The 60,948-nt window shown below is 35.1% G+C and overlaps 2 protein-coding genes across 3 annotated transcripts; one reads left to right on the forward strand and one right to left on the reverse strand.

Moving 5' to 3' along the window:
• Positions 1–8,851: 8,851 nt before the first annotated feature.
• LOC117574832 (roundabout homolog 2) lies at positions 8,852–60,584 on the forward strand. 2 transcript variants are annotated; one of them, XM_034258818.2, is made up of 10 exons: positions 8,852–8,953; positions 33,946–34,479; positions 35,133–35,302; positions 42,707–42,892; positions 47,807–47,999; positions 48,081–48,209; positions 56,667–56,786; positions 57,245–57,415; positions 59,629–59,684; positions 59,775–60,584. In XM_034258818.2, exons 2-10 carry the CDS (start codon positions 34,077–34,079, stop codon positions 60,147–60,149), a joined length of 1,803 nt encoding a protein of 600 aa, XP_034114709.1. In that variant the 5' UTR covers positions 8,852–8,953; positions 33,946–34,076; the 3' UTR covers positions 60,150–60,584. The 2 variants fall into 2 exon arrangements, with proteins under 2 accessions (XP_034114709.1, XP_034114718.1); XM_034258827.2 differs by having other exon boundaries at positions 35,163–35,302.
• On the reverse strand, positions 11,275–12,968 carry LOC127565464 (uncharacterized). Its single transcript, XM_052004014.1, has 2 exons — positions 12,683–12,968; positions 11,275–12,618 (listed from the first exon to the last, which is right to left on the reverse strand). Exons 1-2 carry the CDS (start codon positions 12,908–12,910, stop codon positions 11,446–11,448), a joined length of 1,401 nt encoding a protein of 466 aa, XP_051859974.1. The 5' UTR covers positions 12,911–12,968; the 3' UTR covers positions 11,275–11,445.
• Positions 60,585–60,948: the final 364 nt, after the last annotated feature.

Here is a 60,948-nt window from a genome sequence, read left to right on the forward strand (position 1 = left end):
ACTTTTAGTTTTATTCAACAATAATGGAATGTAACTTTGAGAGCGACTAGTTCAAAAGGCGAAGTAGTAATCTATTAAAGAACAATTATTTCCTTTGGCTTTTGGCTTAAAATAATGCTTAACTCAGACCTAAAACATTTGGCTTTTTTCCTTATTTTTTTATTTATTTTTTTTTTGGGGGGGGCTTAAGTATAGTTTGCTTCACTTGCCAAGGGTGGTTGAAATGCAAGAGCACTGCGTTTTTATAGTTTAGTTCGCTATTTTGGCACTCAATACCCTGCGGAAAGCTGGCAAAGGGTTTACTCTGCTTACGTAGATTTACACTGTTTAATTAAAACTTCAAAAGCCATTCACTGAAACTCTTACTCATTATTTATCTAACAGTCGTAAGCTACCCATAAAACTTGTATTCAATTTGTCATCTGTTTAAACAATTGGAGTAGATTAAGTTTTAAAATTGTCCTGTCTCGATTACAGGGTCTTTAATAGTCGATAAGTCGCGGTCGTGTCGTTAAACGTTCGTTCCACTTAATGAGCGCTGGCTTCAGCATTGGTTGAGGAGTCGCTTTGCACAAGTATTTATTGGAAATAGACACGCGACTAGTGCATATTTTATAAGTGCTTCGTTTAACTCCCACTCGTTCTCTCTGTCTGTCTGTCTCTCTCTCTCTACCTCTTCTCTCTCGCTCTGCGTTGTTTGTGTGTGGTATGTAAATCAACAGTTTTTGAGAGCTCTCGTTACAAATTGTAATAAACTCGCACATCCGTTGCCATTAAGCGACTTCTAATAAACTTTATGGCATCATTTTTTTTAGCTTCTGCTTCATTCGGTTCCTTCTTCCTTCCTTTTCGTTTTATTTTATTTTTTTTGTGGGTGGGAGCAAACTCCACGTAGGTGTTAATGATTCAATAACATTTGCCATTAATGGCCAACAGCAGCGCGAGACAAGCGACATTAATGCGATTTGCGACAAGAGGACAAGAGGGCAAGAGGGTCGCCTGACCACAACAACAAATTTTACTTTCAATTTCGAGAGACGCGGCCAAATACTGATACCGACGGAAATGAACGGCAGTTTTTCTTTTGCCAAGACGACGGCGACTGGTCAATTGTTGCGTGACTTTCAATTTAAAAGCAACAAAAAGAAGACGAGACAGCAGTTTCTGAAAGTGCAAACATTGCGAAGATTAAATACCCTGTACTCACAAAAATAATGTATCTATTCGATTCAATCAGTCAATCAATTAATTAAAATAACAATCACTCAGCTAAGCTCTGTGATTAATAATTGATTTTCAAGACAAGCAAGTTACCTAGTCATGCAATTATTATAACAAATTCCTTGAGTCAATCAGTTAGTCAATCATCAAATCAAGCAATCAAATTAGAACTTTGCTCACGCAGTCAATAGTAAATTGGTAATTATTGCAATTATAATATCAATCACGGAAAGTTAATCAACCAATTAGACTGTTAAGAAAGTCAGTGAGTAAGAAATTTCATTAAATTAAATCACGTAATCGATCAACTAATCAATCAACTAATAATTTAATTCACAATGTTCGTCAATCACCCACAAGTTTATTGAGTAATTTGAAGTTAGTAAAATATCCAATGATGATATTGATGTAATAATATCATCAATCAATCAATCACCTAATAACTTAATTCACAATGTTCGTCAATCAATTACAAATTTATGAAGAAAAACAATATTTGCATTCACAAATAAATCAATCAATCATCTAAAGACTTCGTTCACATGGTCGGGCAATCCATCAATCAACTAATAACTTAATTCACAATGTCCGTCAATCACTCACAAGTTTATTGAGTAATTTGAAGTTAGTAAAATATCCAATGATGATATTGTTGTAATAATATCATCAATCAATCAATCAATCAACTAATAACTTAATTCACAATGTTCGTCAATCACTTACAAATTTCTTAAGAAAAGCAATATTTGCATTCACAAATCAATCAAACAATCATCTAAAGACTTCGTTCACATGGTCGGACAATCCATCAATCAACCATCCATCAATAACTTAATTCACAATGTTCGTCAATCACTCACTGTTCAAAGCAGTTTATTAATCATGCAATTATAATATCAATCTCAGTGAATTAATCACTTGGTCAGTTGTCACGATCAATACATCAATCAACTAATAACTTGGCTAACAACCAGCGAGTCAATCACTCATAAAAGTCGCTTATGCAATCTGTTTCAATCAGCAAACAATCATAGTCATACTTTGTGTTCAATCGTTTTCACTTTTAATGCTCTACAACAACAACAACAACAAGAACATGAAGAAGTGAATATCTCGCTGATACGCCCTAATGTATGCAATGATTTTTTCCACTTCCACTTTGTGTTTTGGTTTTGTTTTTTTTTTTTTTTGTTGTGTTGGAAAACCTAATCAATTTAGCTGTCTGGTGACATGCCGAGCCCTGAGCTCGCGCCAATGTCAATGCTGATGGGTTGTTGGCAGGAATTTCTTCTTTTTTTTTTTGCTTTTTGGCCACTGGGGTTCTGGTCATGTTTTCTGCTGGTGGAGGAGTAGGAGGAGCTGTGTCCTCGTCGTTGTCGCACAGCTGGGCATTGAAAGCAGTCATTAACTTTTAAATGAAGCAACGGAAACGAGATAAGCACGTGAAGCGTTCAACCAAACGGAGAGGTGGGTGCTTATTTTAGTCCAGTTGACGATTGACGCTTGTGGCCATTTGTGATGTTATCGCTCTGACGCCAAGCGGCACGCCCATTCCGCACACCCTCGCCTCGCATCGCCTCGCCTCGCTTTGCCACCACCCACCAAATGAGCCATAATTATTCAATAAGAAATAATAAAGTAGAAGGCACGCACCCGCAGAGGGGGGGGAGGAAGTGTTTGCTATGTTAGCTAGGGGTTGGGGTAACGACGATTGTTGTTCCTGTTCCTACATTCATATACGTTTGTATATTTCATTGATGGACATGCCGCGAGTTTGTTCGTGTCTGGCCAAAAACTACACTCCCCCCCGTCTTGACCCGGCCAAATGATTGTTGCGTGACTTGCAGCTTTTTCGCTTTGTGTGTATGTGTATGTTTGTAGTAGAAATTCCTTAATTTGCCAGACTGCCTCATCGCAATGTTGACGCTGTTAAGTAGTTACATTTTGTAGCGATTTGTCGAACAACACCAACAAAAAAAAAAAGAAAAAAAAAAAGCTGGCAAACAAAAAGAACGAAACGCGAGGGAGAGTAAAAAGTGGAAGGGAAAAGTTGTACAGCAGGTGAACAACACTAACAACAATGTTGCAACGCCAATGCAGCTACGCTCGAGTTGAAGTTCTCCCCATTGAGCTGCACTTAAATAGCCATGTTATGTATAAATTTACTTGGATGATGAGTACGCAACAGCAGAGATGATACTTCATATTAGTGGAGAGCACCACACAGAGGACTCTTCAAAGAGAAACAGAGCAAAAAACAATGAAGGGGACATAGCTGATGCACAAGAAGGGGAAATTTTTAACAAGTTTGTGTGACTATCAAATCAACAACTGAAGAATAGCAATTATATGCAACTTGTTAAGCTGTCTATTTAAATAACAATATTTAATAAAAACAAGTTAGAATGCTGCAGTCAATAAAATAAATACAGTGTGGTTTTGGTTTTTAAAATATACCAAATTGATATACTAAAAAAATACTAAAGGCTACATTTGGTATATCAATATAGTATTATTATTAAACAAAACCATAGAGTACACATATTTCAAACTGTCAAAAGTGTAACACGATGTGTTAATTGGCTTTGATTTGATCTAAATATGGCAAATCGATATAATTAATAATTATTCTTAAAATATATCGAAGTAATATACTGAAAAAATACTAAAATATATACTATATATAAAAATATATAAAAATACTACAAATATATAGTCAATTAAACCAAAGCTGTAGGTACCAAATTGATATACTGAAATAATACTATAAATATTCAGTCAATGCAAACTGAAAGATAATAAAACAAGTAAGAAAGCTACAGTCGAGTGTGCTCGACTGTGAGATACCCGCCACCCATTTTAAATAAAAGCAATATATTTTGCGGTATTATTCCCAAAATATACCAAATATATTGCAAAAATACTAAAAATATACCGAATGGTATATGTGGTATCTCGATAATAATAATAATAATAACTTCGACAATTTTTATCTGCAATCATAAATACTAGCTTTACAATTACGCTTGTTATTCAATTTTTTTGATTTGCGGGGGCGGAAGTGGGCGTGGCAAAAATTTGAAACAAACTTGATCTGCGTGCAAACATAACAAATGCTGTCGAAAAGAAATTAAAGCTCTATCTCTTATAGTCTCAGAGATCTAGGTGTTCATACAGACGGACGGACAGACACACAGACGGACAGATACACAGACACACAGACGATAGATCGTCTCGGCTGTTGTATATACTGTATATACTTTATAGGGTCGGAGATGCCTCGTTCTACCTGTTACATACATTTCCTGTCGGCACAAAGTTATAATACCCTTCTACCCTATGGGTAGCGGGTATAAATATACCACATTCGTATACCAGATTGTCAAAAATTTTAGACTGTTAATTGATTGATTCAACCCTCAAAAATGTCAAATGTGCTTGGCTTGTTTAAATAATAAAATAAGTTAATAAACATTTAAAAAAAAATTATAAATGACGAATATACTTCGTAGTTTTAAATGAAGATTTTTAATAGCCAATTAAGATAATTTCTCATTAGTATGAGATGTAAAATGAAACCCGTAAAGTGCATCTAATGATGCAAATTATTCGTCTAGACTGCAGTTTAAACTCGAAACCATGCTCGATTCTCAATTGTCAAACGCCACAATTTAAAATTTGATTTTGCGACGTCGTCCACAGTCAGCAAATTGCACATTGATCGGAATGCTACATGATTTTGTCCTTCAATCTCTCTGCCAGAATATGTTATGATAACGTTAGAGTTGATGCTCCTAATGATTTCATGTGCTGTCATTCATTTCACATTTCAGTTTCACAATTGTTTTGCCATTGACAACAACAGCAGCGACAAAAAATGAAGGCTTTTGTTTGAATTTGAATTTGAATTTTGAAAAGTGTTTGCGAGCAGAGTTTTGGGCATAAACTTCCTGAGGTCATGGAGTCATGGAGAGTTTTATGGAGTGTTAATGGTTGCGCTACTTCATGATTTTCAAACAGCAAACAAAAGATTCAGCAAAACGGGACAGCAGCAAGCGAAAGGGACAATTTCATAGATAAAACTACGCGTGTTCAATCTACAAAATTAATGAGTCATCGTTAAAGTTAACAACTTGCACAAAATTGTTTATCTAAAGTGCCAACTATACAACAAGGCTGCCGTTTCCCTTTCCTTTCCTTTCCATTTCCCACACTTCTGCCTTGTCTTCAGTCTATAAATTGATGTACCGATTGAGGACTGTAGAGTGGGCGGAGAGGGGGGAGGTTTCGGCTTTTGCCACGCACACGTAATCACTTTTTAAGTGTTTGACAATTTATGATACATGAAAATGTTTTGCCACAGACCCCGGGCAGGCAACTCGACACCTGCTCTCCATCCGTTGCTCCATCCTTTCCTTTCTGTGATTTTAGCGAGCGTTGCGTTGACATTAAGACTCAAAGATTACTTTTGCCGCCTTTGGCTCGGCACAGTCATGAAGCCTCAAAGGGTTTTCTGTGTGTGTCCCAAGTTTTCCCCTTTTTCCGCTTTGTGCTCTTGTCTTCTTGTCAGCGCAATAAACACCTCAAAGTTGATGACATTTCATTAAAATCAACGCAAGCATAGAGGCGTGTCTCTCTCTGTGTATGTGTGTGTGTGCTGGGGGCGTGGCAAATGAATTTACTTATGAAGCATGAAAGTGAGTGCCCCCCACCCCATTCCTCTCTTGGCTCTTGCGGCCTGTGCTGTTTTACATTGACTACAATTTTCGTGTTCATTTGATAAAAAGCAACGTCGACGTCGCCGTCGCAGTCGCAGTCGACGCAATGAATTTCATTAAAGCAAGCAGCAAAAGTGCTGCACACACACACACACACATATAGGTTTATTGGTCGCCTTGATTTCCGTAAGTGTTGTGCAGAAAACGGATGCACTGTGAAACTAAACTGTAGTTGCCACTGGGCTATATGACACAAAGTGTAGTAGGAAGTGGTTAGTGCCGGAGTAGTGAAAGGGGAACGCACTATCGTAACTAAATTTGGCGAGCGTTAAGTGACTTTGATTGCAAAAGCCGCAGTTATTTAAGTTATTTAGCTAAAGGCAGCTGCGTTTTTAATTATATTTTCGCCATCCCTTCCACATGCTACTTCCTCTGTCTCTGTCTCTATCTCCCGCTCTCTCTCTCGCACTTCATTTTTGGTGGCTTCCGAGAGTGGTGTATGTGGGAAAGTTCTTCGTGTGTATTTAATTGAACCGTGTTACACTAAAAGCTAATGCGGTTACACGTCGCTGCGAACCCCAAAAGCCCAAAAGCAATCAAACTATTAAGCGCACATAATGGACAAACAATGACAGCAATGTAATCGAATATGTAACACTATTAGATTGTTGTATATGACTCTACGTAACATATAAGAAAAAACCACATCAATGGAGCAGTTGAATTGAAGCATGTCCACAAATTTGATTAGCAATTTCCACATTTTCTAGAATTATGTCTTCGCTAACTATTATATTAATTTAGGGAGGTAGAAATAATGATTGTACGCTATACTTTAAATGCATAAACAGCACCCAACTAATTATATTGCAGAATCTTCCATTATTGTGTTAAAAATGAAGAGTGTTCTTAAAATGATATATACATATATATAAGAAAATATGTGGATATATTGATGGATATATATTGAAGGAATTGAAAACTTACCGGGTGAATAATTCACGCTGTGCGCTGATTAGCTTCATTTCATATAATTAATTTCCACTATATTGCACATAAAAAACAAATTGAGAACACTTTTAAATAGCACTCTAAAAAAAACTCTTTCACTAAATAAACTTTTAGATTTTAGATTTTAAATCGCACAAAAAAATAATAAAATATAATAAATATATATATATTTTCCTTTTTTTAATATTGATCACTAAAAAAAATACACTCTATTATTTGATCGCGCACAAAAAAAAAACCACTTGAATTAAATATATTTTTAAAACATATTTTTTTATATTTTATATCACACAAAAAACACACATTTGATTGAACAACATTGACTTGAGATATATTTTTTAAGTATATTTTTTATATTTTAATTCACAAAACAAAAAATGATTTTAGATATATTTTAAAACATATTTATTTTTCATTTTAATCGCACTTCACAAAAAACACTTTCACTACATTAATAATTTCCGATTTTAAATCGATTTTTATTTTTTGAAAACACTTTTTAGATTTGAACACTAAAAAAAACATGGCCAATTATCATATTAATGCATCAAGCAAATGATCACTATAAACAAAAAAAAAATTAAGCACATTCACAAACTTAACACTTGGTAGACACATCACTTAATGGCGTTGCTGCAAAGATAAAAAGAAAAAATAATAGAATTAGTAACGATAAAAATAAATAGATATTCTTAATGTAAACTTCATGTATATGTAATATTTAAAAATATGCCTAAACTTTGAACTCTTATCTTGAGAATATACAAATTAAATATATATTCTTAATGGATATTTAATATATAAAAATATGCCTAAACTAACTAACTCTAATCTTGAGAATATAAAAATAAATATAAATTCTTAATGGATATTTAATATATAAAAATATGCCTAACTCTAATCTTGAGAATATAAAAAATAAATATAAATTCTTAATGGATATTTAATATATAAAAATATGCCTAACTCTAATCTTGAGAATATAAAAAATAAATATATATTCTTAATGGATATTTAATATCATAATATATTTAATATTGAGAATATAAAAAATAAATATAAATTCTTAGTGGATATTTAACATTTAAAAATATGCCCAAACTAACTAACTCTAATCTTGAGAATGTAAAAAAGAAATATAAATTCTTAATGGATATTTAATATCTAAAAATATGCCTAAACTATAAAGTCTATGTTGAAAAAATAAAAATATTTGAAAGCAAGCGATTGTAAACTCTGGCAACATGTTGCTGGGCGTGAAACAAATGTTGCCAACTTTGAAAATATGTTGCTCAACATGTGTGACGATGCGAAACGATGCGATTACGAGTCGTTGGCACAGTTCGTGTCTTTTGATTGTTCGGTTCGTTGGCTTCGTTGGCTTCGTGTGATTCGCTCGCTTCGTCATTCGTGGACCGAAGCACTTGGCGGTTGTGTTAGGTTCTCGGTGTTGTTATTGTTGTTGTTGTTGCTTCCGTGTTCCGTTCTGTTCTGTTCTGTTGTTGTGCTATGCTGCTGTCTGTGTTCTTATCCTGCTGTGGCCCAATGCGAGCGTCGCTTAACGCTGCCAAGTTCAGTGCTCGGGCAACTTCCTAGCGCGTCGGTCGGTCATTGGGCGCCATCGCAGAAAGCAGAAAGCAGAAAGCGCCAAAGTCAAATTTCAAATATTTCTGAAAGAGAGCAAAAGCTAAAGCGATTTCAAACAAAAATAATAATAAAAAAAAAACAACGGACGTGTGCGATTATCGTTTCTTTACCGTTATAAAACGTTTCAAAGTGATTTTGTTGTGCTGCAAAAATCACACACACAAAAAAAGTGATCAAAAATCACCGAATTTTTCCTCAAGTTGTGAAGCATAATTTTCAAAATATTCGGGTGTGAAAAATACTGTTTATTTTTTTAAAGTGCTGAATTTATGTAATTATTTTTTTTTTTGAATGAAGAAGAATATAAAATAGTGTTGAAAAGCGTGTGTTTTTAAATTGTTGCTTGAAAGCAAAAGGTAATTAAAGTGCTGTGAGCTGGAATTATTTTCGTTAATACATAATTAATAAACTGCATATATGTTTGTTAAATTAAGTTTTTAAGCATAGCTAAGAAAATTGAACACTATATATGTATATATATACCTTCATTTTTGAGCTCAAATAAAAGATCTCGAAAAAGATCTCTGTAAAAGTTTGAAAACTTCGCTCTTTAATCTTAAAGTCAACAAAGTTTTCTCTGCATCTCGGAGTCGACTCTTTGACTCTTTGCTTAAACACTCAACTTGTTACATTCAAGACGCGTCTGATTCATTCACTTGCTTGACTTCCTTCCTTGCTTCCTTCCGCAGGTTGCGCTGCAAACTCGCATCACTTGCTTTGCTTTTCATCCTCATCTTTATTTTAAAGGGGTTTTTTTTTGGGAGGTTGGGGGATCAGCGTAAGGCAAAAAAAGATCTCGGGGCGCCCGCATTTCACATTCATTCTTCATCTTTTTAAACGCTGCCCAAGCGAATTTGTCGTGGCCATGCGAAAAAGTTTCCACTTTTACTTTGACAAGGGGAACGGATAGGGGGAATGGGGAATGGGGTAACAAAAGCGTTGGGCGGAGTTTTGAACCACTAAACTACCGACCACACCCCTTTCTGCCCGCCTCTCTCTTGGTGCTCTTGGTGCTTGTCAAGTTTTTAGTCGCTGTGATTTATGTTTTATTAATATTAAAAGTGATTTATTAGCCATGAAAACGCGCCTCGCCTCAAGTTGAAAAAAAAAAACTTGAAGCTCGCCAGGTGTTGTCCTGCCTGCCATCCTGCCGGCTCGATGTCCTTGCCATTGGCGTTGCACATTGCACGCCTCTTTAATTACCGCACTCGCCTCTCATCTCTCCTCTCTGCGTTGCAGTTGTTTGTTGTGCAAGCGGAGGGGGGGATAAATGCGTTATCCTGGCGTTGTGCTCATTATCCTGGAGCCAACTTAAGCTAAACTGCACAACGAGATTAAAATTGTAAATGACAGGCAGACTGACAGCAGGCAGGACGAAGCAGGACGAGGCAGGACGAAGCAACAGCAGCTGCTCCTTTACAACTCAAAATACGTTCACAGTTTCTCTGTTTCTTGTTGTTACTGTTGTCATCGTTGTTGTGCTGAAGTTGTCCTTCTTTTTTGCAGGACATGAAGCCCGAGCTCGCTTCGTTTCGCCTGCGCCATTTGCCATCGCACTTTGTCGTCCTTTTTATAAATTAATTAATTAAATAAATTTTACACAGTCGCCACTTGCATTTCAACTCCTCCATGTGCGAGTGTGTGTGTGTGTCTTTGAGTGTGTGTGTGTGTAGTACATTATCATTTTATGTGTGTGCAAGTCGAGATTCCGCATTAAAGCGCAGAGTGAAATGTGGAATGCAAACTACGAAATGCGTAATGAAAAATGGTAATCGAACATTTCTTCCGACTTTTCCGCGACATTGAAAAACGTTGACCAACAAAAAACGTGTCAGAATACAAAAAATTAAAGAAATAATGCAAGCAGAAAAAGCAAAAAATTAAAGAAAATAAATCTCAATGCGAGTGGTAAAGTTACAAAAGTTATAAAGATTAAAAGATTCCTTAATTCGGATGCCTTAAGCTAGCAGATAATTCAGAAATTTAATTATTTATCATTTGGGAAAAGGCAATTTTGGAGCTACTAATATTTCTTTTTTTTATAAAGTGATTACAAAGTAAAAGATTCAGATTTTGTTCTAAGTATATTGAGCTATTATAAAATAAAAAAAAATAAAAAAATAAGAAAAATTGATAAATTTGATTTTTTATTTAAAATATTAATTTTTTTAGAAAAGTTGTAAAAAATAAAGTTAAAGTCAAACTATCAAAAAAATCTACCTTTTCTTTATAATTATTTATTTTTCCTTTCTTTTTTTTAGAAAAGTAGAGAAGGCATATTTCGAATAAATTCCTTAATTTGCAGTTAAAATTGTAATTAAAGAAAAATAAGATCAACTCTCAGAAAAGATCAAAGAATTTTTATAGATTTGCCACTTTTTATTCTAACTAATAATTTTTATTTTTATTTTTTATTAGTATAGTAGAAATAGTGCAGCTAAAGTGAAACTCAACTTTTCAGTAAACTCCTTAATTTTCAATTTAAAATTGTTTTCTAAAAACTTGAAACGTTATTTACTAACATTTAAAAAGAATTCAATTTATTTGATATTTTTACGTTTTCTAAGACATTCAAAGCAGCAAAGGCTAATGAAAACAGCAATCAAATTCAAGTATTTACCCAAAAAGAAAAAAAAACCATGTTTATAAAATAAATACAAATTGCTCAAAATGAAAGTTTTTTTGCTGAAGCGCACATTTAATAACATTTCGATAGACATATGCGAATGTTTGTTTTCATTTCTTGACTAGATGCAAAGTGCAAAACAAAAAATGGACAACAAAGTTAAATTCGGATTAAACAAAATGAAAAAAAGAGCTTCACATTTCTGCATTTTCACAAATCAAATCAATCCTGTTTGCATCCCTTATTAAGCCATAAAAATGAAATTCCAAGGAACAGGAAATACAAAAAAAACATTATAATAACAATTTCCCAATTCCAAAATGGCTTGTCTATGGGGGCCTCTCTTCTCTTCTTAACTCGCCGTGCACGAAATATCATTAGACGGATTAGATTACGATTCGAATGAGTGCGAAGCAAATCATTTAATTCCTGTCGCTTATTGCGATTTGTTGCGGAATCAACTTGACTACGATCAAGTGAATTTCCATTGCGATCAACTGGCTTCACAATGCATACTGGCAATGCTCGCAAACGTTGAATTCCGCGACTTGTTGATGGACGCTCATCATCGACAATTACAGAGCTTGATCCGAAGCTTCGTTCATTGCTTGTTGATGGCAAATCATCATCGCATAACTTTTCGCACATCGGCTCATCTCTAGCAACATTGCTTTGGCATTGAAGTCCGCTCACTGATGACGATTTGATGTATTGCTCACATTGAGAATCATCGCTTAACTCATTGCCAGATTTCTCGCATTCCGATCGAATTTCATTAAGTTTTTCATTCCGAGATTTCTTGACTAGTTCGTTGCGTGCTTCATTGTATATTTCATTGAATTCTTCCGGTCCGGCTACATCGGCTTCATTGCTTGTTTCATTGTGTATTTCATTGCATTCTTTCGGTCCGGCTTCATTGCTTGTTTCATTGCAAATGAATCTTGCATTGAATCTTTCGTCGCTAGCTTTATCGCATTCATCATCACGCTTTTCATTGATAGGTCGATCGCGTAATTCATTGGTTGCTTCATTGTGTATTTCATTGAATTCTTCCGGTCCGACTACATCGGCTTCATTGCTTGCTTCATTGTGTATTTCATTGCATTCTTTCGGTCCGACTACATCGGCTTCATTGCTTGCTTCATTGTGTATTTCATTGAATTCTTTCGGTCCGGCTTCATTGCTTGTTTCATTGCAAATGAATCTTGCATTGAATCTTTCGTCGCTTGCTTTATCGCATTCATCATCACGTTTTTCATTGATAGGTCCATCGCATAATTCATGTTTTGTCTCATTTTGTATTCCATCGCGCATTTCATCACATGGTTCATCAATTATTTCCTCAGGTATATTATTGTGTTCATCATAATTGGTTTGTACCAAATTTGCATTTAACTAACGTTAGAGATTAATGAGTCAACTGAAATCAAGCTTCTGCACATTTGCACATTTTACTTACGACGACACCAAAGTATTTCTTCCACATCAAGTAAAATAAAATGCCCAATAGAATGGCCCATAAAACGCTGAGCATCGACGAAAAATTGTTTGTTTGCGGCACTTCACCATCGTCATTATCAGCAATAGCGAATGGCAATTTGAGGAAACAAACGAGTTTCAAGAAAATATACAGCAGCCATGATTTGCGACTGTTGTTCCACAGCACTTGATCTTTAACTGAAGCCATATTTTCGAATAATCCAATGAATATTTTATTAAATGTTATAATGATGCTTCTAGTTTGAAATGTGATTGTTGAATGAGGAACTCTCACGAGATGAATATGACAAATGCGTAACAATGCCTACTTGTTAGTTTCACTCGATTTTAGAACGTAAGCTATACATTAACAAGTAAGAAAGTTATTATTTTCAAAATATACCGAAAATACTAAAAACATACTAAAAATTTTATTTTTATCTGATCGCAACCAAATTTTCAGGAATCATAACTACTATAGTAATTATTGTATATACCAAAATTCGCAACTCTAGCTTTAAAATTAGGCTTGTTATTCGATTTTTTTGATTTGCGGGGGCGGAAGTAGGCGTGGCAAACATTTGAAACAAACTTGATTTGCGTGCAAATGCTGTCGAAAAAAAAATTATAGCTCTATCTCTTATAGTCTCTGAGATCCACTGTTTCATACTGACGGACGGACAGACGGACAGACAGACAGACGGACATGGCTAGATCGTCTCTTTATAGGGTCAGAGATGCCTCCTTCTACCTCTTACATACATTTTCTGTCGGCAAAAAGTTATAATACCCTTCTACCCTATGGGTAGCGGGTATAATTAATGACAACTCTGAATTAAAGTCTAGAGGAACAATGCCGGATTTGATCTAGAATAGAATTGTTATTGATTAAAATCAAAAATTAAAAACATTAATAAACTCTTCAGCTTATTATTTGGAAATTAGTCGCGTTGAATGATGGCGATGATTAGTTAGCAAAAAAAGAAAACTAACGATGACAACGATGAGAAATGCATTTGGTTCTGGCCTTGTTTTCGTTTTATTGCCCATATATTGGCAGCTGTTGCACTTGTTGTTGTTAGTTGTTCGTTGTTGGTTGTTGGTTGTCGGCTTCGTCATGGGCGACGTGCATTAAAAACAAATTAGCATAAATTTTGTGGACCTCGTCTCGTGTGTGTGTTTGTGTTGAAAGGCTTTTGTTTTAACACATAATACAAAGCCGCAATTAAAGGCCAAACCGACTATGAAAATAGAATGAACTTCGTCTCTTTCCTTTCGCTCCCCTTTCTCCCCCTTTTGACCCCATTTTTGGAAGTAACATATGCGTCCCTGCAGTTGGTTTGTTGAGGCGAAATGCCAACAAAAGAAATTGAAACTGTAATTATGATGGAATTCAGGCGTAACAACAACAGCAACAACAGCAACACGTCGCTGCACATTTCAGTTCACCCAGCTGCATACCCTGTAAATGCATCACAGTGCACGGGGTATGCACAGCAGCAACTTTAAATTAAATGTAATAACAAATTAACATTAATTACGCGTCGCTTTTACAGGGCATCTGCTCGTCGTGTTGCAATTATTTGTACATAATACCAGTGTAATGTGTGTATTTTAATTTTTTTTTTTTACTTTCTTTATGCTGTTCACGCATCGTATGCGTAATATGAGCCATGAACAAAGCATGAGCTGTGTGATCCCAGCTGCTCCTGCTTTTTTTACTATATGCAAATGCATATAAATCACAACTCGATACAGGGCAAACAAAAGAGCAGGGAGAGAGAGAGAGAGAGAGAATGAGAGAGAGCGAGAGCGAGAGAAAGGAAGCTAATAAATGACGTGTCACAGCGAAGCGGAAATAAACACAATTAAAAACGCATCAGCGACGAAATGCCACATAAAGTGCAAAACACACACATAGAGAGAGAGAGAGAGAGAGAGAGAGAAAGAAAGAAGATTAAAGAAATATTGAAGGGTTAAGTCAGTAAAAGCCGAAGTAGAGAAAAATACACAAATTAGATGAAGATATTTTGGACCAAAAAGTATTAAATTGGCTCAAGGGTAAAGAATTGAGAAATGGAAGATAAGTAATTAATACACAGGGAGGGAAAAATCTAGTTTAAAAAGTAAATTGCAAATCTTGATTTAAGATTAAAAAATCTTATTTAATGATTCAAATCTTGAATCACAAATGTTTTATTGTAGATTGAAAAGAAAAAATGCAAATTTGTATTCAAAACATTTTCAAGCTCAAAAAAAAAACTTGAAATAAAATTTTAAGATTCAAAACATCTTCTGTTAAGATTAAAATTCAAGAATGTTTTAGTTTGTAAAGTAGATTTGCGATTACGATCAATTAAAAGAAGAAGAAAAAAAAGTCGAAATAATTATGCTTATTAAATCAAACCAATTCTTTGCAAATCTTTTACGCTTAAAGTTTCGGTTGAAATCAACTTAAGACCCGTACAAATCTCTTTAAATATGCTTTAAGAATCTACAAACACAAGTTTGCCATAAAGGGTCGAAATATTTGTTGGGTTTCTTCACAATTTTTTTCGGTCTTTTCTGTTTCTGCCTTTTCATTTCGCTTGCAATTTTATTACTCTTCTCCCAATACTGTTGTTGTTGTTATTTTTGTTGTTGCTGCCCTCAACATTTTATGGTTACTTGTGATTCGGAAGGTCTGAATTGGTCGTCTACCTGTCTGGGCCACAAATACTGAGAGACACAGCGACACACTCAGGTGGTGCTCAATGTTTCCCACTTGCTTTCCTTCCTTCTTTCACTTTGCTGCATTTCCAGTTGAAATTGCATTTTTGCTTAGCTCACCACGCGACGTATGCGTAATGTACAAAAAGAGAGACGCAACTCAACGCAACGAAACAAAATGAAACGAAGCAGAGACCAAAGAACAGTTGTAAAAGTTGCGGATGGACTAACAAATTGCCCCAGCTATTGCTTTAATGTGCCTCAACCATTACAAATTGTTAAATCGTGGTGAGAACTTACCTTTCTCCCTCTCTCTCTCTCCCTCCGACCTTTTATTCTCTCACTTTCAGTTTAAATTGCCACCCCATTAGCTAAAATACTTGACCAACCTCACAGCGAATCCTTTCAAAACTCTTTTGCAACAATTGCAATTTAATCAAACCTTACAACTGATTGCTTAAGAACTGGCAACAAAAACTCAACAACTTGTTACGAGTTTCAGTTGCTGCATAATTGTAATTTAAATTATTATATAATTTTTCAATTCCTACATACTTAAATGTTCTTCTAATAACAAATAGAAAATCCAGGAATATAGAATAACATTATACTTTTTAGTTCTCAGTATTATATTCATACTGCGATTACGTCAAAATAATCCAAAAAAAATTATAGTTATTAATTTAAATTATTATTCAAATTGTTTACTAACAAATTTACAAATTTAAAATTGAAGAAATACTAAATGTATTGGATTATTATTTATATTTCTCAGTATTCTGTCTTGTTACAGTATTATTTTGCAGTATTTTTTTTGGTATATTATGAGTGAATTAAAATAATAAAACCAGTGGAATATAATTTATATTTCTTAGTATACAATTCTGTTTTGTTTCAGTATATTTTTTCAGTATTTTTCGTAAACTGACAACGCAGAGATAAATTAAAAGAATTGGATTATTATTTATATTTCTCTGTATTCAATTATGTTTTGTTGCAGTATGTTTTTGCAGTATTTTTATACCCGCTACCCATAGGATAGAAGGGTATTATAACTTTGTGCCGGCAGGAAATGTATGTAACAGGTAGAAGGAGGCATCTCCGACCCTATAAAGTATATATATTCTTGATCAGCATCAACAGCCGAGACGATCTAGCCATGTCCGTCTGTCCGTTCATCCGTATGAACACCTAGATCTCAGAGACTATAAGAGATAGAGCTATAATCTTTTTTCGACAGCATTTGTTATGTTTGCACGCAGATCAAGTTTGTTTCAAATGTTTGCCACGCCCACTTCCGCTCCCGCAAATCAAAAAAATCGAATAACAAGCGTAATTGTAAAGCTAGAATTACGAATTCTGGTATATACAATAATAACTATAGTAGTTATGATTGCTGAAAATTTGGTTGCGATCAGATAAAAATTAAAAGTTATTAAAGAAATAATTTTGTATGGGCAAAAACGCCTACTTTCCAGGGTTCTGAGTTGCTTTGGTCGACAATCTGGTATATTGTGCCGTCTATGGTATATTTTGAATACGGTACTATATCGATATACTACATATACCATTTGGTATATTTTTTTAGTATCTTTGTAGTATATTTGGTATAATTTGAGAATAATACCGCAAAATATATTGCTTTTATTCAAAATGGGTAGCGGGTATCTCACAGTCGAGTACACTCGACTGTAGCTTTCTTACTTATTTAATACTGCATTTTTTTTTTCCATTTTAATAAAAAAAAAACAGTTGAATAAATTGAAAGAATATAAGATACATGACAATGTTATTTCTCTATCTACGAATTCTCTAATTTTTTAGGGTTTTTTCCACCTAGATTTACATTCTTGCAGCACAATTGACAAACGTAAGATTTTGTCAATTGATTGGAGTGTGTCCTTGTTCATGTTCGTGCTCTTGCCACGCTTGTTAGCAGCAGTGGGGCAACACTTTCGATTCGTTTCGCATTCGTATTCATTTCGTTTGGTTGCATGCAACCTTGTGTTGCGGCTTCGACTGTGGCACATTAAGTTGTTGCCAGTCTTGTTTGCCAGTTGTCTTGTCTTTTTATTGTTTATACATATTTGAATGCCTATTCAAAATGCCAAGAGTCTTTCCAGCTCGTTTAGGCTCAAGTTGATGTCGCGCTTTATGCTATATTTGCGTTTCGTAACACTCGTAACCGCCATGCAAATGTTGTGTAAATGATCTGCTCATGTTGCCTTATTGCATCTAAACATGCATGTGAAAAGGCGAAGCACATGAGCACCCTTGAGGATATAGAGTGCCTAATCAAAGCACTCACATGTCACGGCAGGGCTTAACTAGAAACAAAGTATTCGACATTGAATTCACAAACAAAAAACAAAAACAGCCCTCAGTAAAGATATTCCTTATATACTTTACAGGGTATTAACTAGGCTATAAATTGATTTATAAATAGAAAGTACTAAGTGAAGTACTTGGTTTCATCATAGAGTACATCTAATATCCATCGACAAATATATTTATGAATATATCGAAATGATTTATGCATTGCAATAATAGTAATAAATATACGATTACGTAAAGCTTGTTTTATATCAATCAATATAGAAGACTCCCATTATTTTTGTCAATATTAAAGTAATATTTCAAATGTTTCAACTTACAGATTTGGAGAATTAAATGTTTGATTCATACATCTGAAAAATAAAAGAATTAAGGATTTGAGTGAATATTTTACTATAACAGAAATTTATAGAATTGGAATTTGAGACTGAAACAATAAAGAAAACTTCAGTCGAATGTCAAGTGCTGTATTATTCCTAAAATATACTAAATTTGTATATTGACAAAATACTAAAATATACCCAAACTATATATGCAATCGAGGTGTGGTATTATTCTTAAAATATACTAAATTTGAATGTTAAAAAATAGTAAAATATACCAAAAGCTATATATCGTATCATAAACATACTACAAAATTTAACAAATGGTATATTTGATATATTGATATAGTACTGCATTAAAAATATACCATAGAGTACAAAATATAAAAGATTGTTATATCCTGCGGTATTAAATGATTTCTTGAATAACCTAATTTCAAGACCTTGATTGAATTGAGGTGAAACTTATCTTACTTATGCATAAACTTATCCTTTAAAGATCTTCAAATCAAGCAAGTGAAATAGTGACCTTTAATTAATATTCATAATAAATTCATCTGCTTTTCAATTGAAAATTCTCGTAATAGTGATAAATAATCGTAAAATAATCCAATATACATTTATTAAGCACTCACGATTCAAGTTCAAGTTGAATTCACGCTGCACTCGAAGAAAATTTCAATTTGTTTCAATTTTAATGACTATCGAATTGCGGCTTCTATTGACGGTGGCAGCTCTGCAGACGGCAGCCAGGGTTGCCACACACACAAACAGACACACACACACACACACACAGAGATGAGGGGGCCAAAACAATATTGAAATTTTCATTTGATTCATTTCGATTTCGCTTATTCAAATTGTCAATTCAGTTTGTTCATTAGATTCATTTGGTGACTGTCTGAATGGTTGAGTTTGACTGCGAGTTTCGAGCTTGGAATGTGTGAGTGTGAATGTGAGTTCGTGTGAGTACACTCACAGATTATAAATAATATGCGAAAATAGTCGAAATTGTGTTGTGCAGTTGTTGTTGCCGCTGCAACTGGTCATGAAATTTAATTAAAACGCTTTGCCTTGGCAACTCCACCAACATAAAATAAAGGGAGGAGTTTTACACAGACGAAAAGCAGCAAATTCTGGTTTGAGAATGGTTGGCGACAGCGACAGCGAAAGCGACAGGGAGAGGATTAGAGAATGGTTTGAAATTCTTTTGCACGTTCCTCGCGGCATTCGTTCGCTTTGTCATTAATTTAAAAATTTTGTCACAACCCTTTTCAACTGACAAAATCGGACAACATGCAATTCACATACACGCACACATACATTCATGCGTGTGTTCTTACACCCGGTAATTTAAGGGAAAAAGAGTTTGACAGTCTAGCAACTATAAATATGGTAAAAAAGGCAATAAGATGTGGTTAATTTTGTTCTTGATTCGTTTTAAGTAAAATTAAATCAACAAAAGTAAAACATGTAAAGAAACTACAGTCAAGTGTGCTCGACTATGAGATACCCGCAACTCATTTTGAATGAAAGCAAAATAGTGAAGCGTTATTCTTAAAATAAACCGAAATGATATATCATAAACATACAAATTTAACAAATGGTATATTTGGTATATTGATATAGTACTGCATTAAAAATATGCCATATAGTGCAAAATAAGATAGATTATTAGACAAATTAATATATATTTGGTTTCTTGATATTTCAAATATACCACAGAGAGAAAAATATACCAGATTATTAGCCTAAGTAATGCGTTTTTGCCATACAAAAATATTTTTTCGATATTAATGCTTAGGTTGAATATTTTAAAGTCGAGCACACATTATTTTTTAAAGCTGTTGCTTGTTGTGTGTGTGTGTGTGAGTGTATGTGAGTGGTGTGTGTGACATGAGTAGCCAGCGATTGAAGCACTACGCACTGGACACATAAACTCACACACACACACATACATACTTATGCACTTTTGGCGGCTACATGAAAAAGGATGTGTCGTAGCGACTCAGTTGACTCATTGCACAGTGCAATAGTAGAAATAGATATAGGAATTGAAATTGGAATTGGAATAGAAATAGAAATAGGAATAGAAGTAGAAGTAGCAACAAAATCAACTGTGGACAGTTGAACGTTTTGTCTTTGTCTTTGTGGCATGGAATGCGATTCAGCTATTTGTGGCATTTGCCACACATTTACGCACACTCACATTTACATATGAGTGTATTCACATCATTCACACCACTGACTTCTCGTCATTTCTCTCTCGCTCTCTCTCTCTCTCTCTCTCGCTCTCTCTTTCTTTGGATGGTATGCTGGCAATGCGTGTGTCCTTTTGAGCAGCACATGAATGCGTTGGCACTTGCCACTAGCCACTTGCTACTTGCCACTTGCCACTTGCCATTTGCCACATGCCACTTGCTGTTATGCCACACAATGCCGCTTGGCCCCTTGGCACTTTTGACCCTCGACTATTCAGCATTCAGCTTCTCAGCCAAAGCTGTGACTACAACGTCGCAGGAAAGGCGACGACGATGCCGCCATTCATGCCCCCGCCTCGGGAAAGTTGCTGCACCTTTACACCTTCGAGTAATCTACTGCAGCAACAGAAGAAGCTATTGCGAATATGCATAACTAGCATTTTGGATGTTTATTTATATTATAATCAAACTCATAAATCAAGCATTACTTAAATTAGTTCGCATATTTTGAATGTACCAAATATAGCCTTTGGTATATTTTTAGTACTTTGAAGGTATTTTCAGTATATTTTAAAAAATAATATGTATGAATATAGAATAATATCGATTTACAAAACATAGTCTTTGGTATATTATACCTTATATAGTATTTATTATAAACTGCAATAGGGGCTTAATTGTTTTGGCTGACAATTTGGTATGTTCAGTACTCTTTGGTATATTTTGAATGTTGTACTATATCAATGTACCAAACATAGCATTTGGTATATTTTTTAGTACTTTTAAGGTATTTTCAGTATATTTTAAAAATAAAATATGTATGGATATAGAATAATATCGATTTACAAAACATAGTCTTTGGTATATACCGTATATAGTATTTATTATAAACTGCAATAGGTATGTTTGGTATGTTCAGTACTCTTTGGTATATTTTGAATGCAGTACTATATCAATGTACCAAATATAGACTTTGGTATATTTTGCGTACTTTTAAGGTATTTTCAGTATATTTGAAAAAATAATATGTATGAATATAGAATAATATCGATATACAAAACATAGTCTTTGGTATATTATACCGTATATAGTATTTATTAAAAACTGCAATAGGTATGTTTGGTATGTTCAGTAGTCTTTGGTATATTTTGAATGTAGTACTATATCAATGTACCAAATATAGCCTTTGGTATATGTTGGTACTTTTAAGGTATTTTCAGTATATTTGAAAAAAATATGTATGAATAAAACATAGTCTTTGGTATATTATAGTGTATATAGTATTTATTATAAACTGCAATAGGGGCTTAATTGCTTTGGCTGATAATTTGGTATGTTCAATACTCTTTGGTATATTTTGAATGTAGTACTATAACAATATACCAAGTATTCGTTTAATTGCTAAAACAAGAAGTACTTTACAAAGTCCTAATTTGAAGTTAAGCCATTGAAATTATGGTTTGAAAGTTAGAATCAAGCCATATTTTGATTGATTCCCCAATTTGAAATCCAATTTTATTTGTCTGCGTTATAAATACGTTTTTGTTCTAAAAATATTAATTGAAAAAATTGCCGCACAAACAATGCCACAATAAAGGAACATTCACAGCGCAAGAATTGATAGGAAAATGCTTAGATTAATAACGTAAATTAACTGATAAATCAAATCAACAGAAATCAAAACGAATTGAAATGTGTTTCGATATGAATAATACAACTATTAATACTATATAAGAAAAATTCGCGCTGGAGTCGATTTTGATTGCAGTTTAAAAATAGAAAAAGCTTGACAAACAAAAAAAAACGAAAATATTTTTGTGGCAAAATAAATAATTTGTTCGATTTGATTAATACCAAAAATTGTTTGATAAAGCGGAATGAATTGGCATTTATTTCGAATATGAATATGAATAATTGTTAGGAGATGACATGAAGTTGATTTTCGTTGCAGTTCGAGATAAAAAAAAGTTCAGAGAATTTATGGAAAGAAATTTCGTTGCGAAAGAAATATTTGTTCGATTCGATGAATAGATTGGAATTAATATAATATTATTGTTATGAATGTGCCAATATTTTATATATTATAATTGGAATAACAAACGTGACCGTATTTAGTTGTACTAATTATGCTTCACTTTGTTGTATGGTCACACTTGACAGTCTTAACAGTCTTTTTAGCTGTACATTCAGTGTGGATAAATGCGCAACATTATATTATATATATTAGAAACTTTGTCGATCACAATCAAATAAGTAATAATTTTGAATATTAGATTCGAGGTTGTTAATTATAACAAGACAACAATGATTTAATCGATTCGATAAGCTAATAAATCAATATTGGAACTTTGGTCGTTATAAATATTTGACTTTGATTCAAAGATTCTTTGGAACATTTGCAAACTTATTAAGCTGCTTAGTTGCCGCTGTTGCTGTTGTTGTTGCTTACAACATCCTCTCTCTGCTTATGTCATAAGCTTTTTGCCTTGTCCGAAGTTTATGCAACACGTTGCAACATTTTGAGTGGCGCCTCGAGGAGCGGCTATGCAATGCACTTTTGTTACACGCTGACGAGCATTTGACAGCATTTGAGCAATGTTGACAACATTCAGCTACATTTAACATTTCGCCCAGGCACAACCACAAGCAACAATGTGTGTGTGTGTGTGTGTGTGTGCGTGTATTCGGTTGTGTTCTGTGCTGTTTGTGATGTGTTCTGTATTCAGGAAAGTGAGAAGAGACACTTGTCCCAGCATCCGGATTGTGTATATGCGTCTGCATTTCAGGCGTACGTGTTTTCCAGACGACAGTTAATTTCCTATGTGATATTTGCTGTTAATCTAATAAATTTGCACGTTGAATAAAATCGACAGTCAGTCAGTCAGTCAGTCAGTCAGGAATGAATTGAAATGGCATCGCACAGCTGACAGTAGAGACTTGATTTTGATTTTAATTTAACACAACGACTGCGTGTCCTCCTGTTGCATGTTTCTCTGGACATTGTTGCTCACGCTTAATCTCGAAATTAATCTCGTTTAGCCTATAAACTGCAAGCAGCAGCAGGAACAGATACAGATACAGATATGTATTTGTTTTGTGGAGCAACACACAGCTGACATAAGTAACTCCCCTGTAATCCCTTTGTCACAGTTCGTGACTTTCAAGCTTGACAAAAATATAAAAAATACAGCAAAAAAAAACACATGTGAGAGCAGAAAATGCAAAAAGGTGGCCAAAAAGTTACCGCTCATAAATTCCGTTTTCAGTTGTTTTGGCCAACTACTGTTGCTACCTTTTAGAGCAGATTAAGTAACACTCAACCGTTTTCCTTCTATTTTTTTTGTTTTGTTGCAAATGTCGTATTCTGGACACGAGAGCTTAAGGCTAATGGAATAGAGTGCAAGACTACATCGAAGATAACAACGAGCGTAAAGTTAAAAGAGCTGACTGCTGCTATGGAAGAACAATTACAAAAAATTAACTATTGGATAAGCTAATGGAATAATCATTAAATAAGCTCGAAGAAAAGCGCTTATTAACATTTGCAATTCAATTGTAATTCAAAAGTGTAATTGACAATCTGGTATATTTTGTGTGCAGTACTGTTTCAATATACCAAATATAGCCTCTGATATATTATAGTATTTATAGTATATTTGTCACACTGTTTTGCTCTCCTCCTTAATATTAATTCTTTTAAAGACTTCACCATTATTTCAATTGCAATTCAATTGTAATTCAAAAGTGTAATTGACAATCTGGTATATTTTGCACTCTATGGTATATTTTGTGTGCAGTACTGTTTCAATATACCAAATATAGCATCTGGTTATAGTATAGTATTTATAGTATATTCGTCACACTGTTTTGCTCTGCTCTTTAATATTAATTCTTTTAAAGACTTCACCATTATTTCCAATAATAATTTGTATCAACAAATCGATTTATAATTTTGCCTCTTCCCAACGCGATTTTCTATTACTTTTAACCAAATATTTAGTCAACAATTGAATTATATATTGCTGCTCTAACTAAGGTGAAAACCCCACTCCAATAATTCAACTCGTAAAATACACCAGAGAACCACAAGCAAAAACTCAATGAACCATAATTCGAACCTGTTATTGAGACTGAGAGAGAGTTGCAGCAAGTCAATTACAAGGCTAGAATCAAAAGTTTGCATACCTGGCTAGCTGGTGATAACAATAATCCTTGACAAGCCATAAACATCTTAGCGAATAAAAAATGCAAAAAAAAAAAAAAGGAAAACCGACTACAAAAGCGGCTCAAAAGTCGATTTGAATGCTTTTGTGTCATGTCGTGTCGTGTGTCCGCATTTCATGCTTTCGCTTTGGTTTTTCTTTTCTTTTTATACCCGCTACCTATGGGGTAGAAGGGTATTATATGACTTTGTTCCGGCAGTAAAGAAGGAAGTTTCTTCGTGTCTTACTTGCTTTGGCTGACAATCTAGTATATTTTGTGCTCTATGGTATATTTTAAATGTATTGCTATATCAATATACAAAATACAGCCGTTGGTATATTTTTAGTATTTTTGTGGTACTGGAAATTTGTTATATTTTATACTCAATGATATATTTGAAATATATTAATATCCCAATATTCCAAATAAAGTAGTAACTACTACAAAAATACTAAAATATTCCGAATATACAATTTGGTATATTTCAGTATTTTTTTGTAATAGTTGATTTGTCTGATAATCTGTTATGTTTTGATATATATTAATATGCCAATATTCCAAATAAAGTAGTAACTACTACAAAAATACTAAAATATACCGAATATACAATTTGGTATATTTCAGTATTTTTTGTAATAGTTGATTTGTCTGATAATCTGTTATATTTTGATATATATTAATATCCCAATATTCCAAATAAAGTAGTAACTACTACAAAAATACTAAAATATTCCGAATATACAATTTGGTATATTTCAGTATTTTTTTGTAATAGTTGATTTGTCTGATAATCTGTTATATTTTGATATATATTAATATGCCAATATTCCAAATAAAGTAGTAACTATTACAAAAATACTAAAATATACCGAATATACAATTTGGTATCTTTCAGTATTTTTTTGTAATAGTTGATTTGTCTGATAATCTGTTATAATATGTCAAATAGCCTTCGGTATATTTTCAGTATTTTGCGTTATTATTAGTTTGGTATATTTTAAGAATAATTCCGCACTTTTACGCTTTTATCAAAATGGATAGCAGATATATCATAGTTGAGTACGCTCGCCTCTAGCTTTCTAACTTGTTTTTTTTTGTTTGCTGTTGTTGCTGTCAGCTTTCGTTTTCATTGGCCCAGGACATATCCGGTTGCCCTCCGTCTTGAACGCGAGTTCTCTCCCCTCTGGCCAAAAGCGCATAAGCAGCTAATTCGTTTATTATTTTTATTGTTGTTCCGTTGACATTATTTACGTAAGCTACTTGTCAGCTTTTCACTTTGTGAGCACAGTTCATCCCTTCGTCCTTCGTCCTTCGTTCTGCACATTCTTGGCGTTTCATGTCCGCAGGCCGAACCAAGGCTGCTTTATAATATTCATTTCCATTTTATTTGCCCATTTACAAGTTACAATCTTTATGCTCTCCCTTTCGCTCCCTTTCAGTCGTTATCCTTTCGCTACTTATCCTTTTTTCGGCCTGGGACCAAAACTTGTATGGGGGCGAAGTGAAAGGAAGTTCACAACGGTTCGCTGGCCTTTTGCAAAGAGTTGAATGCTGAGTGTTGACTGTCGGGTTTATGCCTTTATTTGGCACTTGATGGCAATGGCTTTTTGCCCCCACTTCGCGCCTCAAACAGCCAAAAGGATTGCACATTAATAGACTGAGTTATTGATACAGCTTATTAAATAGCTGCTCAAAGTGTGACACAGCAACAACAACAACAAGAGGAACTCAATGTGAATTACAAGTTAATTGGAAACAAGGAAAATAATTACATTTCCAGCTGAGGAAACTTATTTAATCTTCATTTGATATGCCATAAAAGCAAACAGCAACAACAATAGAGAGATACTTCCTCATTCACTTAATAGAACTATAGATCTTATGGCTTATTTATTTCGTCGTTGAACAATGAAAACTTCTTTGAAATATGCAAAATTTATGGATGATATCATAAATTTTAGAAAATTACATGTGAAGGGAAGAAATTTTAGTAAGGAAATTAAATAACACAAAAAAACCAAAATACTTAAGATGATAAGAAAGCTTAGTATTTTCTGTGTGGTATTTTTGGTATTTAATGTAGTAATCAATAATAGTACTAAGAGTATTGGTAAATACTGAAAATACACAGAATAATTGAACATAATTAAATAACACTAAATAAGAAACAAAAATACTTAAGATGATCCACAAAGTGAAAGTTCAATTTGAGAGCTTAGTATATTCTATGTGGTATTTTTGGTATTTAATGTAGTAATCAATAATAGTACTAAGAGTATTCGTAAATACTGAAAATACACAGAATAATTGAACATAATTAAATAACACTAAATAAGAAACAAAAATACTTAAGATGATCACAAAGTGAAAGTTCAATTTGAGAGCTTAGTATATTATGTATGTGAGGTAGTTTCTTGATATTTTATCTATTAAACAATAATATTTTTCTAAGAAAAATCTATAAATACTGGGAATAATTCAACACAATTAAATAATTCAAACAAAAATAGAAATACATAAGATGTCAAACAAGTTGAAGTTCAAGTTTGCGGCTTAGTATCATACATAATATGATATTTAATGTAGTAAACAATAATAGTACTAAGAGTAATCGAAAATACTGAAAATACAGGGAATAATTGAACACAATTCGTTAAAGTTAAAGTAGTTCCAACTAATTTCCAATGTGAAGTCCATCGCATTTTAAAGGGTCAAAACTAAACTGCAGTTGCATTGAAGACATCTTTAGTTGCCGCAGAGTCGTGTAAACGAGTCAAAGCGAAAGGATGCGAGTGGAAAATTCAGAATGCGAATGGGAGTGTGCAGCAGTTATCATCAACGAACGGGAATAGTAGTTATCAATGGATGGATAAAGGCAGACAGAGGAGACAGCGAAAGTGAGAGAGAGATGGAGAGAGAGAGAGTTAACTGTAAAGCCAAGCGTCAGTGACACAAACCCCAAACAAACCAAATCGAGAAAGAAGCAATCGACAGTCGCTAAAATGCCAGAAAATGTCCGCCAGACACTAAGCTCGCTAAAGCACTCCAATTAGAGCAACACTGCGGCAAAGGCGGTGGCGGAGGCGGGAAGCGGGAGGGCGTGGCAAAAAGACAACAACAACAAAAAGAACACTGAGAGAGAGAGAGAATAGAGAAGATAGCGAGGGGACGTGCAAATAAAAATATGACATGCTGAGTGTTGCCGTTGCACAGAGAGTCAAAGATAGACGCATGCATATAGAGGAAAATTCCATGGGTTGGGAAGGCAGAGATTCAGTTGACAGTTGAGCACTCATGCATATGCAAGCGTATGTGTGTGTGTATGTGTGTGTGTATTCGAGGCTGCAAGTGTGACAATTGCGCCGCTGGCTATGACTGCTCATTTACACTTTTGCACATGTCCAGAGTTGTGAGTCCTGAAGTCTCGTGTCTGAGTTCTGAGTTCTGAAATCCTCTCAAAATCTGTCGCATCAGCAGAAACACAACGTTGACACAACGAAAGCGGAGGACCCTGGAACTAAGCTTTAGTCTATTATATTTATATATGTATGTATGGTATGTTTTCCCCTCCTCATTCACCGCCACCGCCTCCGCCTCCGCCTTATACAAATACAGTTAGTTGACGCTTGGCAAGTTTCTGCTGACCAGGACAACGAAGCAGTTATAGTTATAGGTAGCTACAATTTTTGGTTTCAGCTAAAGGCGTGGCATTTGCCCCCCCACCCAGGTCAACAGAGTGTGTGTGCGTGTATATGTATCTGTGTCTGTGTGTTGCACGTTTCACTGTTCGATGGTCAGTTGTCATTTATTTAACCTCTTGCCCCTTGCTTGCGTCCATGCTATGCCAATGTTTCACTGTGTTTAATTTAGTTTACTTTCAAGCAAAACTTCTCCCGCATTCCCAAGTGTGTAATTTTAAATGTCAGCAACAATAAACACACACACACAAACTCCATAATGTGTGTTTTGTTTGTGTGTCTAGCAGTTTTTGCTCTGACCCTGATTTACTTTAAGTTCATCGCAGCAACAAACAAGAAAAAAACAACACAACACAAAACGAAAAACGAGTCTGGGCAGGAAACGAAATTTAAGAATCGGTTCGCAAATAGCAAAGAGCTTTTACTGAATTTAATTGCAGAAAATAGAATGTAAATAAATACCAAGTAACTACAAACATAATATAATTGGCTTGCTCTGCAATTGACTTGTTCACTGAACCGCTTCTGCAAATTGTTTCGCAAAATGTCTACTAAGGAAAACTCGAGCATGTTTCTATTTGCATGTTCGAAAAATTAAATAAATAAATATTTCAAATGCAGAAACGATTTACTTAAAGAAAACATTCTAATACTAAATTTGTTTTAAAATGTTCTCCAATTTCTCTTCAAATTAATTCGTATTCAAATTGCAACTATATATTTATGACTATTTTGCACGAAACAAGTAAGAAAGCTACAGTCGAGTGTACTCGACTGTGAGATACCCGCTACCCATTTTAAATAAAAGCAATATATTTTGCGGTTTTATTCTCAAAATATACCAAACATACTGCAAAAATACTAAAAATATACCAAATGGTATATGTGGTATATCGATATAGTACCGCATTCAAAATAGAGGGCACAATATACCAGATTGTCAGCCAAAGCAACTAAGACCCCTAGTAAGTAGGCGTGTTTGCCCATACAAAAGTATTTTTTTAATAACTTCCACAATTTTTATCTGATCGCAACAAAATTTTCAGGAATCATAACTACTATAGTAATTATTATATATACCAAAATTCGCAACTCTAGCTTTAAAATTACGCTTGTTATTCGACTTTTTTGATTTGTGGGGGCGGAAGTGGGCGTGGCAAAAATTTGAAACAAACTTGATCTGCGTGCAAACATAACGAATGCTGTCGAAAAAAAATTATAGCTCTATCTCTTATAGTCTCTGAGATCTAGGTGTTCATACGGACGGACGGACAGACGGACAGACAGACATGGCTATATCGTCTCGGCTGTTGACGCTGATCAAGAATATATATACTTTCTAGGGTCGGAGATGCCTCCTTCTACCTGTTACATACATTTCCTGTCGGCACAAAGTTATAATACCCTTCTACCCTATGGGTAGAGGGTATAAAAACCAAAAATGCAACAGAATTGAATTATCTTGACATTTTCTGAGAGAATCTGTGCAAGTTAAGAAATTCCTTTTATTGTAACGAATACAAATAATATAGTATACATATGTATGTGCAAAAATTATGAAATGCAGTCATGTACAAGCTGAGAGCTAATGGAGCAACAACGTCTATGTGTGTGTGTGAAACAAAAACGTAGCCATGGCAATTGAAACAATTCCATCACATCATAATTTATGAGTTAGGCATTTTAAATATGCAAATCTCGTATGCAAAACAAAACGACCAACGACCAACGAACAACACACATAACTAATAACTATCACAAAAAAACGAAAAATGCATTTCGAGTACGAGCGTGAATTGTGAGAAAAACAATTTCATCATAACTCGACTCGTTTTGATCGGTTTAAATTCTTATGCAAGTCTCATGGGCAGCATGGCAAAATAAATACAGAATTTTTGGTCATTTCTTTGTCATTCAGATTGAGGCTTTCTCGTATTGATTCGCTTGCTTCGCTTACATCACAATGGCCTTTCACTTCACTTTGGCTATCAATTAGTAAAAAGTGAAATTTTCATTTTCAGTCATCATATGCAGCACGTACATACATAGACTTAAAGGCAGTTGGCCAACATATTTCATGTTTCTTTGCTTCAGCCTTTTGCCTGTCGAATTTTGAACCTAACTTGACTTGAAGAAGCATCGAAGTTGCAATGCTCTTAATCACAGTTTGTTTATGATTAGTTGAACGACTTTTTGAACGTTTTTACTTATAATGAAAAATACAGTCTTAGTGCACAATAAAATTGTGCAAATATAATTTAATATATAACATATTTACAAATGGGTAATTCTCTGAGGGATTTCGCGTGCGACCAGCTTTTCAGTTACAAAAAAAAACATATTATGAAACAATTTTAAAAATAAGTAAAGGTTATTTTTATAGCTCTAGATTAGTACTTTAATTAGAGCTAAGAATAGTTTTGGAATTTTCGTTCTGTTTTGTTTTCTGTTCTGATAATTGCAAAAATTAACAAATTCGTACGCAAAACCAAAAAATGAACGAATTTATATATTTTATCGGAATACAGATCAAGTTCCTAAAATCAATCTTAGCTCTAAATATAGTGCTTATCTAGATCTTTAAGAATAACCTTCACTTAATTTTAAAATTGTTTTAGTTTATGTTTTTTTTTTTGTCACTGAAAAGCTGTTCGCACGCGACATTTACCAGAGAATTACCCAAATGTAATAATCACAGTTTGATTTTGATTAGATAGACTATAACATTATATTGATTTATTAGCATTTCTACTTATGTTGAAAAATACAGCATTATTGCACTATGAAATTATTCAAATTATCAATATTTGTTAACCAATTTCTGTTATATTTGTTGTGTTTACTAATTTTAATTTAAAGCCATTTATTTCGTTTCTCATCCTGCTTTATTGAACGATCAAATTATGCAAACTACATAGATGGTGTATGATATTTAACCTCCTAGCTCTAACCACTTGGTCAAACAGTTTTGACTTAGTTTATATAATGTTTGACTTGATAGTGCAATAAATCAGTTGATTTCTTTCAGCGATGTAGTACTAAATGAATGTGAAAAGTATAAAATAAGTTTCACAATCACATTCCTGAATAAATACCCAACCTTTTTACTAGTTTGATTAAAAATGGCCTCCTGGCTATTACCATTTTAACATATCTGTGTATTGAGAATTCGTCAGTCAAAACCCAGCCAAACTAGCTTACTTACAAATTTCAGACTCTTGGCTATCACCATTTGATCTGTGCATTGATAATCCGTCAGTCAGTCAATCCTTAATTGTTACTTAAGTTGAAGTATATTTTATCGCATTTATTTACATTCATCTTCTATTAATTTCTCATTAAATGCACCCCATTGTTTTTTATGCAATTCCTCAATCAAATCAACTTGTACCACTCTTATCGACTTTAACTTATACATAGCACACTCAAATTCCATTTGGCACTTTTAACATTGTTCACTTGCCATCAATATTAATGTCAGTGTCCACACCAGCTGTTTGATTGCACTCTTCATTTCGTAATCCGTTACGTAAAGCAAATGTATCGCAGCAAGGGGCTGCAGCTGCCAACGACAACGACAACGAGAACAATTCTGATGAGCAGCAAACAAAACACAAAACACGAAAAAAAAAGAAAGAAAACGAGACGAATACAAGGACAGATCTCAGAGGCGTGGAAGTGTGTCATACATATGATGCTCAGCTCAGCTCAGATAGGAGGTCAGAAAAGTGTTTAAGTGCACACAAAGGGCGTAGGATAGCTATAGCTATAGATGATTACAAGGGCGTCGCAATTGGATGCTTGGTGGTTGCTACGTTCCAAACGCTCCAACGTTGCTACGTTGCTCGGTTGGTCCTATGTTGAATGGCCTAGGATAGATAGGACACGTATCTAATAAAATGGCTAGCACGCGTCGCATGTTCTCTCTCTCTCACTCTCTCCTAGGCAGACTTCGATCTGGGCCTGAGAGCCAGGCAGCAAATATTTGGCCAAGTTAGCAGTGCCTCGCTTTGTGAGCTCATTAAATTTTGTCAATGTAAATATGTGTGTGTGTGTGTGTGTGAGGAAAGTGGAAAATAGAAAGAGTCTCTCTCTGTGTGTGTGTGTGTGTGTGCAATGTGCAACACGTAGCATACAGTCTGAGGCAAGTCCAAGTCGTAGTCGTAGTCAAAAAGGACAGCCGGCATATGCACTTTCTGCACATTTCCTGTTGCCGAGCTGCACCGTTTGTCCTTCCTTCCTTCCTCGCCTCTGTCCTTGTGGATTTATTACGTGCAAATGTAAATAGCGGCACGTGCAGCAAGTCGGCCTTACTCTGTGTGTGTGTGTGTGTGTGTGTGTGTCCTGCCCCAAGATGAATGCTCGCCGCGTCCTCGTCCTGCTGGCAATAAAAATGTTGTCGTCGCCAAACAAAGGCAAGGCAACGTCCGCTTTTCCCCCCTTCGCCACGTTTGGTTCGCTCCATGCTTTGTCAATAGATAAAGTATCTACAAGATACAACAGACAACGTTGACTTCCTCGGCGACTTTGACAACGCCTTCGACTATGGCCACTGTGCACACACACACAATACAAGTATGCAATATTTAGATTATTTATTTGCAGCTCCCGCTCTTGCTCCTGTTTCATGTCCTGGTTTCGCTTGCATTCACTTTTTAGCGGTTTACCCATCGGTTGCCAGCAATTTGACAGCTGAATGCAAATTGCGCACAACAGGAAACTTCATTTGCCAATTGCCAACTTACAATTTACTACAACGATAGTCTTCCTCTACATAAAGAAGACCAAGTTCAACAGCAAACATTGTAAGCAATGACTTGCGTCGAAGCAACTTGCATCTTAGTTTACTCATTTGATTACACTTATGGTAGACGGATCGTTTGAAAACAATTGCATAATTGAGTACCCAAATTTAAAATGTCAAGATAGCCCGAATAAAGTATTAAATATTAATATCAAATTTCTGTCTGTTACAAAATGCATTCATTTCAATGAAAGAATCATTTGATTTACAATATACAGTTGCATAATTGAGTGCATTTTTGAATACCAACAAAGTGCGTAAAAGAGTCTAGAAAAATGCTCTAGGAAAGTAACAAATATTATTGCAAAATTTCGTTCATTAATTAATGAGTTAAAACTACATTGATTTCTATCGAAGAATGATTTGATAATTGCATAATTAAGTACATTTTTAAATGTCAAGTAAATTATTAAAGTGCGCGGAAAAGTCTAAGAAAAAAGCCCTAAAAAAAAGTATCAAATATTTATGAAAAATTTCATTCATTGATTAACAAGTTACAAAATGCAAAGAATGTGTAATTTGGTGAATTTTGGAATGTCAATTAAATTATTAAAGTGGGCAGAAGCCTCTTTTATAATTAAGCGCATCTGACTATTTAATTTTTAAGATTCATTTATTTAAGTAGATCCTTTTTCTCATATATACACCAATCTAAGTTTAGCATTCATTTAATTAAATAAAAAATTGATTTAAGCTCTTTAAAAATCAAATAATTTTCTTGTAAAATGAAGAAATGCTATTTACGAATATGTTTCCTTAATAAATAATACAAGAACATTTAGAATGCTGATTGATACAACTGGTTTGTAAAGCCCTTAAGAACATCTTCCTATTGAAAGTTAGTTGGAAAAGTTCAATGAAAATCGTCAATCACAGTTCACATATGAAATTTGCAAGTTTTGTCGTTAAGTGAAATACAATTTAGCATAACTCATTTTTCAACTTTTGTGAACACAAAAACTCTTCCACAGCAAAAACACAAAACTCATCATCGTCATCGCCATAGTTATCGTTGTCGTCATTGTCATCGTTATCGTCATCGCCATCATCACCATCGTCGTCGACACATTGAAGCAATGTTAATGGGAACTACATCAGTCTTATGATGATGGTGGCAACGCAACAGAACGGCGACCACATCGCCAAAAGCAAGCAAAGCAAACGCAACGATAACTTTCAGAAGTTCCCGAATCTCAGTTGGATGTGCGGACGTCAACAGCATCAACATCAGCAACAACATCAGCAACAGCAACAGCATCAACAACAGCCACAACAGAGACAGCGACAACGACAACGTCAGCGACAGAGACAGCGACAATTAGAGACCATTAGCCAACGGCAGACCAATCAATCTACATTTGGACAGAAGCTGGCGCGTTTTCAGGCCTCTTGCGAGTTGGGCGTACGTGTGGGCGTGGCCAATCGAGGAGCTGCAGCTGGAGCTGGAGGAGCAGGGTGGCAATTGCAGCTACTCTTGCTGTTGTTGCTGTGGTGCAATTGCATTGGTAAGTCGATTGTTTTCACGTTAAGTCGATAGCAAACTATCGAAGATTATGCAGTTGAGTTTACTGATTCAATAAAGTTTGTATCAACAGTTGTCGCTAACACATCGATAAATTATCAATAGCTTATTGATTGTCATCGACTATCGTTAAACGAACTAACATATTATCGTTACTCCTTGGCATATACATATATCGGTTTTCGATAACTTATCGATTGTTGCATGTCATCGACTATCGATAAACCGAAAACATGGCTTAACTTCTGCGCTTCGCTATCGATAAGTTTATGCCTTGGCCTTGCACTATCGATAACAATATCGAGAGCTGCTTAACACGATCGATAGATTGTCGATAGCTTATCGATAACTTCTCGTTATCGATAACATTGTTATCGATAGTGATTGCTAGCATATCATTCGCTTGCTTACCAACTTTTTTAATCATTTACCTACATTTGCTTTAATTAATCACTTATTAACATGTTGAATGTATGTCATTTATTCGTTAGACCAACAAGTTACTGAAATGAACCGATAAACGCAACAAAAGCAACCACAAAACACACACACACAATACCATCAAATAAATAAGAAATTTCGTTAATTGTTCCAATCACTGTTTTCTCTTCATGGCAATCAACCATTGAAATGAAGATATTTCCGTTTCAAACAAATCGTCCTCAGTGAGCGCATTCGAGCCGGACTTTGTAATACCGCTGGAGAATGTCACCGTTGCCCAAGGCCGGGACGCGACCTTCACGTGTGTGGTAAACAATTTGGGTGGCCATCGGGTGAGTGCTGACGGTGCGTCAGTTCCAGCCAAGGTATGTATCGGTTTCAATCGCAGCGTTTCAATTTAAATCAAAACCCAAACGAAAAAAGAAAACTACATCAAGTTCTTAATTGATTTCTTTATATCATTTGTTATCGATTATCCGTTTTCAATTCGATATTCCATATCGAAGCACAAATTATTCGATTAAAAGTTCCGTTACGTAACAAACAACAAGAACAACAACCACATCAATATCAAACAGTTTCTCACACACCTTCTCACAAATTTGAAGTGCACCAATTTTAAGTACTTAATGACAAATCGCACCAAAATGCACAATAATCACAATTATTATGTAACCTTTTTAAGCGCACCTTAAACTTAATAATCTCAAGTATATAAGTAAAACATATATACATCACATATAGTACTTACTTATATACAACAACTATATATATCTATATATATTATATCATAATAAATAGCACTCTGCATAGTTAACGCACCAATGCACCATATTCAAAACAATAATATCGAAAAGATTATGATACTTTCACAATTGGTTTCAAAGGAAACGAATAATTCTATAGTTTAATACCCTCTCAACATTTTGGAATACTCAATGAAAAGTAAAATTAAAATTCTATTCATTTAATTATTAAATGTTTAAAGGGTATATGCTAGTCGTCCATATTCGACTAGATATGTTTCACATGTATTTTCTTTATCAACGCATTTTTATTTTCAACAACAAAAATTCTGAACCAGAATCAACAACAGAAAGATTGAATGAGTGAGAAAAACGCATATTTAATAAAGTATTGCATAAAGAATTCAGTCGACAAAGCCAAAAACAATGAACAACACAACACAAATATGTATGTAATGTACTATTAACAATATGCTTTAAAAAAATACCAATGATTGTTGTTAACAACAATAAACAGTTCCGCAACATAAAAAAAAAACATGTACGACAACAGCAACGACAAATGATAATAAATGAAACCGCATAACAATCGAAATGTGAAATGTAATACAATTAAAAAGAATTGTTCTCTGACATCAAAATGCTCGACGACGCGATACTTTAAAGCATCAAAAATATTACAAAAATATGCGAATGCATTTTATTTAAAATAACTACAATTTTCTTTGATTCATTTGTTATTTTTGTTTCATAAAGTAACAATGTAAAAAGATTCAAATAGAAAAACCTCAACAAATGTAAAAGAAGAACTAACACAGATTTTATCGATAGTTATCCGATGAGTCAATTTGCAAGAATTATCTTCTTTTGTATCATTATGTTTCACCAAAAGACTTTGATTAATTTAAAGTTCAAGAAAAGTGAATTAGTTGAACAAAGATGGAATATAAAATATCAACAAATGAGAAAGAAGAACTACAACAGGTTTTATCGATAGTTATCCGATGAGTCAGTGTGCAAAAATTATCTTCTTATGTATCTCTTTTATACTTTGAATAATTTCAAGTTCAAGAGAAGTTGGACAAAGATGGACTATATAAAATATCAACAAATGAGAAAGAAGAACTACAGCAGGTCCACATCGAAAGTTATCCGATAAATCAGTGTAAGAGAATTCTGTTTGGTTGTACCTTCTTTATGTTTATTAAATGGACAAAATAGTTGGATTAATATAAAGTTCAAATAAAGTGAATTAGTTGAAGAAATGTAGAAATGTAGAACAACTACAAAAGCTTTTATCGATAGTATCCGATGAATCAGAATTTAAGAGAATTATCTCCGATGAATCAGTTTGCAAGAATTATCTTCTTTTCTATCTCTTTTATGCTTCACCAAAATACTTTGATTAATTTAAAGTTAAAAAAAAGTGAATAAGTTGAACAAAGATGGAATATAAAATATCAACAAATGAGAAAGAAGAACAACAAAAGTTATCCGATAAGTCAGTGTGAGAGAATTCTGTTTTGGTTGTATCTTTTCTATATTTATTAAATGGACAAAATAGTTGGATTAATATAAAGTTCAAATAAAGTGAATTAGTTGAAGAAATATAGAAGAACTATAACAGCTATTATCGATACCTATCCGATGAATCAGTTCAAGAGAATTATCTTTTGTTGCATCTCTTTTATGTGTTTCTGGTATTACTTTCATTAGTTTATTTCGTGTTTAATTCGATGAATGCATTTTGTTTACACATCAGCAACATTTGGCTGCTTTCTCTTTTGTGTTTACATTGTGCAATGCACGACAAAGGGTGTTAATCAACGAAATGGCATCATAAATAAAAACGCCATCTCATATATATATGGTAAATCCACTGATGTTTCAATCAAACAAAAGCAGCACAACAATTAGAAAGACACGAGAGGCGAGAGCACGAATAAAGGGCAATGAAAGAGAGCACAACACTCAATTTCATTTTATTTAAACAATAAATAAATAAAATATTGTCAACATAATAAAATAAATTGCATTCGCTGAACGCAGAATGCGAAAAACGAGCAACTGAAATAACAAAAGGCAACAAAAAACTACCAAATAAAAAAAAAAAACGAAAAACGAATACGGTAAATTAAGTGTCAAAGAAATTTCGAATAAATACAGTTTAATAGTTAAGGTTATATTATATAAAACATTTTTTCGCAAACAGTTAAAGCACAAATCGAAGGAACTCGAATTAAGGAAAAACACAAAAGTTTTCGGTAAATAAAAAACAATAATATTTATATTCGATAGAAGTGCGATATTTAAAATTTTCCTAGGCCTGGAAAATTTGTTCGACAAAGTAATAATAATAATAATATTAATAATAAGAAAAATCGACAAGCGGATTTCAATGACAATGGCAAATAAATGGAACAACAATAGCAACGAGCGAGCAACAACAGAAATGTGCTGCATAATTTAAAACATCTTTTGCAGTGTTTTTGAAAAATACAAAAATTCACCTCTCTTTTATCAGCAAACGTGGAGAACAACAACAACAATAACAATAACAACAACGACATCGACTGCAACAAAAAGAAGTCGCATAATCGTTGCATTGTTTTCATACGCGTTTCGATTATTTTTTCATTGTTTTCTTAATCATTTTGTTATATGTTGTTGTTTTTTTTTGCGTTGCAGATTGTTTTTTACTCTTTTATATGCAATTGAGTTTTGTTTTTGTTTCAGAGTAACAGAAACAGAAACAGCTACAGAGAAATATGAATAAAAATAAATTCAAGCGCACCGAGTTAAAACCGAAACAAACTTTGCACCATTTTCATATATATATATGTGTGTATGTAGTGTGTTTGTATGCACAATAGTCCTATAGTTGTATATATATAGTGTTGTAGTCCCGTAGTCCTTGGTAGTCCTGTATTTAGTGCTACTGTATCCTTGCTTTATGACATTTGCTCGCTGTATTTGCATTTACATTTGGCGTTTTTACATGGCTCGCAAACAATGTTTTTATTTTCATACGTCCTTTTTTTTTTGTTGGTGTGTGTGGGTGTGTTTGAGTTTGTGTTTTTGTTTTTGTTTTGCTTTTCGTTTTTATTTATCCTTGCTGCTGAAAATTCCATTCACAATCGAAATCGGAATCCGTTGGGCACTCTTTGTATATGCGAAACGAGGAGCGGGGAGTGAGGAGCGAGGGAGACGAAGGCGTAGCTTAACTCCCTTAGCATTACTCAATAAATTTGCTTTATTGAGTAAATAAATAAAGTGACAGTCCGAGCGACATCAAATGCCAGAAGAGCATTGTGCCCAATGCCGTGTCCTGTGTCCTGTGTTGCCACCAGTTCAACTTCAGTTGAGTTGAGTTTTTGGTGCAACTTCTGCTGTTGTTGTTGCTGCTATTTGGCTCGGTTTGCTATTTATTGGTTTATGGCTTTTTTTCTGTTTATACCCGCTACCCATAGCGTAGAAGGGTATTATAACTTTGTGCCGACAGGAAATGTATGTAACAGGTAGAAGGAGGCATCTCCGACCCTAGAAAGTATATATATTCTTGATCAGCATCAACAGCCGAGACGATCTAGCCATGTCCGTCTGTCCGTCTGTGTGTCTGTCCTTCTGTCCGTCCGTCCGTAGAAACACTGGATCTCAGAGACTAGAAGAGATAGAGCTATAATTTTTTTTCGACAGCATTTGTTATGTTTGCACGCAGATCAAGTTTGTTTCAAATTTTTGCCACGCCCACTTCCGCCCCCGCAAATCAAAAAAATCGAATAACAAGCGTAATTTTAAAGCTAGAGTTGCGAATTTTGGTATATACAATAATAACTATAGCAGTTATGATTCCTTATTGCGATCAGATAAAAATTGTCGAAGTTATTAAAGAAATACTTTTGTATGGACAAAAACGCCTACTTACTAGGGGTCTTAGTTGCTTTGGCTGACAATCTGGTATATTGTGCCGTCTATGGTATATTTTGAATGATGTACTATACCGATATACCAAACATACCATTTGGTTTAGTATTTTTTTTATATTTTCGGTATATTTTGAAAATTATACCGCTCTATTTTGACTTTATTCAAAATGGGTAGCGGGTATCTCGCAGTCGTGTACACTCGACTGTAGCTTTCTTATTTGTTTTTTTTTTTTTTTTGGGCTCCACTATTGACACACGGCAAACAATTGGGCGTGGCACGACAGACAGACAGTCAGAGAAAGAGACTGATAGAGAGAGAGAGAGAGTCACAGCTGCATTTGCAGTCGCTTTTGTTTGCCTGTTAACTCGAGCATCCTCAATGTGCTGAGCCATCAGCATTATTGGCATCTCAGATTTTTTATTCTTTGCTTTTTTTTTTTTTGCTGAACAACAGCGCAATGCAAACGATGAAGATTCCTTTCATGGCAATTTTAATGGATTGGTGACCTCAAGTCGTTTTAATAACGACAATCGAATGTGGCATGCAAAGAGTGAAATGAATAATAGCTGCGTACTTTATCAAACATTTTATCAACATTTTAGTGGAAAGTTTTCGTCAACTATTTTTTCATACTTTCATTTAATGTAATAAAGTCATTTCATTGTTAACCATGCAACATAAGGATCACAGATCATAAAGTGAAATTACAAAAAGTGTTTAAAAGTACCAAATGTAGAGAATTTTGATTAAACTTCTCTTCTTTTCAAATTTAATTGTGTAAAATCACAAAAGTTATTACAACCACTGAATGTAGAGAATTGATTTATCTTATATTCTATTCAGTAACAAGTTTAGAATTATTTACATAAAACTCAAAAGTTATTCTGCACTTGTCGTAAAAATTGCAAAGCGAACCAAAACAGCAATAACAACATGAATTCAATAAACTGCATCTGCTAACAGTAATGTTAAAATACAGTCTGCGAATTCTTTAACATAGTAGTTACTCATACAACTTAACAGCCTTCGAAACTGTAATCATAACAGCGATGTTTTTAAAAGTATCAGTTCCTTAACATTACTTTTAACATAACATGTTAACGTGAGAATAATATCAGTCTGCTAACATAACATTAACAGTCTAAAAATTTTTTTACATTAGTAATCATGCAACCTAACAGAAATGCACATGTTAACATACGAATCTAACATAAATAGAAATAAAAAATCTGGTAACATAAATAGAAATAAACATCTTAATTTACTTTAGTAATCATACAACTTAACAGCATTCAAAATGGTATGTCTAACAGTGATGTTATTAAGAGAATAATATCAGTCTGGTAACATAAAATTGACAGTCTACAGATTCTTTTACATTAGTAATAATACTACTTAACAGCGCTGTGATTAACAATCGCAGTTCTTTAACATAACATGTAGACCACAACTGTAGCTTGGTTGGTTTCGCTTTGCCTCTGTCCTTAAATTAGTTGCCAAGCAGCAGCGGAAACAACAACAAAAGTTCAAAGCAAAAATAGAAGCCATCTCATTCTGGCCTTTGTACACAAAGATCAGCCTGGCAGATTAGCCTTCTCACTTGCACATCTGAGCGACATTATCCTAATGAAAATATAGAGTCAGAACAGAGAGTAAAGAGTAAAGAGGGAGAGAGAGAGAGCCTCATGTTACCATTGCGCTCTAAAGTAGGCAACAGTTTTATGTAATTTTTTTGTTCAGCTTTGCCTTTGCTTATCCTTTGACTTTGCCAGCATGTGAGTGTGTGTATGTGTGTGTGTGTGTGTTTTGTTTCTTTGTAGTTTTTTTCAGTATTAGGCTTTTGCATGTATTACGTGTGTGCTTTTCCTTCTGTTCTGTTTTACTTTTTTGTATTTTCTGTTACTGTTTTCTTTCATTTGCATTAAATGTCAACTGTTTAAATGTTAGTATTGCACCTGCAAAAAGAACTGCCAACTACCTGCCCCGCCCACTAAGCAAAAGAAAAAAAAAAAAACGAAAAGAATAATAAAATAAATACCCACATCCACTCCAACTTGTACAATGTATATGTTTATTCTTTGATGGATTTTCTTCAGTTGAAAAAGCAGAGCAAAGCAAAACGTTGACAAATGTAAACTAATTGTGAAATTTTTCTTCTCTCTACACACACACACACACACATACACACTCAAACACTCGTCCAACAAATGACCACAAAACCATTTCCACTAATTGCACTTGAAATATCCCGATTTCATATCCTTGACAACACAAAATCCGCCCCCTCCTCCTCCTCCACCCAACATTTGGCTTCCCTCCATCTGAACGGAAAACTTGCAAAAACTTGCGGCATCAACAACGATAAAATTGCGTTTTTGCCTTGTGTTGCCGCCTGCAACGAAAAATGGAAATGGCGTCAAATTGCGCTGACATCTGACGACGCTGACGACTAACTAACATCCTCCTTCTCCTCGTGGGGCATTGTCAACGATACTGACACCAAAACGACACCAACAAAACGGCCAACTTTTGTACCGTTGATGCCCATCCTCCTCTTCTCCTCTCTCTCATCTTCCTGCTCCTGTCAACTTGGTTACCAACTGTGGAATGGCATCGCCAACTGGCGCCGCAAAACGCAAAACTTCCAACAAAATTCTAATACATCCGCAAATCGATTTCGATGGCCTGCAACATCGAACCTTTACTTTACCACCAACAACAACTACAAAAAATCTGCAAAAAAAAAAACACGAAACCGGAAATTGCTGAATGTGCACTGATGTCGATGACGTTGCGTTGACCAATAACGACAACAAATGCAACATTTTAAAACGCGAATGTCAACAAATGGGATTAATAATAATAATACGTTTTAAACAAAAATACATTAATGCGCACATCACAATGCAATTGGCAACAAAAAAAAACAAAAAAAAAAACGCTACATCAACAACTACAACAATTAACCACACACAACACAATTGCAACGATATGAAATGAAATGAAATGAAAACGTCTCATCATCTCGTCGCAAAATGTCGTTGTCATCAACTGGTCTGGGATGTGGATGGGCCTTGGTGGGATGTCCATCATCAGGTCGCATGGATTAAGGCCGATGCAAAGGCAATTCTGGCCATACACGAGCATGTGATAACCAACAATGATCGATTATCGGTGACGCACAACGACTACAACACATGGACCCTCAACATACGCAGCGTTAAAATGGAGGATGCCGGCAAATACATGTGCCAGGTTAACACCGATCCAATGAAAATGCAAGTAAGTACAAGTCAGATAAACCCGCATTTTGAGTGACTTTAACCACACTCGATTTTAAGTACCTTTCAATGTTATAAGCCTATCGCATTGGAGAATTATGAAAGGTTGTCATTCAAAATCAAATTGAAGTTGAAAAGTTTTTTATAGAAAACACATCAAATAAAAGCTTTAATTATATTGTATATTCATTCATTCAACTTCTACGATTATAAACGATTCTATACTATATCATAGTGAAAGCTCAAAGTGCAAATTGGATTTTAAGAACCTTTCAATGTTGTAAGCCTATCCCATAGTTGAACGGAGCATTATGTAAAGTTGTCAATCAAATTAAGGTTAACAAGTAAGAAAGTTACAGTCGAGTGTGCTCGACTGTGAGATACCCGCTACCCATTTTTAATAAAGGCAAAATATTGCAGTATTTTTCAAAATATACCGAAAGTACTAAAAATATACCAAATGATATGTTTGGTATATCGATATACACCATTCAAAATATACCATAGACGGCACAATATACCAGATTGTCGGCCAAAGCAACTCAGACCCCTATACAAAAGTATTTTTTTAATAACTTCCACAATTTTTATACCCGCTACCCATAGGGTAGAAGGGTATTATAACTTTGTGCCGGCAGGAAATGTATGTAACAGGTAGAAGGAGGCATCTCCGACCCTATAAAGTATATATATTCTTGATCAGCGTCAACAGCCGAGACGATCTAGCCATGTCCGTCTGTCCGTCTGTGTGTCTGTCCGTCTGTGTGTCCGTCCGTCTGTCCGTATGAACACCTAGATCTCAGAGACTATAAGAGATAGTGCTATAATTTTTTTTCGACAGCATTTGTTATGTTTGCACGCAGATCAAGTTTGTTTCAAATTTTTGCCACGCCCCCTTCCGCCCCCCGAAAATCAAAAAAATCGAATAACAATCGTAATTTTAAAGCTAGAGTTACGAATTTTGGTTTATACAATAACAACTATTGTAATTATGATTCCTGAAAATTTGGTTACGATCAGACAAAAATTGTCGAAGTTATTAAAGAAATACTTTTGTATGGGCAAAAACGCCTACTTACTCGTACAAGGGGTCTTAGTTACTTTGGCTGACAATCTGGTATATTGTGCCATCTATGGTATATTTAGAATGCGGTACTATATCGATATACCACATATACCATTTGGTATATTTTTTAGAATTTTTGCAGTATATTTGGTATATTTTGAGAAATATAATGCAAAATATATAGCTTTTATTCAAAATGGGTAGCGGGTATCTCACAGTCGAGTACACTCGACTGTAGCTTTCTTACTTGTTTTTATCTGATCGCAATCAAATTTTTAGGAATCATAACTACTATAGTAATTATTGTATATACCAAAATTTGCAACTCTAGCTTTAAAATTAGGCTTGTTATTCGATTTTTATGATTTGCGGGGCGGAAGTGGGCGTGGCAAAAATTTGAAACAAACTTGATCTGCGTGCAAACATAACAAATGCTGTCGAAAAAAATTATAGCTCTTTCTCTTATAGTCTCTGAGATCTAGGTGTTCATACGGACAGACGAACAGACGGACATGGCTAGATCGTCTCGGCTGTTGATGCTGATCAAGAATATATATACTTTATAGGGTCGGAGATGCCTCCTTCTACCTGTTACATACATTTCCTGTCGGCACAAAGTTATAATACCCTTCTACCTTATGGGTAGCGGGTATAAAAAGTCGTTTATAGTAAATTTATATTATAATTCATTCATTGAATTCTTTAAGTGAATACTCTATGATTAAAAACCATTTTTGTCTACCATATCATAGTAAAAGCTCCAAGAGCAAACTTAACTCTAGCAAATTGAATTGAATGCAAAATAAATGCAAGCATATTTTTGGGGGGCAAACAAATGAAAACTTGTCCATTTTGCCTGAGCCTGAGCCTGAGATAAGCCTTTGTCAAAACATTCAAGCAAAAGAGTCGTATATGTGTAAACAAGGCCAAAAAATCGAGTCAACATGTGTTCGCAGCATATTTGTTTGTGAAATGCATGTTATTAAAAATAAACTGTCTAACAGCAGAACAAATGCAACAAAAAATGAGAGAGAAATGTAATCTGCACTTAATACAGTAAATAAAATGAAAACAAAAACACCGATGCACACAAGCAAAACTAATTCGTGACTGTGACTGTTGGCCCTAAGGGATATTAATCTGTTTGCGATTTCACAAACATATTGTTGCATATAAATATTTCTCATTTCATTGCAATTTATCACAGAGAAAGCTCGGCTATCAGCTTGCTTTGTGAGCTCTCGAATATGCAGTAAAAAAATACACAAAAAAAAACAAAAAAAGAAAAAACCAGTTGAGTGTGCTCGACAGTGAAGCATGCAAAGAACTAAATTGGATTTTCATTAGATTTGATATTTTTGATAAATTCGATATGGATCGACACAATTACAAATAAAAGCAAAAAAATATACCATATAGACGATTGCAGTTCCCAGCAAGTAATATTACACTTATAGCTCTCAAGTGCGCAGTAAACAAAAAGTTGAAAATTTCGTGAATGTGCAAAAAAATGTAATAATAATAGTTAAAAATGCAAATGCATGAAATGAAATGAATTTACTTTGGGGGGAGCTGCACTTGTCATATGCCTTTGACTGGATGGTTGCTGCAGCGTTGCCAGACTGTCTGCGAGCAACGTTTTGGGTATCTATATGTGTGTGTGTGTGTGCGTGTGTGTGTGTGCGTATGTGTGTGTGTGTGAAGAGCGGGGTTTGCTGACATTTAAACACGATATATAAACAATGGAGCGCTTTAATGACAAAAATAAATAACAAACAATGCGGCAGCAGCAGCAGAACAGTCTGTCTTCCCTCTCCCTCTCTGTCTCTCTCTCTCTCTCGCACTCATACTCCCATGTCTGTTGCTCTGCCTCTCTGTCATCAAGTTGCGTTACGTTAAGCTTTCCTCTTGCTGCTCGCAGTCTCACCCATTAAATGCCCCGCGCGACATGTGCAAAGCGATTGCGTTTTCAATTTCATTTCATTTCGTCATTCCTCCGTTACGTCTCCATTCCAGCTGCAGCACAGCGCCCTCTGTCGGCAACGGCTTGTAATAAAATCAACCTAACAAAGCGAATTGAGTGAAAAGCAAATATGAGACAAATAAAATGCAAACAGGAGGCAGCTTCACATCTGCCTTTTTAACCCATTCTTCGTTACTCCCCTTTTTCTCCTTTTCCCCTTTTATCCTTTCTCGTTTCTCGTTTGTTTTTTTTTTTCGTATAAATTTCGCGCTTCACTCGTTTGGGGTTTTTTGTGACGTTGACTTTATTTTATGACGCAACTGTCAACTGCAGAAAAAACAACAACTACATACAACAACAACGACGACGACGACGATATCAGCGTCATATTAATTTACAATAAAAAACAACGCAATAGCTAAAGGCAAATTCACTTAACATCACATAACTTGTTATTTTACTGCTACTAAAATATTAATATTCTGCAAGAATAACGCAACGCATATAATGCAAAATAAATTCGCATCGTTTGTGACGTCACTGCTGTGTGATGCCTTGCAGCGTCATCTATTGGCATGTACCTTGTGACGTCCTTGCGCTTGCATTGCTGTCACCTTATAAGCAAATGTGCAATGAACGCCAAAATTCGCTCCTGCTCACTCTATCTGCTCTTTTTGCGTTTGTCCCGCCGAAAAGCGCACGCACACAAACACACGCACGTGTGTGCACCTTTGCCAATTTTTAAATAGCATGTTGAAATTAAGATAATGCAAACTCACCCAGCTTATGCCGTCAACGTCGCCATCTGTGCGATCACTTTAACTTCACGATACCGAACACAAACACTATTTAACTATGCAAATATATTTGCTATTTAGTAAACAAATTAATTAGCACAACGCGCGTCGCGGCCGCAAATGAAAACTGAAAAGTGAACGACACTTCACACTTAACTACTTAACGACTTAACGACTCGTTCTCTCTCGCTCTGTCTGCTGCGCTTGCCTTTGCTTTATCTTGTCCATCTTGTATGACAAAGGCGGAGCATTAATTGAACGTGGGAGGTAACTCTGCAAGAACAAAGTAGTGTAGCTTTAATATATTACATTGAAATGAGCGCATAATTTGAGCAAACAAATGCAGACAGTGAATCTAATAAATGCGTATTAAGTTAATTATTTTGGCACTCAAGCAGTCGATCCGCCTTTAACATGAAAGCTGAACGACACTCACACATACACACATACACACTCACTTGTCTACACACAAAAGTGAACGTAACTTTGCGAAATGCTGCTGTCTCGCTTTTGCAAAAGATCGTTTACTTTATACGCGCAGGGCGGAGCATTGACTTCAATTTAGTGCGTAAGAGTGAGAGAGCTGTATGCGCTAATAAAATATAACTTGCACAGTGTAGCAAACATGATGTAGAAATGTAAACATAGTATGTTGTGGGTTAATATTGCCTGTCCAACGTTATCAACATTGAAAAGTCAAAATACTATCTTAGCAAAAAAAAAAAATGTTAGCTCCTTAATTCAAAATTAAAACTATATTAATATGCTTTCAACATACCACTTGCACTGTGGCAACAATGTTGCAGTAATAAAAACATATTAGTATGTAATAAATATAAAAATGTAATAACATATAATTATATTATAAATAATAATAAATAACAAAACCAATATACTTTGAAGTCAACATAAGTACATATCATATCAAAAGAAAGCTTAAAAGGCAAGAAAATATATAAAAACTTTTTACTTACTTTTACTTTTTAATTATGTTTAAGTAATATGAAATATATAAAAATTTAAATGCAATTAAAATAACTTTGATACAATTTTTCTAAATATTCGCTGTTGTTTCTTTCATTTTCTTAGACCGCCACACTAGAGGTGGTCATACCGCCAGATATCATCAATGAGGAAACATCTGGTGACATGATGGTGCCCGAGGGAGGCTCCGCCAAGCTTGTGTGTCGTGCACGCGGCCATCCAAAACCAAAGATCACATGGCGTCGTGAGGATGGACGTGAGATCATTGCACGCAATGGCGTGCATCAGAAAACCAAAGGTGAGAATGGGGCTATCAAAGAAAGCAACCGCATGTCAATCTTAAATGCCATATTTATGAAACAAAAATTACAAATTGCAGCCATTTCGGTTGAGGGTGAAATGCTGACGCTGTCGAAAGTCACGCGATCGGAAATGGGCGCCTACATGTGCATCGCCTCGAATGGCGTGCCACCCACCGTCAGCAAACGGATGAAGCTACAGGTGCACTGTGAGTATAAAGTAACCTCGCTTTTACATCAAGTACCAAGTTAGGTGGGATAGTTAGGGATAGGGAGTAGGGAGTAGGGAGTAGGTGTCTAAGAAATGCTTTGATTTATTGCCCATCGCGCGCATAATAATAATAATAATAATCATAATCATAATGGCCACTCATACACATACCAGTGTAACAACGGATATGCGAATATGCGGATGTGCGTGCGTGAAGCGAAGGCAACGAAGTGAACCGCAGCATATAACGCAGCGGCAATAACGCGAACTGCAAGTGTTTCCGTTTCGATTTCCGGCACCTTCCTTCCTTCCTTCGCAAACGCAAACTTTCCAAATGCATTAGCGCCAAACTGAAGGAGAACTCGGGTCTAGACACTTGCTCCAAACGTCACGTTTCAGTAGTAAAAAAAATTTTTTTTTTTATATGTGAAGTAGTACATACTTTAAGCCAGCGACTTGAGCACACTGTGCAGTGTAGACTATGGTTGTTGTTTTCCTGCTCACACTCTCAGGCAGCACGTTAAGCTTAATGAAATTTCAGCAAGCCAAAAAAGGGGCAAACACCTGAAGAAGGAGAACGCTTTAAGAGCAGCAGATCTAGATGATATCTGCAAATTATATTGACACTGCACAAATGTTCACACCTTAAAGTTTGTGTGCGTGTGTGTGAGTGTGTGTGTGTCAGTGTGTGCGTCGTCCTACTTAAACATGTCAAAATATATTCTGCTTTTGCTCTTCTTCGTCGCCGCAAAAATTAATTTCCATTTTTTTATCTGCTCCAATTTTTCGACTTTGCTTTCTCTCATTTCATTTCATTTCGTTTCGTTTCATTTCTTTTGTCATTTCATTCTCATCTCCACGTCTCTAGCTGTCATTCAGCTGAATGCGCCCCCCTTCGCCACGCCTTCTTCTTTCTCTCTCACCATTCGTATTTTTTGGTTGCCCCTTTATTGCTTTCGGCTTTGTTAGCTGCTGCTGCGCTGCGACTGCGTCTCAATTTCAATTTAAAAACCCATATGGAGCAGCCTCCTCCCCCTCCCCCTCATCCACTCTCTCTTTCTCTTTCGCACGCGCTTTCACGTCTTCTTTTGACATGTTTGCTCCTCCCGCCTCCTTCCACACTGCTTCGTTTGGCTGTCTACGCTTTTGCCTTGTTGTCTTAACCTGACTTTAAGCCACCCTTAACCTCAGTACGCTTGATTTCTTGAGCTGCTGCAGCGCTTTGCTTGATTGATTTTAATCAGAAAATTAAGTGGCTCTTTGGCTCTTCTTTCGCCAGCCACGAGCAGCTCAACAAGACCGTTAAATATCCACGTCTCTCTCTCTCTCTCTCTCTCTCTTTGTGTGTGTCTGTTTGTGTTTGCGTCGCGCTGTCTGTCTGCGATAGCTCGAATGGAGTGAGGTTTGTGGTTAGCTCTGTGTGGTGCAATATTTCGGTACTTTAACGAAGCAGCTTACAAATAGTACAACTCAAACACACACACACACAAACACACTCAAGCACTTGGCTATCTCTTTTACATACACACACGCGCGCACTTAAAGCTCCACAGGTTGAAAGCGCTTAAAAGCTCAAACCTAATCAGACTTAATGGGCAGCCCCATTGAAGGACGCATCTGTTTGGTTGTCTGCAACTAAGTAGAAGTCCTATTCATTAGCTCCAGTTTCTTAGACCCTGCGCTTTCAGCTATACCGAGTATATTGCATGCATTTGCAGCATGGTTTGAAAATTCTTTTAACTATAATTGCAATTCGTATTGTTTAAAATCTCTTCAATACATTTTCATACTTTTTATTAATATTTATTTAATTTCTTTTTAGCTAAAGATTCTCATGTGATTTCTATTTCTTTCATTCCCTTCTTTTTGCTTACATATTTTTGAAAAACTCTTTTTAATAAATTATCTTATTAACTATTATTATCCAGTTCCTTATACAATTTTAGGAGATATATTGAAAACGATTTTAAAAATATAAAACAAAATTGTTTTGATTTGGTAAAGATAATGAAACATAAAATAAAAACTTGTATTTCCTATATTACGTTTTATGCATTATTATCTTTTCCTATTCATTTTCTAATTAGCAAGCCCATAAAGAGTCTTAATTGCTATATAAAATTTCGAAATCCATTCAACTTTTCAAAATTTCAAATATAATTCGGTATACAAAATGCATTTTCCATAGCATAAAAGCAAAATTATAGTCTACATATGTGAAATATGGCACTATTGGTTGTTGGCAACGAGTGGCTACGCGAGCTTAGTGAAAGGATATGGCAGCACTGATCACGAAAGGAAGATCGACGAGAAGTCAGTTGGTGTGTCGGCGTTGACAGGAACAGTTGTCCTCTAATCGTGTTGATAATTAATCTATTTAATTTATCATTACTTCATTACTTTTATATTTTCTATCAATAAATTACTCTACTTTGTTACATATATATATGTTATATATATATATTATATATTTTGAAATCAAATCAATAGCACACTCGACTGTAGCTTTATACTTGTCTTTTTTGTTTTAATAATTTTTATACCTGCTACCCATTGGGTAGAAGAGTAGTTTAACTTTGTGCCTACAGGAAACGTACATATGTAACAGGTAAAAGGCATCTCCGACCCTATAAAGTATATCCTTGATCAGCGTCAACAGCAGAGACGATTTAGCCATGTCCGTCTGTCCGTCCGTCCGTATGAAACACTGGATCTCAGAGACTATAAGAGATAGAGCTATAATTTTTTTTCGACAGCATTTGTTATGTTTGCACGCAGATCAAGTTTATTTCAAATTTTTGCCACGCCCACTTCTGCCCCCGCAATTTAAGAAAAATCGAATAACAAGAGTAATTTTTAAGCTAGAATTTGGGTATATACAATAATTACTATAGTTGTTATAATTCCTGAAAATTTGGTTGCGATCAGATAAAAATTGTGGAAGTTATTAAAGAAATACTTTTGTATGGGCAAAAACGCCTACTTACTAGGGGTCTTAGTTGCTTTGGCTGACAATCTGATATATTGTGCCGTCTATGGTATATTTTGAATGGTGTACTATATCAATATACCACATATAGTATTTGGTATATTTTAAGTATTTTTTGCAGTATATTCGGTATATTTTAAAAAAATAACGCAAAATACATTTTTTTTATTCAAAATGGGTAGCGGGTATCTCACAGTCGAGTACACTCGACTGTAGCTTTCAGACATGTTATATTTGATTTTCTTTCACTTTGGCATTTTTTCTGTTAGCGATTAAGCGTATATTTTGCTAAGCGTGTGCAAATAGACGACAGCTGTGGCTGGTCGCAAATAGTGAATGACGCAGTTGCTCAGTTTGTGATCGCCATCACTGTTGCAGTTGCAGTTGCAGCTAAGCACACAACACAACCGATCGGGAGTATAAAAAGCACGTCGTAATCTGTGGGAAATTCGTAGTCGATTTCCAACTGCGAAGTAGACGACAATGCGAACCTTTATTCTTGTGACTTTGGTCGCTCTCGTGGCTGTGGCCATTGCCCAGGGTCCGCCACCTCCACCACGTGGTGCAGGCGGACCAGGACCAGGTGGTCCAGGTGGTCCAGGAGGTCCTGGCGGTCCAGGACCAGGCGGTCCAGGTGGTCCCGGCGGCGATGGTGAATTTGGAGGAGCTCTCGTTGGTGGCGGCGGCCGTGGAGGCGGCGGCGGTGGTCGCGGAGGCGGCGGCGGAGGTCGCGGAGGCGGCGGCGGAGGTCGTGGAGGCGGCGGTGGTCGCGGAGGTGGCCCTGGAGGACATGGCCCACCAGGTGGCTGGGGATCGCCATGGGATCCATGGGGTCCATGGGGTCCACCACCACCGCCACCACCACGTCGCTCCAGCACCACGGAGAGCACCAGCAGCAGCAGCAGCTCCAGTTCCAGCTCCAGTTCGAGCAGCAGCTCAAGCTCCAGCACCAGCACTACGTCCACGACTTCCACAACCACCGAGTCGACGAGCACTAGCACTAGCACCACCCCAAGCTCGACGAGCACCACCACCCAAGCCAGCACCGGATAGATGGATGCCCCGGCATCCATGCTCTAATGATGCTGCTTCTCCTCGGCATCGAGCGACAGCTAGCTCGCTATTCGTGTTGAAATAAAAAATCTTTGATTATGCATTGACTGCGACTATTTTAATGAACTTATTTAGCTTCCAGTTTATTTCCCATTTTGAGTTTTTAGACATCAGCTCTAGGTTAACCATTTCTACTTTCTTTGCGACCGCCAGCATCAATCCTTAATATTAAAAGCATAGATTCCAAAATTCCTAGGTTTTTTACCCAGGATTAATATTATTATTTTATTGAAATAACGAATGCAATTTCTTAGTGTAATGAGATGAACTACAGTCGAGTGTGCTCGACTGCGAGATACACGCTACCCATATCTAAAAAGATCGAAAAAGCGAAACTAAAATATATTTGGTTTATTAATATAATAATCTAAAATAAGTGCAAGCCTGTATGTTATTATACCCGCTACCCATAGGGTAGAAGGGTATTATAACATTGGGCCGGCAGGAAATGTATGTAACAGGTAGAAAGAGACATCTCCGACCCTATAAAGTATATATATTCTTGATCAGCGTCAACAGCCGAGACGATATAGCCATGTCCGTCTGTCCGTCTGTCCGTCCGTCCGTCCGTCCGTCCGTCCATATGAAACACTGGATCTCAGAGACTATAAGAGATAGATCTATAATTTTTTTCGACAGCATTTGTTATGTTTGCACGCAGATCAAGTTTGTTTCAAATCAAATCAAAAAAATCGAATAACAAGTCTAATTTAAAAGCTAGAGTTGCGAATTTTGGTATATACAATAATTACTGTAGTAGTTATGATTCCTGAAAATTTAGTTGCGATCAAGGGGTCTTAGTTGCTTTGGCTGACATCTTTAATATTATATTAAATTAATGCTCCGATTGAATTGAATTGAAAATATCTTTCGCATAGTTAATACCATTTAGAACTTTAAAAATTTGGCTTTCGGCTGCTAACAAATTGTTATAAAATGCACTGCTTAATTTGAAGAATATCGCTAAGACGTTCGCTCAACTATTCTGCAATTTTACACAGATATTAAAATGTGTAACTCTTTTAACGAAAGATTAAAAAAAAACTCTACACAATTTTCGATTTCAAATTTATAGTTTCATGAATATTCTCAAAAATAATAAACACGCAGGCAAGCTAAAATGATGTATTAAACCCCTTTAAGATACTTGCTATTGATGCAACAAGAAATTACGCATACGCCGCGTGTGTGTGTGTGTCGGTGGTGCTTTTGTAATTTCAGCTGTGTTGCAGCAGTTGCAAAACTCTATTAGAACAAATTGAATTTTCAATAAGGGGTAGGCCAATGCAGCAACAGAACAGAACAGAACAGACAAAATGGGAGGCAGGGATTACAACTCGAATCGACACTAACAACACATGACATATGCTACATTATTCGGAGGCACACAAACACACACACACTCACACACAGACACATGAGTGAGGCATGCACAAATCCAATAAATTGACCAATAATGAACGGTTGAACGCAGCCAATGTTGAGACAAAAGGTCTCATGCCACAATGTTCGAGGGGCATGCCACAGCGGACAGCTGGCAGACCAAAACAGAAAAAACAACAAAAAAAAATGAAACAGAAACAGAAAAAGAAGACAAACAACAGCAAAGTTGAAAAGCCAAAAAACAATGATGGTCAGTGGCTGCTGCTGTTGCTGCCCCGCAGCCAAGCGCCAAGAAACTGCCAAAGACAACAGGCAAAAATATCCTGCCAAAAAAACAAAAAAAAAAAAAAACAGCTGAAACGAAACAAAAAAAAAACAAAAAACCTCAAACTGACACGAAACACGCAACAATGAAGCAAGCATATATGGAGGAGGTAAAAACTGAGTGAGCGCTCAACGAATATGAGAATACGCTGCCTTCGATTATTTATCTATTTATAATAGTCACATTTAAATATAAGTACTACAGGAAAACAGTGCAGTATTTTTCGTAAAATCATAAAAATATACCAAGGTCCATATTTTGTGTCTCTAGATTACGAAATATACCACCGAATAAAGAAAATACCAAAAAGTGGTAAATATACCATAAAGTACAAAATATATCACCGAGTAAAGAAAATACCAAAGAGTGGTAAATATACCATAGAGTACAAAATATACCACAGAGTAAAGAAAATACCAAGGAGTGGTAAATATACCATAGAGAACAAAATACACCATACACTAAAGAATATACCATTTTGGCTGACAATCTGGTATGTTGGTATATTTTGAACTTTGGTATATATAATAGTTACATTTCAATATAAGTACTACAGGAAAACAGTGCAGTATTTATCGTAAAATAATAAAAATATACCAAAGTCCATATTTTGTGTCTCTAGAGTACGAAATATACCACCGAGTAAAGAAAATACCAAAAAGTGGTAAATATACCATAGAGTACAAAATATACCACAGAGTAAAGAAAATACCAAAGAGTGGTAAATATACCATAGAGTACAAAATATACCACAGAGTAAAGAAAATACCAAAGAGTGGTAAATATACCATAGAGAACAAAATACACTATACACTAAAGAATATACCATTTTGGCTGACAATCTGGTATGTTGGTATATTTTGAACTTTGGTATATATAATAGTTACATTTCAATATAAGTACTACAGGAAAACAGTGCAGTATTTATCGTAAAATAATAAAAATATACCAAAGTCCATATTTTGTGTATTGATGAAGTGTACATTCAAATTTTCGCTAGAGTACAAAATATACCACAGAGTAAAGTAAATACCAAAGAGTGGTAAATATACCATAGAGTACAAAGTATACCATAGACTAAATAATATACCATTTTGGCTGACAATCTGGTATGTTGGTATATTTTGAACTTTGGTATATGCTGCACTCTGTGGTATATTTTTGAATCTATGGTATATTTTAAATATAGTACTGTATCAATATACCTAAATAGCATACCAATGGCTTTTTAGGTATACAAATAATAATTTTTTTGTATTTTTGCGGTATATTGATTTGGTATATTTTTTAAATTAATACCTCACCATTTTTCTTTTATTCACAATGAGTAGAGGAGCAGCTTTCTTACTTGTTTATATATCATATATTGTTAAATATTTATTAATTGAATTGCTTATTAAATTATTCTTTAGCAAAATCTAAATTCAGTTGTTTCGACGTCTCAAAGCGTTCTTAAGCAGCCAATATACCGCAGAATGTCGAGAGTTCAACTGGCTGCAAAAAATTGCCACTGCTTTTGCGAGTGTTTTTCCTGTCTTACCCTGCCATGAAGTTTGACTGTTCGAACTTCGAATACGCAATCTGCTTTTGGGAGTCTGTAAACGCTTTTCTTTTGTTGCTTGCTAACAACAAAATAATTCATTTTCAATTAAAATCGTATCAGTTGAGTTTCTTTTTCTTTCAAGTTGAGTCTGCTCGACTGCTAAAGATATGTTGGCAAAATGAAGAGTCAAATAAGATAAAGAATGAAAGAATAACAACTAAATTGGTAAAAAGAAAATAAGCAGAGTTCTTTAAATAATACAAAATTGCGTTCCAGTCATGTTTTTTATATTTTATTTATTGTTAAATATATTATTGAATTGATGTCATTTGTTTAATTTAGAGTTTTTAATAATGATCTTAGTTGCTTTGGCTTACAATTTGGAATATTTTGTACTCTATGGTATATTTAAATGATATAACAAATATAACCTTTGATATATTTCAGTATTTTCGCAGTATATTTATATCGATAGACCAAATATAGCCTACAGCATATTTTAGTGTTTTTGACGGCATAGTTATACATATGTGGATATACCAAGTATATATTCAGTATATTTTTAGTATTTTTGTAGTATATTTTTGGTATATTTTTTGGATGTAGTTTTATTCAAAATGGATAGCAGGTATCTCATAGTTGAGCAAGATTGTAAACCAGCATTTATCCTTCTAAGAACATATTCCTTAATTATGATAAAAAACAAACTTTAAAATTAAAATAAATAAGAAATACAAAACAGCAAATATAGTTTAATTTATCAAATACATATTTATTTGAATTTTAATATAATTTTCGAAAATGTTCGAAATTAAATAAAAATGCATAAATAATCAAATTCGTTTGTTTCGAAAATTTCAAGAAATCTTATTCTTAATGTTAAGTTAAATCTGATACTATATAATGATATATAGAACAGCTATATTTTGCTCCAATTTGATAACGCTCGGGTGTGAAGCGTGTGGCAAGATACTGATGATAATGATAATGACAACAATGATGATGACTAACTCTAACAGCTCTTTAATTTGTACTCTCTGTTTATCTCTTTTTCTCTCTCTTTCTTCGTCTCTGTTTATCTCATTTTTTGTGCACTTTGTAGTTCATCCGCTGGTGCAAGTGCCAAATCAATTGGTTGGAGCTCCGGTTCTAACGGATGTCACATTAATTTGCAACGTTGAGGCATCGCCCAAAGCCATCAATTACTGGCAGCGCGAGAATGGTAAGTCGCTTGCTTTTGCCAGCTTATTGGTTTGTTGTTCCATTCACTTCACTTCACTTCAGTTCAGTTCAGTTCCCTCCCACATTCAACTCAACTCGATGTCTGGTCGAACGAGTTTGCGAGTTTATATAGTAAACCTTTCAGCAATGCCGCAATTTGTCTTTATTTGGTTCGTGTCTCGATGCTGAAATATTTTGATGTTGCTGTCGTCGTCGTCGTCGTCGTCGTGGCAAACGTCAAGTGCATTTGACGTATATTGCAAACGTGACGTTGTTCACATTCCCACACAGCAAATAACATCATCGAATTGTGCGCCTTTTGGGCGCAGTTTCAACTTTCCACTTTCCACTTTCGACATTCGACTTTGAAGTCATCGAGTTTGAGTACTCATTTGCTTACTTCGTCCCCAAACACTCACTTATTCATTCATTCCATTCTCTTACTCACTTTTGCCGCAGGTGAAATGATTATTGCCGGCGATCGTTATGCGCTCACCGAGAAGGAGAACAACATGTACGCCATCGAGATGATTCTCCACATCCGTCGGCTGCAGTCCTCCGATTTTGGCGGCTACAAATGCATCTCGAAGAACAGCATTGGCGACACCGAAGGCACCATTCGACTTTATGGTAAGTGACACACTTTATCCCTTAGAGAATTTACTTTTAAGCATTCTTATACCCGATACTCATTGGGTAGAAAGTGTATGTAATAGGCAGAAAGAGACATCTCTGACCCTATAAAGTATATAACATATATTCTTGATCAACGTCACCAGACGAGACAATACCATATAGCCATGTCCGTCTGTCCGTCTGTCTGTCCGTCCGTATGAACACCTAGATCTTAGAGACTATAAGAGATAGAGCTATAATTTTTGAACAGCTGTTTCAAAATTCAATTTTTTCCCCGCCGCATATCGATAAAAATGTTCGTAATTTTCAAGACAGAGTCCATTTGTGATACATGCAATAATAACTATAGATTTGGCTGACAATCCAAACTCCAAATTTCAAACTCAATGGAATATTTAGAATGTAGTACTATATCAATATACCAAAAATATATCACATTTTTAGTATTTTTGTGGTATATTTGAACAATAATACCGCACTGTTTTCTTTAATTTAAAATGGGTAGCGATTATCTCACAGTCGAGTACACTCGACTGCTATCTAATTAATATTGTACTGAACTTATTTATTATTCAGGGAAAACAATCCATTGCCTATTAATTACAGATACATATATTTATTTGCTTTCGTTATTTGTACTTCTCAGAAATCTCATTAGTTTAATCTGTTTGACATTATTTCATCTTGCAAATGCGATTTATTATCGATTTTGCAGTTTATTCCTTTCAGTATCTGTATCTGTATTTTAAGTGTTGTGTAGGACGTAAGGATTTCTTAAGTCAAGTGTTGAGTAAGAATAACTTATTTTAAGTGTAGTCCAATGGGGCTGTCCATATATTACGTAATCACTTAGGGGGTGGGAGGGGGTCAAGGAAATGATTATGTTTGATTACATGGGGAGGGAGGGGTCTTGGACAATGATTACGTAATCATTTTATAAAAATTTTGTTGTTAAATGTATTTATTCAAAAATTAGTTTAGCGCCGATTACTCTGTCGATAAGTACCGAATGCAATATTTCATATAAATGTAGCTGTAAGCTTCGATTGGAAATCAAAGAAACCCCTTTACCGTGTGGCTGGACGGCGATAGGGAGAATGCCTATAGGCATATAGTAATTCAGTCATACGAAGGATGTGAAGACCTCGAATGGCTTGACGAGGGCTATGTAGACGACGAAGATGATACCTGCGGATATAAAGAGATTTTGACAAGACAACTTCCAATAATAAAAATATTAAAGATTGGCTGGAATCTTCTTTTGAAAATACCGATTAAAAGAAAAAATTTTCATATTTTTCTTTTTTTTGTGATTACGTAATCATTGTTAGGGGGGGAGGGTGTTCATCAATTGATTACTTTTGATTACCAGGGGGGGGAGGGGGTCAAAAATCGCAGAAAACGTGATTACGTAATATATGGACAGCCCCAATGTATAAAAATTGTTGGAAAATAAAAGATGAAACTCCACAAGAAAGACTGGTTTTTATACCCGCTACCAATAGGATAGAAGGATATTATAACTTTGTGCCGGCAGGAAATGTATGTAACAGGTAGAAGGAGGCATCTCCGACCCTATAAAGTATATATATTCTTGATCAGCGTCAACAGCCAAGACGATCTAGCCATGTCCGTCTGTCTGTCTGTCCGTCTGTCAGTATGAAACACTGGATCTCAGAGACTATAAGAGATAGAGCTATAATTTTTTTCGACAGCATTTGTTATGTTTGCACGCAGATCAAGTTTGTTTCAAATTTTTGCCACGCCCACTTCCGCTCCCGCAAATCAAAAAAATTGAATAACAAGCGTAATTTTAAAGCTAGAGTTGCGAATTTTGGTATATATAATAATTACTATAGTAGTTATTGTTCCTGAAAATTTGGTTGCGATGGAAGTTATTAAAGAAATACTTTTGTATGGGCAAACACGCCTACTTACTAGGGGTCTTAGTTGCTTTGCCTGACAATCTGGTATATTTTGCCATCTATGGTATATTTTGAATGGTGTACTATATCGATATATCAAACATACCATTTGGTATATTTTTAGTATTTTTTAGTATTTTCGGTATATTTTGAAAATAATACCGCAATATTTTGTTTTTATTAAAAATGGGTAGCGGGTATCTCAAAGTCAAGCACACTCGACTGTAACTTTCTTACTTGTTAATATTTCAAATATGTCTTTGATATCTTCTAAATTCGCAGAGATGGAACGTCCCGGCAAGAAGAATCTGCGCGAAGAGGAGCTCAACGAAGTGACGGTAAGTAAAACACACACACACACACACACACTCATACGTATGTAACTATGGCCTTTGGCAACTTGGAATGTACTTGGAATTATCCCGCAGAAGAACGAGGTGGTGGTCAAAGAGAATCGCCACGAGGATGGCTCACGCAATCAAAATGGCCGTCTGTACAAGGATCGTAGCCAGGAAACGGATGCGGCCAGCGGGGCAGCAACAACATCAACAACAACAACAACAACAATAAGAGGGCTAATAAAGACATTGATATTAGCTGTGTGCGTATTGTTGGCAACAAACTTGTGCGGCTGCCAAACAAAAGATAAGAAGAGCACGAGCAACAAGAGCTCGAGCACATCGCCTGACAGCAGTTCCGGAGCAACTACTGCAACAAAGGCAACTCTCGACAAGCGTAACAATAACAACAACAATAACAACAACAACAACAGCAGCAGCAACAAAAGACATTTAGTATTATAGCTTAATTAAATTGTAATTATAAGGCAGGCAAAGTATCAACAACAACAACAACAACACTCACACACACACATGGCCAAAAGGACAAGAGCAACCAGAATGCTCACGCCCCCTCCCATGCCCACGCTTTCCCATCCCCCCCTCCTCCCCATTCCACGCTCCAGAATTGAATTGGAGGGCGGCAAATAATTCAATACTAAAGTAAGTAGTTAAGTCCCAAAATGCAAGTCAGCAAAATAATGGTAAAAACAAAACAAAACAAAATTTGGAAAATTTAAAAAAATTCTCAAAATACGTTTAAATGTTACCTCGTTAGTGAAAAGAAACGACAACCAGAAAAATATATAAAAAAAAAAGGCAATGCATCAAAGATAATGTTTCAAACTGAATGGACAAAATCAATTGTAGTCGGCGAGCCGACTAGATGAATGCCCTTGCAAATGGTTAGAAATATATACAAAATATATTTTTGAAACAAATTTTTTGAATTGTTTATTTTCGAGGTGAAACTGCTGTTGCAATTACTACTATATCATTAAAAATATATTAATAAAATAATTTTAATTTGTTAATTATCTTTAACTGCAAATTTTTCAATTAAATATGTGCAAATTTTCATTATTAAAGAATTTAAAAATATACATTTATACAGCATACATTTTTCGGTATTTGATATGAGTATTTAGATTCATAAAAAAATAATTTTAAAAAATACATTGATTAGAAAACAAGCTCAAATTATTTCCTAAAGTAAACAATTTTCTTCTGCGCATATTTGCAAATTGTTCAATTAAAATTGAGT

The sequence above is a fragment of the Drosophila albomicans genome, chromosome X, assembly GCF_009650485.2.
Source record: "Drosophila albomicans strain 15112-1751.03 chromosome X, ASM965048v2, whole genome shotgun sequence".
Lineage (NCBI taxonomy): Eukaryota > Metazoa > Arthropoda > Insecta > Diptera > Drosophilidae > Drosophila > Drosophila albomicans.

Excerpts from the sequence above, each read along its gene's own strand:
- LOC127565464 (XM_052004014.1), bottom strand. The coding sequence starts at position 12,910 with ATGGCTTCAGTTAAAGATCAAGTGCTGTGGAACAACAGTCGCAAATCA. Across the intron at positions 12,619-12,682 it reads AGAAATACTTTGGTGTCGTC|TTAAATGCAAATTTGGTACA; the intron begins GTAAGTAAAATG and ends CTCTAACGTTAG.
- LOC117574832 (XM_034258818.2), top strand. The coding sequence starts at position 34,077 with ATGATGATGGTGGCAACGCAACAGAACGGCGACCACATCGCCAAAAGC. Across the intron at positions 42,893-47,806 it reads CCGATCCAATGAAAATGCAA|ACCGCCACACTAGAGGTGGT; the intron begins GTAAGTACAAGT and ends TCATTTTCTTAG. Across the intron at positions 48,210-56,666 it reads GATGAAGCTACAGGTGCACT|TTCATCCGCTGGTGCAAGTG; the intron begins GTGAGTATAAAG and ends TGCACTTTGTAG.